The sequence below is a fragment of the Neofelis nebulosa genome, chromosome 7, assembly GCF_028018385.1.
Source record: "Neofelis nebulosa isolate mNeoNeb1 chromosome 7, mNeoNeb1.pri, whole genome shotgun sequence".
Taxonomy (NCBI): domain Eukaryota; kingdom Metazoa; phylum Chordata; class Mammalia; order Carnivora; family Felidae; genus Neofelis; species Neofelis nebulosa.
In genome coordinates this window covers 678,717-747,525 of record NC_080788.1, presented here as the reverse complement: position 1 = coordinate 747,525, position 68,809 = coordinate 678,717, and the positions used below count along the sequence as shown (strand labels likewise).

At 55.4% G+C, this 68,809-nt stretch overlaps 2 protein-coding genes and 1 long non-coding RNA gene across 8 annotated transcripts; 2 read left to right on the top strand and 1 right to left on the bottom strand.

The window, feature by feature from the left end:
• The first annotated feature begins 2,266 nt into the window (after positions 1–2,266).
• On the top strand, positions 2,267–8,836 carry LOC131515883 (uncharacterized). 2 transcript variants are annotated; one of them, XR_009263727.1, is made up of 3 exons: positions 2,267–3,489; positions 6,834–8,058; positions 8,172–8,836. It is a non-coding gene; the product is annotated as an uncharacterized LOC131515883 (long non-coding RNA). The 2 variants fall into 2 exon arrangements; XR_009263726.1 differs by lacking the exon at positions 2,267–3,489 and having other exon boundaries at positions 4,750–8,058.
• A 9,764-nt stretch (positions 8,837–18,600) lies between these two features.
• On the top strand, positions 18,601–33,229 carry DNAJA4 (DnaJ heat shock protein family (Hsp40) member A4). 2 transcript variants are annotated; one of them, XM_058736288.1, is made up of 8 exons: positions 18,601–18,801; positions 19,424–19,562; positions 24,799–24,979; positions 26,543–26,647; positions 27,811–28,038; positions 28,884–29,114; positions 31,281–31,381; positions 31,489–33,229. In XM_058736288.1, the coding sequence occupies exons 1-8, from the start codon at positions 18,722–18,724 to the stop codon at positions 31,702–31,704; spliced, it is 1,281 nt and encodes a 426-aa protein (XP_058592271.1). In that variant the 5' UTR covers positions 18,601–18,721; the 3' UTR covers positions 31,705–33,229. The 2 variants fall into 2 exon arrangements, with proteins under 2 accessions (XP_058592271.1, XP_058592272.1); XM_058736289.1 differs by lacking the exons at positions 18,601–18,801; positions 24,799–24,979 and having other exon boundaries at positions 19,453–19,562.
• Positions 33,230–34,021: 792 nt separating this feature from the next.
• On the bottom strand, positions 34,022–52,517 carry SKIC8 (SKI8 subunit of superkiller complex). 4 transcript variants are annotated; one of them, XM_058736290.1, is made up of 11 exons: positions 52,412–52,509; positions 49,614–49,664; positions 48,869–48,896; positions 47,306–47,411; positions 46,745–46,917; positions 39,829–39,977; positions 39,548–39,641; positions 38,367–38,460; positions 37,036–37,128; positions 36,246–36,324; positions 34,022–34,297 (listed from the first exon to the last, which is right to left on the bottom strand). In XM_058736290.1, exons 2-11 carry the CDS (start codon positions 49,623–49,625, stop codon positions 34,208–34,210), a joined length of 918 nt encoding a protein of 305 aa, XP_058592273.1. In that variant the 5' UTR covers positions 49,626–49,664; positions 52,412–52,509; the 3' UTR covers positions 34,022–34,207. The 4 variants fall into 4 exon arrangements, with proteins under 4 accessions (XP_058592273.1, XP_058592274.1, XP_058592276.1 ...); XM_058736291.1 differs by lacking the exon at positions 52,412–52,509 and adding an exon at positions 52,171–52,324; XM_058736293.1 differs by lacking the exons at positions 46,745–46,917; positions 47,306–47,411 and having other exon boundaries at positions 52,412–52,517.
• Positions 52,518–68,809: the final 16,292 nt, after the last annotated feature.

Genomic DNA, 68,809 nt, shown 5'->3' with positions numbered 1-68,809 from the left:
GGAGCCAGGGGGCAGGGCCTGGGGACCCTGTGGCTTCTGCCTGGGCCGGTTGTGTCTGTGGCCTCTCCAGGGGATGGCCGGGAACGGGGAGCATGGGCGCCCCTGCCAAGGCCTCAAAGTCCTGGTGAGTGGCCCAGACATCCAGGAGCCAGGGGTGAGGCAGCGGTAGGCCAGCACCGGTCACCATGGGGGCTGAACATCCAGGTGTGGAGTTTGCTCTCTGCCCAAACCCTGTGTCCTACTTAATGACAAACCTCTAAGACCAGGCAGTGGGGTGAAACAGAGGAGTGTCTTTAGCAGAGTCAGGCTGGGGTCCTCTCAGGTTCTAGCTGACCCTTTCCTATTCTAGGCCTGCTCCTTGATGTCCGGGTGGCACTAGCTGGGACCAAATGACACGCCCAGGTAAGCTCACACTCAGATGTGAGTGCCAGCAGCCTGGCCTCCTAAAACAGGAGAGGGGAGCAGGGTTACACTGGGGCCCCTCGTGCCCAGAGCATCCATATCCAAGGCTGGTGTGTGTCAGGACCGCCCCATCATTGTACGGATGGGGACACTTTGGGAGGATGAGACCTGCCAGCGTCATAGCCGGCCGAACAGACCCAGGTGTCCAACCCAGGCCGGGGTGTGCAGAGCAGATGTGACCGAACTCAAGGGCTTTATCCCCCAGGGTGTGTCAAAGTGAACACAACCCGAGGGTGTGTTGCAAGCAAAGAACTTTGTATTACTTGTTCCAAGTGAAGAGACAGGGAGATCGCTCTCAAAGCACCGGCTCCCCGTGGGGTCAGCACAGGAAGCTCTCACCAGGGGGCTGGGGGCAGGGGCAGGGAGCTTGAGTAAGCAGGTCGACTGTGGACACACGTCGGTGTGCATGCACTCGGTGTGTACCCTGTAGGTCCGAAAGATGGTAGAAAACTCCACCCACAGCAGGAACACTGCAGGTTGTAATGAGCTAAAGGTAACATCCAGCCGGGGGCTGTTGTGCCGGCCCTTAGCTCGTGCTCACACTGGGGGCCTGGCCCCGGCCTGGAGCTGTTGTTCTGCAAAACCAAACCCACTCCTCCCTTGCCTTTGTCACTTCCCTTCCCCGCTTCGCCTGCTGGTTTTCAGCCCTCTGATTCCAGTGACTTCCAGACGCAGCTTAGCGGGCACCCAGGGCTCCTCGAACGGTGGGTGGGGGCTCAGAGGAGGCCCACGGACCCAGGGGACGGGTCTTCCCTTCTCGAGCTCCAGGCGCCTGTGGAGCTCAGCACAGGGCACAGTCACAGTGGAATGAATGCCGCCCAGGCGTCTAAACCCCCCCCCCCCTTTTTTTTTTTCTTTTTCCAACTGAGAATCTGATTGCCTCAATAGACTGGTCGGACTTCAAGAACTTCACTCTTTACGGAGGCTGTCCTGGGGCGGGACTGAGACAGACCTTGAACCCCCAGCCCTCAACACGGCGGAGTGGAGCCCCGGGGGGAGAGAGCCCTCATCGGAGCCTACTGGGGCCTCTGGAGCCACCTTCAGTCAGCCCTTTCTGAGGACCTGCATTACCGAGGAGCCCCATCACCCCTGGGACCGTCTCAGCATTCGGAATTGAGTCCTCTCGGGTTTTGCCACGGTTTGGAAAGAGCATTCGCTCCACAGGGCCGTGGGGGCCTGAAGAGTTGAGGTGAAGTTGCAGAAAGTGGGGAGAGCCCAGGTAGAGAGGCTGTCTCCCTCACCCCAGGCTTCCCACACTCACCTCCTCTGGGAAGCCTTCCCAGATGCCCCTGTATTCTCCGAACTTTCCTGGCATCTTCCATGGAGACTTCCTCCCGGCCCCCTCTGCTCGTCTGGGGCCTGCTCTTCCTGGTGGCCCTGAGGCCTGGCCACACGCAGTGCAGGGATGAGGAGCACTGGTCTGCTTCTATGGGGTTCCGGCCCCGCTGGGAAGGGAGCCTTGGACGTCAGGAACAGTGGAGAAAGGACCAATGTGTAAATCAAGCTGCTGTTTTCCAGGCTCTATGCTAAAGCATGTTACGCACATTCTCCAATTTAACCCTCGTGTAACCTTCTAAAACTGCCATGATTATCATTATGTTATAGATGAGGACACGAAGACACACAGACATTAAGCTGCTGAGGTCACACGGGCAGCACATGCCAGAGCCCTACTTTGAGCCCCAAAGGGCCACCTGTCAGAGCCATCCTCCACGGGTGCGGCTCAGGGGTGGAGGCAGGCGAGGGGTGGCTTCCTGGAGAAGGGGGGGCATGCGGGCGGGGACAGGAGGGTGGGTGTGGACTGACCCCTAGTTCCCGCCTTTGAGGGTGTGATTGCAGGCTAAGGGTTTGGGGCAGAATTATGACCCCCCAAATGTCCATGTCCTGACCCAACCTGTGACTACGTTAACTCCCACGTCAAAAGGGACTTGGCCAATTTGGTCAAGTTAAGGATCTCAAGATCGTCCCGGATTATCCGGGTGGTCCCATGTGGTCCCAAGGGTCCTTATAGGAGGGAGACAGGAGGGTCCGAGTGAGGGGAGATGTGACAAGGGACAAAAGTCAGAGAGAGAACGGAAGCCGTCACACCACCGACGGAGGAGAGGCCACGCGCCGAGGAACCCAAGTGGCTTCCGGGGAAGCTGGGAAAGGCAAGGAAAGGGGTTCCCTCTGGAGCCTCCAGGCGGAACGCAGCCCGGCCAACGCCTTGACTTTCGCCCCACGGGGCCCGCTCTGGACTGCTGGCCTCCAGCACTGGGAGAGAACACGTGTGTGTTCCAACGGCAGCGGCCGGAGCAGACACGGGGCTCGGGACAGCACCGCCCTTCAGAAAGCCAGATTCAGTCCTACCTTCCGTCTTCCGGGCCCTGTGATGGGTCTCAGGGACACAGTGGCCAGGGGGACACCGCCCCGGGCCCGCTGAGCTAGGGGCCCCTCGAGCCGAGCAGGTTATCAGTAAGTGGCAGCCGACAGAGCCTGCTCCCTGGCTGCACGCAGGGCCTCTGTTTATCGGAAAGGGGCTTATCTGGACGGTGGGGCCGGGCTCTGCAGGGGCGAGGCGGTGCCCACTGCTGCCCACACGCCCCGCGGGGGGTCCTCACCGCGCCGAGTGGGGGTCTCCACGGGCCTTCGGGGAGGCACTAGGGGTCAGCACCGGCGCCGACACACAAGTGCCCGAACACCACCCGGCACGGCCGCGGCTACACTGGCCCCGAACTGGAAACGACCCTCAGACCATCCACAGGGCGGCTCGGGGGCCGCCTTCTCGCTCCGTGGGGCAGTAGAACGGCCCCGAAAACATCTGCTAATTCTCATCAGGCTCACACTGAGCCAAGCCGGAGAGGACCTCTTGCACGACCCCGCTCATGCAGTGTTCACAAGGAGGAAACACCAATCTGCGTGTTGGCCGTCAGGTGGGGCTGCCCGGCCGGGCGTGACTGGGGGCGCTGGGCTTCGGGAGAACTGGTGACAGTCCGCTGAGCGGTGTACTCACGGACAGTGTCTTTTCTGAGTGCGCCTTATATTGCGGTAAGAAGTTCATTTTTATTTTATTTTATTTTTTGTTTAATTTTATTTTTTAAATATGGTCATTTTTTAAAAAACATTTATTTATTTTTGAGAGAGAGAGAGAGAGAGGGAGACAGAGGATCTGAAGCAGGCTCTGTGCTGTGAGCACAGAGCCTGATGTGGGGCTCGAACTCACAAACTGTGAGATCATGACCTGAGTTGACATCAAGGGTTGGCCGCTTAACTGACTGAGCCACCCAGGTGCCCCAGAAGTTCATTTTTATTTTTATTTTTTATTTTTTGAATTTTAATTTTATTATTATTATTTTTTTAATTTACATCCAAATTAGCATATAGTGCCACAAAGATTTCAGGCGTAGATTCCTTAATGCCCCTTCCCCATTTAGCCCATCCCCCCTCCCACACCCTCTCCAGGAACCCTCAGTTTGTTCTCCATATTTAATGAGTCTCTTATGTTTTGTCCCCTTCCCTGTTTTTATATTATTTTTGTTTCCCTTCCCTTACGTTCACCTGTTTTGTGTCTCGTGAAGTCCTCATATGAGTGAAGTCATATGATTTTTGTCTTTCTCTAATTTCACTTAGCATAATACCCTCCAGCTCCATCCGCATAGTTGCAAATGGCAAGATTTCATTCTTTTTGATTGCCGAGTAATACTCCATGGTGTGTGTATATATATATATATATATATATATATATATATACCACATCTTCTTTATCCATTCATCCCTAGATGGACATCTGGGCTCTTTCCATACTTTGGCTATTGTCGATAGTGCTGCTATAAACATGGGGGTGCATGTGTCCCTTTGAAACAGCACGGGATACATATCCATGTATCCCGTGGATAAATGCCTAGTAGTGCGACTGCTGGGTCATAGGGTAGTTCTATTTTTAGTTTTTGGAGGAACTTCCATACTGTTTTCCAGAGTGGCTGCACCAACTTGCATTCCCACCAACAATGCAAAAGGAATCCTCTTTCTCCGCATCCTCGCCAACATCTGTTGTTACCTGAGTTGTTAATGTGAGCCATTCTGACAGGTGTGAGGTGGTATCTCACTGTGGTTTTGATTTGTATTTCCCTGACGATGAGTGATGTGGAGCATTTTCTCATGAGTCAGTTGGCCATCTGGATGTCTTCTTTGGCGAAGTGTCTGTTCATGTATTTTGCCCATTTCTTCACTGGATTATTTGTTTTTTGGGTGTTGACTTTGATAAGTTCTTTATACATTTTGGATACTAGCCCTTTATCTGATATGTCATTTGCAAATATCTTCTCCCATCTGCCGGTTGCCTTTTAGTTTTGCTGATTGTTTCCTTCGCTGTGCAGAAGCTTTTTATTTTGATGAGGTCCCAGTAGCTCCTTTTTGCTTTTATTTCCCTTGCCTCTGGAGACATGTTGAGTAAGAAGCTGCTGCGGCCAAGATCAAAAAGGTTTTTGCCTGCTTTCTCCTGGAGGATTTTGATGGTTTCCAGTCTTACATTTAGGTCTTTCATCCATTTTGAGTTTATTTTTGTGTATGGTGTAAGAAAGTGGTCCAGGTTCATTTTTCTGCCTGTCGCTGTCCAGTTTTCCCAGCACCATTTGCGGAGGAGACTATCTTTATTCCATTGGATATTCTTTCCTGTTTTGTCAAAGATTAGGTGGCCATACATTTGTGGGTCCATTTCTGGGTTCTCTATTCTGTTCCATTGATCTGAGTGTCTGTTCTTGTGCCAGTACCATACTGTCTTGATGATTACAGCTTTGTAATACAGCTTGAAGTCTGGGATTGTGATGCCTCCTGCTTTGGTTTTCTTTTTCAAGATCGCTTTGGCTATTTGGGGTCTTTTCTGTTTCCATACACATTTTAGGATTATTTGTTCTAGCTCTGTGAAGAATGCTGGTGTTATTAAGTTCCTTTTTATTTTTATTTAAATATTTATTTATTTTCGAGAGAGCGAGCAAGCCCAAGGCGGGGAGGGGCAGAGAGAGGGGGAGAGAGAGAATCCCCAGCAGGTTTCGTACTGTCAGCACAGAGCCTGACACGGGGCTCGAACTCACAAACCCCAAGATCGTGACCTAAGCCAAGGTCCAATGCTTAACTAAGACACCCAGGTGCCCCAAGAAGTTTATTTTTAAAATCACTGAGCATACACTTTGTGATAAGCACTGGATGAAACTAATATAATGCTGTATGTTAACCACACTAGAATTTAAAATAAAATAAAGTAAAATGAAACAAAGTAAAATAAAATAAAAAATAACTGAGCATATGCCAGTGATTAGGGTATTTTGTGGGCTCTGCGATACAGAGGTCATTGTCTGGAACTGAGGATGCACAGGCTCTGACACGAACCTGCCTGCACTGAGATGCTACGTGACCCTGGGAAAACTGTGGCCCATTTTTGGGTCTCAACTTCATCCAAAAATTGGAAGGGTGTGCATGTGAGTTCTATGATTTTTGTAGAAACTAAGCAAAATGTTCGAACTACAGCTAATCCGTATCCTCCCAGCCTTGGTTGGGGCTGGACGTGTTTTCCCGTGTCCTGTTGGTGGTCATGTGAAGATTTGGCTCCACTGCTAACCTTGGCCACAGAGACAGGTGTGTGGGCGTCTGGAGAGAACATGGTGGGCATTGGGATCCTTCAGACGGGCTGGAGTTTTGTGTGACCTTGGGTTAGCTACTTAACCTCTGTTTGTTTCCTCACTGGTGAAGTGAGTGTGATGGCATCCACTCCACTGGGCAGGTGCAAAGCTCAGGTAGATGCCATGCTTTCCCTACAGCTGGGGAGGACCCTCAGCCGGGTGGGGAGGACTCTCAGCCGGGTGGGGAGGATCCTAAGGATGACATCTGATCAGTCTGACAGTTTGTTGATCCAAACTAGACAAAGAGAGTAGAAGTGGCCGGGGCCCCTTGTAGGGCAGAGGCCGTGGCATGAGGGTCTCCCCTTGCCAGCCCACGAGCCCTGGAAGGAGCAGAGGAGACGGAAAGGTAGATGCTGGTGTCCTAGGGGCCTGCCTTCGCTCCCTGTGGGACGCTCCCAGGGCCTTTTGGACGTGCCAGTAACCGCAGGGCTGGAGACGCCTCCCTGAATTCTGCTCGGGTGGGGGCCGCACTCTGCGGAGCAAACAGGACTCTGCGGGGGGACGGGGGTCCTGACACACGAGGGACAGCCATGAAGACTGCTGACTGGGCGCTGCAGCACAGAGAATTTTCTACGGGCCTAGGGTTCCCAGTGCTGCAAGTCAGGGGGCTCTGAACTTCTGGCCTTCTGTGTGGAGGCTGGTGCTTCTCCCAGCCTGTGTCAGAGAATCCGAATCTGCTTATTTTTAATGACGTTTTCCTAATTATATTTTATATAGATGCTCATGCAAGAAAAAGAAAAAGAAAAGAAACACGTAGAAAAGCAAAAGTAAGAAAATAAAAATCACCCATAATTTCATCCTCTGGAGACAGGAGTTGTGCACGCCCTTCAGATTTAGGTGCCTCATGACCAGATATATTTTATTAGTTAGACTCTTTGGTGGCCGGTGGCAGAAGCTGACTCCGGCTATCTGTATTAATTAAAGCACACTTTGCTGGATCGGGAAAATTCCCAGACTGCCACAGCTTCACACAGTGCACATTTATTTTCTGCTGAGAGGCCCCACACAGCTGTTCCAGCAGGTGGAGGGTGTGGGGGCCGCCTGGTCTCACTCAGCCACCCAGACGCCCAGGCCGAAGGTGGTTCTGGGTCTCGGGTCCCCCGTCCACACGCAGCCACAGGCAGAGGAAGACAGCTGGTGCAGGAGGGGTCTCCGGGCGTGGCATCCAGACCATCCCTTTGCTCTCCGTTAGCCGAATTCGGACCCATGGCCACCTGCCAGGAGGCTGAGGCTCCAGCTTTGAGGGCCAGCGTCCCTCAAGGTGCCCTGGGAGCCATGGAGCGGGAGGCAGTAAAGGGGCATCCGTCTGTAGTCACGGAGACCGGCCACTGCAGCTGCCAAGAACCCTTCCCAGGCTCTGGGCCCCTCCCGCAGGGTTCAGCATCTCAGACGAGAGCATTGGTGGTCAAGCCCGAATCCTACCACGTCCCTGGCCTTCCAGTAACCCCGGTGCAGGGGGGAAGGCTCTGCCCTCCGCCGGGGTCGCCCCACTCTCTCTCCAGGGAGAGACCACTTTCTGAAGGGCTACTGGGACAGGAGATCAGTGCTGGACACTCAAATAACCGTCTTTCATATTGTGCACTTCCCTGCTCTGTGTTGCTGGGCCTGGACCCTGTCCTTTGGCCGGTCCCACTCCCTGGGCCTCCCCCCACCATCCCAGAGGCCACAGCCGCCCCAGGGTTTCTACAGGATGGAGGGACGTCAAGGCCAATCTGGTCAGCGGAACTGCCCAGAGGCCTCATGGAAAGTAGCCACATGGAGTCCAAGGTGGCTCAGCTTGGGCCACGTGTCACCAAAGTTTCCGTGTTACGCCCCCATGTAAACAAGAAGACGTCCCCAGTCCTCCCGTTGCCACAACGGTGACCAGCCCACAGAAAGCAGCGGGAGGGGAAGGGAAGGAGGGCCACAAAGGCAGAATTCACCTCTCGTTCCCAGTCTGGAGGTGAGTTGTCTTTGGGGGACCTCCCTCTGTGAGTTCCTGGGTCCCTGACATACCCCAGTTGGCATTTGAAAAAATAAGTACGTAACGAGATGCTCGACACAGTTGGTCCTCAGGGAAATGCCGACTGAAGCCTTGAGCCGTGACTCCCTTCACGAGATGTGACTCCAGTGGACAAAACCGGTGACAGCTGGTGTCGGGGAGGCCGCAGAGCCGCTGCAACTCCCGCACGCTCATGGCGGGGCTGCGCGATGGCCGCTGAACAATTATTCCGTGAGTGGCTGGTGTGAGCTCTTCTGTGACCCTGCGGCGCCCTCGCAGGCATTTGCTGATGAGCAGAGAAGCCCTGTGTTCACACGAAGATTGCACGCGGCTTTGTTCTGACAGGCGGGAGCCGGGAACAACGGCACGTCCCTCATCAGGATCAGGGACGAACAAACTGCCGTCTGCTCGCACGACGGAACACCTCTCGTCAACGCAAAGGAACCACTGCCCCCCACAGAGCCACGGACAGACCTCAGAAACACGGTGAGCAAAAGCAGCCGGGCTGAAGGGACGCATTCGCGGGGGTCCACCAGACGTGGGTTCAAGGCAGGCAGACCCTCCCCGTGGGGACGGAGCTCAGGAGGAGCAAACTTGTGGGCGATGGAAATGCTCTCCGTCTTGACGTGGGTGGTGGTCACCTGGGTACATGTGCCAGGGGTCATCGAGCCATCCGCTTGTGCTGTGCCTTTGACCGCATGTGATTTATACTCTAATGAAGTACCGTGAAAATCTGTGATCCCTTTCTGGTGAATGCTGGGCTTTTCTGACTGTGGTCCCACCTCGGCTGCTGGGCGGGTCGGGGATCCACGGGCCCGGAGGTGGGTGGAGGGGGACCTCGGACCCAAGCTCAGGATGGGGTCACCCGGTCTCACTGGTCCTGCCTCCTCCGCGAGCCCTCGGCAGGTGAGCACGGGGCGGTCTCTGCTGCACGGTGACCTGTGGCCTCCCTGGTGGCCTCGCCACGCCCGCCCCCCCACCCCCCCACCCCCGTCCTCACTGGCAAAGAGTAACACAGCGCTGCTGTTTTAACCTGCATTGCTCTGGTCCGTAGTGACGGGGAACTTCTAAAGCGTGATCACTGACCATTTTCATTTCTCTGTTCAGGGCCTGACATCTTCTAGGGCCCGTTCCGCAAACCGCTTGTCCACTACCCAGAAAGGAAAGACAAACGTCTGCCAAGCAAGGGTTTCTGAAGGGATTTTTACTTTTCCCTGCGAGATTGTGCTCCTCTCTTCTGTGCTTCTCCTGGGAGGGGTCCCTTCTGCGGGTGTTTCTTTTGTAACGACGGTGACAACGGAATTAGATGATCGTCAGAGTCGGTAAAATCGGGTCAAATCCCTCAAATCCGACAGCCTCAAATCCAAGCTCCCCCACGGCTTCTCTGCCTTTCCAGAGGCGGGGCATCCCGTGGCTTCCTCTGAGTGTTCTCAGGGTCCCCTTCCGGACCCACCCTGCCCTGCACACACCCGCGAGTGCACACACTCACTCACACCCGTGTCCCTGCCCTGCACACACTCACGAGGGCACGCACTCACCCACACCCGTGTCCCTGCCCTGCACACACCCACGAGGGCACACACTCACCCACACCCGTGTCCCTGTGTTCAGCCGATGCAGGCTGGCAGGTGGAGGTGAGGAGACGGACAGCTGCCAGTCGCCTCGCCTGGCTCTCGTGTGTCCGCTCTCCCCTTCCCTTGGCCTCCACTCTCCTTTGTCCTCTGGGGCCTGCCAGGCCACATAGGTGCCGTCTGCAAAGAACCCTGTCCTTAGAGTCACAAACTCCTCTCTAAACCGCTGATCGATGTGTTTTTCCGACTGTGAGAACAACTCAAAGCTAGCTACCACACATTTTAGACGCTCCTTCGCCAGCACCCTAACGAAGTGCGGTGTCTCTGCTCCTGAACCGACTCCAGACTCGTTCCCTGGCCCTCCCGGGCTGGCCAGCCACACTGTGCTGTTCGGACAGAGCACACAAGGTTCCTGGCTGGACCCAGAGCCAAGCGGGGTGAGCCGGGTCCAGACCGTGGGGCAGCTTCAATGCCAAGGGAGGGTATGGATTTGATTATTCTATTCCGGGGCCCCCCAAAGCTTTCAGAGCAGGGCTGTGATTTGGACAGAACCAGGAATCTTCTGGAAATCTTGTCGTCTGGTTGTTGCACAGGCAGCTGGCAGGAGAGGGACTCTAGGGTCTGGGCGACATTTCTGAGGGACAGCCGTTGGTGATGGGGAGGACTGACAGAGGAGGGGATGACAGCCCGGCTGTCTAGGGGGAGGCCAACTCCTCTCTCCTGGTCCGGAACAGTCTGTCATCTGCTTGGGACCATACTTGACCCAGGCCATTACTGCTGAGATGGGGCCGGCCAAGGCCACGGGAAGGTCCGAGGAAACTTGAAACCAGCATAGCATTAAGCAGACACACAGGCTACCCTCCAGCAGGGCTCCCAGCCGGGCCAGGGTCTCGCTCAGGACCGCTGGAGAAGGGAGGGGCACGGGCTTTTTGTATTTCCGGACGTGGTACTCGCAGCAAACACATTCATGGAGTTTTTTGCATCAAGTGACAACGGTCAGCATTTACTGCATGTTGTGGGCAGTCCAGTCCTGAGGGTTTTCTATCGTATAACTTACATATTCATGTGCATGCACGGGTGTGTGTGCGATCACACATATGCTCTTATGTACTCCCCACAGCCCCGTGAGGTGGGTACTTTCACAGAGAGACTGAGGCAGAGAAGCAAAGTAGCTCGCCCAAGGTCGCACAGCTGGGAAGGGGCAGAACCAGCAGCATACCCGGTGGGACTGAGGGGTCTACTTCCCAGAAAGAACGAAACGAGGACACAGTGGGATAGCCCTCTGGCCCCAGCCCCACTGCTGATCCTGACGAGCTTGTCTAGGTCATCTTTTAAATGCACACCCCTCACGGGACACTCTGGGGAGCCATGGGTTTGCGCACTACCTTGCTCGAGGTGATGGTTTCCCATGTTTGTACGTGGATCAAGTCTTACCAAACGGCACACTTTCATTTTTTTAACGTCTATTTATTTATTTTGAATTTTTAATGTTTATTTGTTTCTGAGAGAGACAGACAGGGAGACACAGAATCCGAAGCAGGCTCCAGACTCTGAGCTGTCAGCACGGAGCCCGACGTGGCGCTCGAACTCACGGACTGCGAGATCATGACCTGAGCTGAAGTCAGACGTTTAACCTACTGAGCCCCCCAGGTGCCCCCAAAAGACACGCTTTAAACACGGGCACTGCGCCGTATGTCAATGATACATCAATAAAGCTGTTTAAAAAAACCGATAGTACTTACAGGAGATTTAAATCTTTGTAATATTTCTACAGTAACTCGCATTTACCTTATGTGACCCCATTACAATGTTTGAGCATGCTGCATAAAATTCACGATTCATTTCTGGATCTTAGCACTGCTTCGAGAACTTGGCTGTTGCCTCACAAGAGCAGAGTGCCTCCAGATTAAAGCTAAGAGCTGCAGTGGCTCAAGACACATTTTATCATCTGGCATTCCTGAAAATAGAAAAGTATGCGAAAGCACGGTTTATCACAAGATAGTGGTTCTTCTGAAATAAAGCAGAAAACAAACGTCTATGTGAACGTGTACCAAGTTTTTTAAAGCGCACTGCGTAAAGCCTGTTTGGCCTGCCCACCCACCCAGAGCTCAACAGGACGCACGCACGCCCGGAAGACGGCTTGGGCCTAGTTCCACGCCACCGCAGCGACGCGGGTTTCGCAATGATGCGTGTCAGTGTTTCGTTTGCACTACACTATAGCCTATGAAGTGTGCGAGGGCATTGCGTATAAAGAGCAACGTACACCCCCTGGGGCGCCTGGTGGCTCGGTCGGTTGAGCGTCTCTGACTCTCGATTTCGGCTCAGGTCATGATCTCACGGTTTGTGAGTTCGAGCCCCGCTTCGGGCTCTGCGCTGACAGCAAGGAGCCTGCTTGGGATTCTCCCTCTCTCCCTCTCTCTCTCTCTCTCTGCCCCTCTCCAGATCATTCTCTCTCTCTTTCTCAAAATAAAGAAACGTTAAAAAAAAACCCAGAATGGGGGTGCCTGGGTGGCTCAGTCGGTTAAGTGTCCGACTTCAGCTCAGGTCACGATCTCACGGTCCGTGAGTTCGAGCCCCGCGTCGGGCTCTGGGCCAATGGCTCAGAGCCTGGAGCCTGCTTCCGATTCTGGGTCTCCCTCTCTCTCTGCCCCTCCCCCCTTCATGCTCTGTCTCTCTCTGTCCCAAAAATAAATCAAACGTTAAAAAAAAAATTTTTTTTTAAAAACCCAGAATGTACATACCTTCATCTAAAAACGCTTTGTTGCTAAGAGAAATGCTAATCAGGGGCGCCCAGGTGGCTCAGTCAGTTGAGCGTCCGACTTCGGCTCAGGTCATGATCTCACGGTCCATGAGTTCGAGCCCCGTGTCGGGCTCTGTGCTGACGGCTCGGAGCCTGGAGCCTGTTGGCTTAAAGTACCACCACTGAGGTTTGCTGCGTGAACCGTTTCTCTGTAGCAGGAGATGCTGACAGAATTTTACCCCCCAAACTTCTCTGGAAACGAGTTAGTCCTCTGAGGCCACTTTCTCAACTCCGTTCCTGTGATATCCTCCTTTCTTCACTGTCATTTCAACAACGGTCCTCAAGGCAACCTCACCGGGACTGGATTCCAGCTCAAGAAACCACGTTCCATGCTCATCCGTAAGAAGCTACGTGCCTGGGGGCGCCTGAGTGGCTCGGTCGGTTAAGCATCCGACTTCCGCTCAGGTCACGATCTCGCGGTCGGTGGGTTCGAGCCCCGCATCGGGCTCCGTGCTGACGGCTCAGAGCCTGGAGCCTGCTTCAGACTCTGTGTCTCCCTCTCTCTCTGCCCCTCCCCTGCTCATGCTCTCTCTCTCTGTCTCTCAATAATAAATAAACGCTAAAAAAATTTAAAAAAAATAAAAAAAAAATAAAAAGCAGCTCCGTGCCTGTCCGAGTTTCATCCTGAGGTGCAGCAAGTCAGGCGCGTCCTCGGGCCCCACTTCTGCCCCTGGTTCCCTGGCTGCTTCCAGCACATCTGCACTGACTTCCTCCCCAAAGTGCTGAACCCCTCAGAGCCCTCTGTGAGGGCTGCGATCAGCTTCTACCAAACTCCTGTTTGTATTATTTTGTCTTCTTCCCGTGCACCAGCAATGGCATCCAGGAGGTGAACCCTTTCCAGAAGTTTTCCACTTGGTGTGCCCGCATCCTCAGAGGAATCACTGTCCCGGGTGGCTACAGCCTTGCGAAGTGCCTTTCTCGAGTAACAGGACTGGAAAGTCAAAGCGAATGCTTTAGCCACGGGCTGCAGGGTGGATGTCGTGTGAGCAGCACGACAACCACGTCGGTCTCATCGCTCGCCCCCGGCAGAGTCCCTGGGCGCCCCACGTCAGCAGTGAGCAGCCACATTCGGAAAGGGCTCCTTTTTTTGTGAGCAGGAGGTCTCAGCGGCGGGATTAAGACGTTCAGTAGACCATGTTGTAAACGGACGTGCGGTCACCCAGCTTTCGTTGTTCCGTTACAGAGCTCAGGCCGGGCGGGCGAAGCATCGTCTCCCGGGCCCCAGGGGAGCCAGTGGGCGCTGGCCTCCATTTCAAGCCACCAGCTGCGTTAGCCCCTAACAAGAGAGTCAGCCTGTCCTTTGAGGCCTTGGAGCCGGGCACTGGCTTCTCGTCTCCAGCTACGACAGCTAGACGGCATCTTCTTCTGACAGAAGGCTGTTTCATCTACGCTGGAAATGTGACAGAGGAGCCACCTTCGGTCACGATCTTGGCTGGATCCCCCGGATCACTGCTTCACCTGTCGTGGGGACGGTGTCCGTTCTTGCACTTCAGGAACCAGCCTCTGCCGGCTTCAGACTGGTCCTCCTGTAGCTCCCGCCCTCTCTCGGCCTTCGCAGAGTCGAAGAGCCTCGGGCCTTGCTCTGGATGAGGCTTCAGTTGAAGGGAACATCGTGGCCGGCTGGACCTTCTGTCCAGACCACTCGAACTCTCTCTGCATCGGCAATAAGGCCTTTTCCCTTTCTTATCATCCATAGCCACCAGTGGAGCCCTTTCATTTCCGTCGAGAACTTTGCCTTTGCTGTCATGACGTGGTTCGCTGGCACGAAAGGACCTTCCTCGCTAAACTTAACCTTTTCTAGATTTAAAGTGAGGGACGTGTGATGCTTGCCCTTTACTTGGACACTTAGAGGCCACTGTAGGGTTACTAACTGGCCCGATTTCAACACTGTTGCGTCTCAGGGAAGAGAGAGGTCTGCGGAGGGGGGAGAGGGCTGGACAGCCGGCGGTGGGCGCAGTCAGAGCACAGCCAACATTTATCGCTAAGTTTGCCGTCTCGCACGGCCCCGTTCCGGTGCCCCTAAGACGAGGACAATACTAACATCGAAGATCACCGGTCACACCTCACCGTGACAAATGGAATAGTAATGGAAATGTCTGCAATACTGGGAGAATTACCAGACTGTGGCACAGACACCGAGGGAGGTGCGGTTGGAGCAGTGGAGACGCGCTCAGCGCGGGGTCACCCCAGACCTTCGATGTGGAAGAAGGCGGTATCTGCAGGGCGCAGCAGGGCGGGTGCAGGGTGTGCCCGCACGTCTCCTTCGTGGCTGTCACCACACCGTGTGGCTAGGGGCTGGTCTCCCTGCTGGCTGATGTGAGCCCCACGCAGGCTAGAGTTGGGCTGTTCCCCGTGGGCCTCCCTCGGTGCCGGACAGACAGGCAGAGATGGTCGGTGGCCGCCTTCTCTGCAGCCGTGCGGCCTCACGGGACGCCGGTCTGATGGGAGGACCTCAGGACATCATCTGCAAAGCACAACAATACGCCAGGGAGACCGTTCCCTTACTTTCTTAGTTTTTTCTCCTGAAACAGACCCCCACACCCCCACCCCGTTACTGGGGGCAGCAGCTGTGGGTGAGGCCGGAGTCCCAGGAGTACGTGGGCTCTTGGAAACTGTAACCCACAGAAACATCAGAAGCTTGGGTTTGGTCCGTTAAAGCGAGGCAGCGGTGGTTATTTCGATACGAATCCCTGGGGCTGGCACGCTGGCAAAATGGCCCACGCCGGGGGTTACCCAGAGGGTTAGACCCGGGTGCTCAGGCGTGGCCGGTCCGTGGGCTCCTCCGGGGCAGCCACTCCCTTCATGCAGCTGGGTGCTGCTGCTGCCCCACGCGGCTCTGGCACACAGAGGTGCACGCCGCCCATCCATTATTTGATGGAAATCAATAAATTCCATCCCATGAGCCCGGCCATCTGCTGGGCACACACTCAGCACTTGATGCGTGACCCCCCCCATCAATCTTTACAAGAACCCCACGAGGTTGGCGTTCTTGCCCCCTGTGCAGAAGGGAAAACTGAGGCTTGGAGAGAGGGCATCTGCCCAAAGTCACACAGCCAGAGAGAGGTAGGGAAGCAGATACTGAAACAGGGGCCTGGAGAAAACCTGCTATTTTGGGGCCAACAAATTAACATCCTGCCGTTGGAGAGACGCCGTGGCCGCCCCTCGGGGCCCTGGCCCTGCAACCCCTGGGCCCCTGCCGCCTGGCCCCTCTGGCCTTCCGTGGTCTTGGCTCCTGTCCACACTCCTGCTTCTCTTCCCGCTCTTGCTCTCCAACAGTTGCTTTTCCTCCCCCCACCTCCTCAAGAGGTTTCTGCACCCTTCCCTCCTTCCGGACCCTTTCTCTGGGCCAGCCCGCCAACCCCCTGGCCTCTCAAATCGGCGCTGTCCAGCTCAGAGCCCTCCCAGCCACTGCTGTGTACTGCTGGTCGTCCCCCCAGAACACAGCTCCCGCTCTAAGACTTTCAATGGCTCCCGGGGCCATCGGAGGAGGAGAAGGCTCTTCCCCACGGGCGGGCTCCAGCACCCCTGTCCCCGCTTCCCACCCAGTTCAGAGCCTCCCTCCACCGGTGGCACCGTGCTCTCTGCCTCTATTCTGCTGCCCCCCTCGGCGTGGCTCCCCTACCTGTCTGCTCATTTCTGGTGTGTGGTGCTCATCCCCCTCCACAAATTCCCTCCTGACCTCCCTCCCCAGGCACAGGTGGCTGTCCCTCTTCAGTAGACCCCGTGAAGAACCCGTTCCCGGTTGACTTTGGAAGAGCGGTTTCGGTGCCCGCTTGGACTCTTCTCCCACCTGGGCCACGAGGGGAGCCCGGCACTGTGAGTCGGGGGCAAGGCCCGTTCTGTGCCTCTCACTGTCGCCTCTCCATCTAAAAGTCTCCTTGGCTGTAAGAGGAGGTGTGGAATTGGATCCGCGTTTCCCAAATTTCAGTCAATCAAACGCCACCTGTAATCTCATAGATGTACAAGAAGTCCTTACTCTTTTTTTTTTTTTAATCTAAACGTAAAGGAAACTTTAAGTTGCTTACTGCGACTGGAAAACCAACGTCACTCACAACAGATGCTGTGATAAAAGTAACCGTGAAAATAAAAGCGTAACCGATAAATAAACGTGTAAATAAAAGTCTCAAATCCTCCCATGACTAACTGCGGGAAACAACCTGCTATCTCATCAGAGGCTTTGTCAAAGGTAAACAAAGACCCTGTTTAAAGGAGTACGGATTTTAACGGCGCGGCAATAGGCAGAACTGACCGGTGCTCCAGAGGGAGGGAGGGGGCGGGGGCGGGGGCGGGGGCAGGCCCTTACAAAGGGCCAGTGTGGACGCACTCAGGCCGGCCGCATCTGCCGGCTGGCCGCTCCTGAAGTGAGGACCCTACTCGCCTCGGAGACTGGGAGACGCAGGCCCTGCCCTCAGGTGTTGGGGGGGGATAAACAGTAACAAGTTTGGGCAGCCTTGAGCTCTCTCACGCAGGCGCTTTGAGGGTCAGTGTCATCTCAGGGATACGGCCTTAGTGTTTACTCAAGTCTTTGTAGGCCAAGGTTGAGGCCCAGCTGCGAAGAGGGCTCAGAGAGCTTGGGTAGAGTCCGTAAAGGAAAGAATCTTTGTCGGCCGATTTCGTGTAGACAAAAGGAAGAAGGAAAACAAAACGCATCAACGTGTTGAAACTACGTACCAGGTGCTTTACAAAATTATGAGGCGGATACTTTTAAAACGATCCCCACCAAAAAATCAAGGAATTTAAGGCTCGGAAAGGTTGACGCCCCTGCCCAAGATCACGCAGCCAGAAGTAACAAAGCTGGGATCTGAACTTAGGCCTCACGATTTCCAGCGGCTCTGGCCTCCCGCATATGGCCATCATGACGTGACCCTGGCTGGTCCGGGGTACGTGTCTGGGAGGCATGTGGCACTGGGCAGTGGCTCTCAGCTCTGCTGGCACACTGGAGTCACCTGGGGAGCCTTAAAAGTTCTGATGGAACTGGTCCGCAGTGCAGCCTGGACGCAGGGATCTTCAGAAGCTCCCACGTGATCCTTGTGAGAGCCGCTGGGAGCGAGACCCACTGTGCTCGAAGCCTTCACGGTCATCATCCCATCTGACCCCTGGAGAGCCCCGCGAGGAAGGCAGGCGAGCAGGTGGCAATGACCGTGGCCTGTGGATGCGCAAACCAGCTCAGAGAGGGGCTAAGCTTCACATCGCAAATAACATCTGCTGGGGGGCCAGGCCCCCTGACCTCCAGCTCCGCATTCTCCGTCCGGAGGTTACTGCTCTAAAGGGGACTAATTGAGAGGAAAAGGCAATGTCTCCCAAACCAGAGACGACAGTTTAATTTCGCTTGCATGTTAAAAGTCATTCCACTCCGCCACCAAACACGTGGAGGAGGGCAGAGGGCCTGCCTCAGCCACAGGACCCCACACAAGACCAGGGGACCCCAGAGAGGAGAGCCCTCCCTGCCCTGACAGAGTGTTCCACAGTGGGAGCCAAGGCGGCTGGAGCAGGCCTGCAGTTCTCGGATAGCCCTCCTTCTGGGCCTGTTTCTGCCCGAGGGTAGCCATCTGGCTACCAGGCGCCTACAGAGAGCTGGGCACAGCCTGGGCAGGTCAGACAGAGACTTGTTACTGTACCCTTCCACACAGGGCCCTGGGCCACCGAGCCCCGTGAGGGGCCGGACACAGGCTCCAGGGCCACCCCCACCCCCAACGTGCACAACACTGGGTCCCTGAGCAGTCCGGCCTTAGTGGATGCAAGACACTGCCCTCTCTTGGGAGACCTGGAAACGTGGTTACTCACACCTGAGGGGTGTCACTGCTCGGCCTTGGAGGATTTCAGGAGTTCCCAGGTGTGCGCAGTGGGGAGGCCACGGTGCACAGCTGGGGCCAGCAAAGCAGCACCACACATATCCGTCAGGCCTCACGCTCGCCCCTGCCTTGCAAATGCCCCACGGAGGGGGGGGGGGGGTGCCGGCAGCCGTAGGGTCTCGGGAACTGCACCCCACCCCCCCACGGCGGCGGACCCCAGTCCGCTCTAACCCCCTCAAAGACGCCGCAGCCCACCTCTGGCCGCTGCGCGCCCCCCTGCCATTACCGCACAGAGGGCGGCCACACCCCTGGGCGCGGCAGGGCGCGGAGCCGGGACGAAGCTGGCTCAGTCCCACCCCTCGGGGCACGGTTCCCGCCGGCGCGACCCCTCGGGCTGTCTGGTCTTCCGCAGGGCAAGGCGGCGGCCCCGGACGCCCAAGCCCCCTTCCCAGCCCCCAGACATGGCCCGGGGCGGCGATCAGAGCTGGCGTCCCAGGGAGTCGGACGGGCAGCCGGACGAGCGGACCGCCCAGAACAGCAGGTGGGCCGGCGGGGTCTCGCGGGGTGGGGTGGGGTGGGGCAGGGCGAGCCCGGGGCGGGGGGCGTCGGGAGTCAGGTGTCCAGTCCAGCTCCGGGTGAGCGGGGGATCCGCAGCCGGAGGCTGGGTGACACAGACGTCGGGGGTCAGGGGCCGAACGAGCCGGGCGCGGGCACTGAGCACCGGGTGAGTCGGACGTCGGGGATCCGGCGTCCAGCTCCAGGCGAGCCGAGGGCTTCGGGGGCGGGGCGAGCCGGGCGCGGTGGCAGAGCCCCAGTGAGTCGGCCGTCGGGGGTCGGAGTCGGGGTCGGGGTCCCGGCCGCGCACCCGCTGCCCCGCCCGCCCGGGCGCCGCCGGAACCTCCGCGAAGGTTCTGGGCCTTTGTGGCGTCACCGTCTCCTCGCGGAACCTTCCGCCGGCGCCGAATAAAACCCGCGGCGGAGGCGCCGGAGGCCGAGTGCGGCGGCCCCGGGCGGCGGGCGGCGGGAGCCCAGGGCGGCGGCGGCGGCAGCGGCGGCGGGAGCCGGAGCGGGAGCGGGAGCGGGAGCCGGAGCGGGACGCGCGGGCGGGCGGCGGGTCGTCCGGGGGGCGCTGACCGGCCTCGCCCGCCCCGCCCCGCCCGCAGAGCCAAGATGGTGAAGGAGACCCAGTACTACGACATCCTGGGGGTGAAGCCCAGCGCGTCCCCGGAGGAGATCAAGAAGGCCTACCGGAAGCTGGCGCTCAAGTACCACCCGGACAAGAACCCGGATGAGGGCGAGAAGGTGCGGCGGGCTGGGGCCGGGCACTGGCGGCGGTCGTCGGCGGGGCCGGGTCAGGGTCCGGGGGCTGGGGTTGTGGGCCGGGGCAGGGGCTGGGGTCGGGGTCCGGGGGCTGGGGTTGGGGGCCGGGGCTGGGGGCCGGGGGCTGGGGGCCGGGTCGGGGGCCGGGGGCTGGGGCTGGGGCTGGGGCTGGGGCCGCGGTCAGGGCCGGGGATAGGCGGCCGGGGTCCGAGCTGCGGCGGGCCTGGGCTTCCGTCGGGGTCGGGTCGGGTCGGGTGCAGGACTAAGGCTGCATCGAGGCTGGGGCCGGGGTCGGGGACAGGCGGTGGGGTCCCGGACTGGGGTTGGGGCCCAGGGGCTGGGGTCGGGGCGGGCATAGGTGGCTGGGGCCCGGGGTATGGCGGGGGTGGGGGCGGGCTCGGCGACAGGCCATGGGGGGAGGGGGGCTGGGGTCCGGGACAGGTTGCTAGGGCCCTGGGCTGGGGTTGGGGACAGGCACCTGGCCACGGGCTGCGGGCTGCTGTGGAGGCTGGAGTCGGGGTTGGGGCTCAGGGGCTGGAGCTGGGGTCCTGCCGCGCATAGGGGGCGGGGGCCCAGGCTGTGGCTGGGCTGGGGTCAGGGTTGGTGGCAGGGAAGCCTGGTGGGCACACCGCTGGAGGGAAGTTCTGCAGAAGGGCAGCCAGCAACCCAGTGAACTGAGGCACACGGCACCAGAAGTTTGTGCGCTCGCCAGGAGCAACTGGGTTGAACTGTTGCGTGCTCATCCCTTGACGCACAAACCCCAGGGGTGAGTTTCTCGCTAGGACCTGAGACAAACCCGGTTGTCAGTCAGCTGAACCGCTGGCCAGATTTGGTCTGTGTGTCTATCTCCTGTCAGGCATTGAATAATCACATCTATTAAGCAGAAACGGAGAGATCTCTGCCCAGATACATCATTTTGTGGGAATATTCCAGGTTTTCTGTGACAGATGACCCACAGTTGATTCCAAGTATCGATAATAGGCTGGAGAATTCTAGAATAGGCACTTGAATTCAACTGTTTGCTGTTCCTGGGAACAGAGCTGGCCTCCTTGGGCTCACTATGCACCTGACCGGGGACTGGAAGGACCACGTGTGGATCCTTGGGACAGTCTGTTGGCCTGTCCACTCCTCCCTCCACTTTCTGCCACTTTCTTATGAAACTTTGTGTCCGATGACGTTGGGGAGGTGGACTTTTGTAGTCGCTGGCAGCACGGCCTGTCACCCTTGAGGCCGCAGACACCCATCCAGCACTTGGACCTGTGGCACCATGGCTAGTGTGAGTGCCCGCCTGTGTTCACTGCCCCGTGCTGGAGGAGGCTCCTTCAGGAAGGTTGGCCGGTGGCAACAGTGATAGAATATTTATATTTAGCCACATGTGCCGAATGTGGCTGTCACAAGCTTAACATGCTTTCCTGCAAGACCGTTTTGTCTTGTCACTCACTCGAATTCTTTCCTCTATATTTAGATGGCTTACTGTAGCTTTGAAAGTCACCGGCTTTCTGCACGGCGTTGGTGTCTCATAGACGTGCTCCCAAGTTTGCCGTGGCCCGTTTCTGAGACTCTCCCTTAATGAGAGCGTAGCCGGGCTTCTCACTCGATGTTTCAGAGGCTGGCTAGAGGCAGCCTGGGGGAAAGCCTCCTGACCCCAGTTTCAGGTCAGGTCTCCTGGCACTTTCCAGGAGTGAGTTCATGACCGTGTGCGCACAGCTGGACCGACTGTGCCATTGCTGTCCCGAAGCTGTTTTAAACTGGACCCGAGCTGTCCCACGTTCCCGTAGGCATTGTCCTGTAGAAACCCGTCCCACAGCTTATTTTCAGGCACCACATGGGTGTCCCATAAATGAGTCTCTTGATGGTGAAGTCTGGTACGTTCCTCTCTGTCTGGAGCAGGGGTTCCGTGATGTCCCCCGTCCCCGCCTTCCATGAGGGGGATATGGGGATACAACCGTTCAGTTTGGTTGTTGGCTGAAGCTCTGGTGGGCTGCCTCTGACCCAAACTCCGAGTCACCGGGCTGGTCTCCTGTACCTGTGCTCGCCATTGCACAGTCACGGGCCCGGTGTCTGGCTGTGGGTGGATGGGGGAGGGGGGGGTGTGCATGCCCTGTAGGGGGCGGTTCCGGAGGGAAGGTTTTGCAGTGGAGGGGGCATCGGGCGCTCCGTGAAAATTGGGTCGGAGATCACAGGGGGCGAGGAGACTGGACACAATTCATAGAAACTCTGTGCCATAGGGTTCCCTAGACTCACTCATTCTTCACCAGATGCTTCCTTCCTGGGCCTCTTGTGTGCTGGGCACACTGTGTAGACCTTGTGTTGTCTGCTCAAGTCTGTGTGCAGTTCTCACCTACTTGATTTGTCACAGGTAGAGTCTTTATTTTCTTCCCAGGTTTGTCGCTGTATTATTAATGTCTCTTGAAAAATAGATGAAGCCGGTCTTTCCGCCCTGCAGGGAGACCGCTAAGATGGCCGTTGGCCTTTGTTTTGGGCCCTGTTGTCCTGTGTTGCTAAGCACCGGGCGGCCGTGTTTGTCGTCAGGTGCCCTGTGGAGTCTAGTCCCCTCGTCCCGCCAGCTTTCCATGGGCCCTTCTGGCGGGACCAGTAAGCCAGTCCCTCTCGGGCAGAGCTGGGGGCGTCTGGACTGCTACCCTGATCAGCTTGAGATGCATCCCGTCTTTTGGCCCGTTGCACCGTAAATTTTAGTTTGGATCGTAGATTTTCAAGTTGAAAAATCATAAAAGACAGCATAACAGTACAGGAAATACCAGAATGTAGAGAAAAACCACCTAGTACACGTCACCCTAACTGCCGTGACGGTGCCTCTTTGCAGGCAGCTCTTTCCGGGGGGATCAGACGTGGTCATCCTGGTACATTTTTTCCTCGCTACATGGTATTTTATCAAAAGTACTTTTCCAAGTTGAGACATCATTCCAGAGCCGTTTTTTCCTCACTGCACCGTAATCTCGTTAAGGTGGGTGGCGAATGATCGCAGACTGAAAGGTGAGCCGGTCGGAGCCCGAGTGTCCAGTGGTGAGGCGAACCTGAACTGGGGTCTAGAGTGCTGCAGCTCGGGGGGGGTGGGGGGGGTGACGGGCTGGTAGAAGTGGGAGCCCCCTCCCACGTGGGACACGGCCTCCCGGACAGGCCGTCGCTTCTGCTTCCTCAGACTAATCATGGGGTCAGTTAAGTCCGGGTGCCTTTCAGGCATCCAGGATATTTGGTGAGTGCTTCCTGTGGAAATTCTCAGGGAGCATACCTAGTCCCTGACACACAGGCCCAGGAACTCGGGTCGGGGGGGACACCTGGTCTCCCTGCTGTCAGAGCTAACGTCCCGGGCACCTAATCCCCACACTCTGCTGTGCAGAGCGGTGGTCGTGACTGGTGCCTGCTGCTTTGCAGAAATGCGGAGAATTAACTTAGCAGAAGGTCTGGCTGCCTGGAGTAGGATCTGATGTCCCTTGAAGACTTAATTTTTAAAATTACCTAGTTACTAGCTGTCATTTGTTGATTAGGTACATGTTAGATCTCTACCCGGCATCTGTAACACAAGAGGAAATGTAGTACTTCTATCAGATTTACAGGCGTGTGTATTTTAAGTTTATTTAGAGAGAGAAGGTGCACACACACTCATGTGCAAGCAGGGCGGGGGCAGAGAGAGCGAGAGTCCCAGGCAGGCTGCGCGCTGTCAGCACAGAGCCCGACTCGGGGTCGAACCCACGAACCGTGAGATCGTGACCTGAGCCGAAATCGAGTCCGACACTCGACCGGCCGAGCCCCCCGGGCGCCCCCGTGTTTGTGGCTTCATAGCACGTTTTCTTTTCTGTGTGTTTTATGGAGGCAGCTGCCTTACGGGATATTCACGTAGAGCCTTGTCTCAGACCGGGGAGTGCCCCTGGAGGGCCGGGACCCCACGTCCTGTGTGCATTTCTGAAGCCCCACCAGAATCAAGCCGTGCATCTAACGAGTACCAAGTGCCTGCCACACGCCACGCGTCCCTCTGGGTCCCAGCAGGGGACGAAGCTGTCCCAGCTGCAGTGGGGGTTCAGTTGGAGGATACGTGCGGTCTGGCCTTGGCGCCCTGTGGCCGGGGCCGACTCACTGGGGCGCCGGCAGCTGGCATGAGCACGAGAGGCGGGACACGGGTGAGGTCGCGGCGGTCGCCTCTGCGGAGCGGGCCTGGGGTGTGGCGAGCACGGATGCCCTGGAGATACTTTATATTGTCCTAATTTTATGTTGAAAGCTTGCACACACGGACGGAAAGATGGAGGTAGGAGTGTGAACACGCGCGTTTCCTTCACCAGCTTCTCGCACTGTAAACATGTCACTGTGTCTGCTCTACCTGTCTCTTTACGGTTACCCGAAGCTGCAGCCAGCGTGAGCTCTCGGCCCAGAAACTTGGCAGGTCTCGCCGAGGAAAACCCACATCCCCGCACGGATCAGCCGTACGCCTCTCCCCCGAGGAACAAATTCACATGTCTCCACTTGTCCCAGTGTCTTCTCTAGCCATCGTTCCCCAGTCCAGGGTCACAGTGCATTTAGTTTTCTAGAATGTCTTTCAGTTGGGGTTTTCTGACATTTTTTTTAATAACTGGTTGCCAGTGACACAGTTTCGGCAGGAAGGCGACACGTGGGGTGTTTCGTCCACTTTGGGGCCTTGGATGTAAACATTGGGAGGCAGATGAGATGTGAGGAGAGAGGTTTTGGTGCTGGCGGGAGGCGAGATGGGGAGCCCGAGGGCAAGGTCAGGAGGACAGATGCATGGGGACAGGTACGTGTGGGGACAGCTGCGCGTGGGGACGGGTGCACGCACGGACGTCTGTAACTGAGTTTCGTGCTAGGGAAGCAGGGAAGCTGCTCCTGAGCTGGGAGGCGGCTGCACCTGGGGGCCGGGGGGTCGGGGGCCGGGGTGCTATCTGGTGGTAGGTGGAGCCCCGGGCGGCTGAGGCTGGAGGAGCTCCCCTCGCTCTCCCGAGAGGCCCTGCCACCAGCCCCTCACTCGGTTGGCCCCGTTTCCTGGAGAAGCCAGGTTCCGGAGGGCGCAGGCTGCTGGCGTCAGGGGACCAGGTGCAGAATGTGTCTGCCGTGAAGTCTGTGATGGTGGGTGTGCCTCACAAAGTCCTCAAACCTCCTCTCATTGTAATCTCTCTCTCTCTCTCTCTCTCTCTCTCTCTCTCTCTCTCTCTCTCTCTCTCTCTGTCTGTCTGTCTCTCGTTTCATCTTAAAGTTTAAGCTCATATCCCAGGCATATGAAGTGCTTTCGGATCCAAAGAAAAGGGACATTTATGACCAGGGTGGTGAACAGGCGATTAAGGAAGGAGGCTCGGGCAGCCCCAGCTTCTCGTCACCCATGGACATATTTGACATGTTCTTTGGTGGCGGGGGACGGATGGCAAGAGAGAGAAGAGGTAAATACTTGTTGAAGACGTTCGGCAAATTTTATAGTTTTCAGATCATACGTGTTAATGGAATCAAGACGGGTTATGCCTTAACAGGGCACACACATCATGTTTGGGGGTCGCTAGCTTTAAATGGTTCACCCCTTAGCGGGTATCCAGGCACCTGGAACGTCTCAGCACACGTACCACTGACCTGACACCCTCCAGACACGACCTGAAAGGGAGCAAGTGCACTGGCGGCCAGGAAGGAGGTTCATCTTGCCCTCTGCTTCTCTGTCCTTGGGGTCAGGCCTCTGAGTGCCCTGAGGGACATAATGGCACCTGCTGTCTCTGCCCCCTGTCTGGCCAGGGGCCCTGCGCTCTGTGTGGCTGGCACTCTGCAGTGTGGCCTTGTTTTCTCAGCCCGCTCCAATTTTCCAGGTGACACGATTCACCCCCTTCTCTCTGGAACGTGTTGTGGGTTAGCGGCTTCATCCCCGGGGGCTGCAGGAGGGACCGGCCTTGGCTGAGTGGCCCCAGGCTGCTGTTTCTGATTCTGGGATTTGCTTTTCCACCTCGTCCCTCCCACCAGGCTGTGTCCTCTGCCGCCTCTGTTAGCCGTGGTCTCGAATTGCCCCTTCCCCCTTCTGGTTCCCTGTCGATAATCTGCTTTGGACCCTGAAACCAGATAGATAGCCAAGCTTGTTAAAATCCTGGGTAAAATCGGAAGAAGCAAGCTCTGCCTTGGAGTTTAAGAGGGATGGTTTGGGTCGGCAAGAGGCCCTGGGGGAATAAGGGGGTTTTGTTTTTACATTATGACAGACCCTGAGCTTCAGAAGCTTGGCTGTCAAGTCTTGAACACAGGGAGCCGAAAATCACGCGGAGGTTAGGAAAGTCTCCCCCCGTGGTCTGGGTGTGTAGCTGCTCCCGTCAGTGACATTATGGACACGATTAAAACCGTGGGTGCCCTCACTGCCCCGAGATGAACCACTTCACGCCCTGAATCAAGTTGTGTCTCAAAGTTGACGGCCAGGAAACGGCAGCTTGTCTTGGGGATTGTGAGGGTCCCACGGGCAGCAGGGGAGCAGGGGTCTTGTCTTGGGGAGCGTGAGGGTCCCACGGTGGGGGAGAGGTTCCGACCCTGTGAGTCACCATAGACTCCCACCCCAAAGATGCAGGGGAGAGTTCCCACTTGGCCACAGATGACAGAAGGGCTCAAAGAGTAGAGAGCATTACCTTCGGGGGAGAGTAGAATTCCAGTTAAAGTGCCTAGACTGCTGGTCCTGCCTCTCCTATGCAGGAGGGGCCCTGTCGTGGGGAACAGCAGCGACCCCAGGCCGGGTCCCCCAGTGATCGCTCCGTCCTCAGGGGGTTGCTGAGAAAACAAAGACGGGAAATCGTTTTGTCCACATCTATCAATCACTGGCCAGAATTGGTTCTGGCTGGCAGAGGCCCGGAGGGTGGGCCGGTGAGATGGGAGCACCGAGAGAATGAGTGATGGGTGTGGCTCTGGGCTCTGGAGGTGCCCGCATCGGGGGTCCCGTGGGCACGTTTAATACCATATTCCCAGGTGTTCTTTCTCCCTCTCCTAAGGCAAGAATGTTGTACATCAGCTGTCTGTAACTCTCGAGGATTTATATAACGGAGTCACAAAGAAGCTGGCCCTCCAGAAAAACGTAATTTGTGAAAAATGTGAAGGTAAAAATTAACGTTTGAATGAATCACATAGGTCTGATCCCTTAGAGGACGAAACAGTTCTGGTTTACAGTTCAGAGGAAAACACTTGATTTTTTCAAACATAAGGGTCAAACAGATTGCAAAGTGGTAGCCTAAGGGCCAAATCTGTGTTACTCTGCCCTGTACACTTTTTATATGGAGTGACTTTTTTTTTTAACATGTTAATTTAAAAAATTTAAAAGTTGGGTGCCTGGGTAGTTCAGTCGGCTAAGCATTCGAAGCTTGACGTCAGCCTGGGTCTTGATCTCGGGGTTGAGTCCAAGCCCTGAGCTGGGCTCCATGCTGAGTGTGGAGGCTAATTAAAAAAAAAAAAAAAAAAAAAAAAAAAAAATTTAAAGTCAAGATGATTCACCTAACTTAGGGGTCAGCAAACTTTTTCTGTAAAGGGCTAGATAGTAAGTGTTTCAGGCTTGTGGGCCGCATGGTCTCTGGGGACCATTCAACTCTCAGTGCGCCAGCAGCCGTTGGCATAAATGAGCAGACGTGCCCGTGTTCCAGTGAAGCTTTGTAAAACCAGGCAGCTGGGCATAGTTCACCGCATCTTGAGTTGTTTTTTTATTTTTTTTATTTTTTAATGTTTATTTTTGAGAGCGAGAGAGCGGGAGCAGGGGAGGGGCAGAGAGAGGAGGAGACAGAGAGTCCGAAGCAGGCTCCAGGCTCCCGGCTGTCAGCACAGAGCCCGATACGGGGCTCGAACTCACGAACCGTGAGACCATGACCTGAACTGAAGTCGGACGCTCAACCCATTGAGCCACCCAGGCGCCCCACGAACACAAGTTTTAAAAACAGGATTTTTCAAGAAAAATAGTATCTGGTGACCTCGGACGCACGTTGTCCTGAGTCGGCCGAGCTGGGGAGCCACCCCTCCAGTTCTCGCAGCCGGGACCACTCGGCCACCTGTGGGCAGGGGCAGAAGAAGACACGGCTGAGGAAGCCCGAGGGATGAATTGGCTTGGTGTGGCCGGGACCGCGAACCTTTGCGACCCCACGTTTATGTCTGGATGCTACCCGCTCGGTTAGAATCACCCAGACTTTCCCGCATTGCTCTCCGTGACTGTAAACAGTCCAGTCCCCCCGTGTCCCCCGTGCCCTGGTGCCCAGCTCTGCTTCCTGCCCCCCCCCAGGTGTTGGCGGGAAGAAGGGCTCTGTGGAGAAGTGTCCCCTGTGCAAGGGCCGTGGGATGCAGGTGCACATCCAGCAGGTCGGGCCGGGCGTGGTGCAGCAGATCCAGACCGTGTGCGTCGAGTGCAAGGGCCAGGGCGAGCGCATCAGCCCCAGGGACCGCTGTGAGATCTGCGGTGGCGCCAAGGTGACCCGTGAGAAGAAGATCATCGAGGTACACGTTGAAAAAGGTGAGGCCGCCCAGCGCCGCTCGCCGGCTGGAGGTGCTTCTCGGTGCCGACCGCGGGCGCGTGCTGGCGTCGGGAAGGGAGGTCTGTGATGCTGCAGATACTCGAGTGGCCCCTGATGTGCCCGGAACCCTCTTGCCCCTGCTCGTCCCCCCACGTCCCCCCGCCGTCCCCTTCACCTGCCTGTTTGCTTGCTGAGGTCTGCTCCCTCGAGACCAAAACAACCCCCTCTCTAGGGCTTTCCAGCGCTCTGAGAGTCACTGGACCTTGATTTTGGTCAGTTGTCCTCCCACCGTCCTCTAGTGATTCCTTTAGAGTCACTGGGAGGATCCTGGCGAACGTGGGCCACAGAGCTCGTGCGCGTGGGGCCGCTTGCTCCTTCTGCACATGTCCCTCTGCTGCCTCGGATCCTCCTCGCCCCCGCCTTCCCCTGCCGTCTGTTGTGCCTGCGCCATCGTTAGAAGGCCTTTTTCATGGTTAGCGGTTCTCCGTGGATTATTCTGTGGATTCCTAATCTGGTGAATATATGCTACATGAGAGATGAGACCAAAGTGCACAACTCAATACCCAGACTGACAGATGTTCTTAAAGGACTTCTGTTTAAGCATCCTGAACCCTGTGTCCATGTGCACGCAGCCCCAGAGCCGCGCCCCACGCGTGCAGCGAGAAGACCGCGTGTGCGCGGTGGTGGAGGGCATTCCCGCTGCGCCATGTGGTGGGGTGGGGGGCGGGTCCAAGTTGGGAGGTTTGTTGAGTAAAACCCCCAGAGGACTCTGTGCCACCTTCACAGCTCTGTAGGAAGCATGTTTTTAAGAGAAGTGCTAATCAGTAAGGATGATGTCTCACAGGTATGAAAGACGGTCAAAAGATACTGTTTCATGGAGAAGGAGATCAGGAGCCTGAGCTGGAGCCTGGCGATGTCATAATTGTGCTTGATCAGAAGGATCATAGTGTCTTTCAGAGGCGAGGCCACGACTTGATCATGAAAATGAAAATTCAGCTTTCTGAAGCCCTCTGTGGCTTCAAGAAGATGATAAAAACGCTGGACGATCGCGTGCTCGTTATTACGTCCAAGGCAGGTAATGTTTCGGAGGTGTGTCCGTCCCTGCTGTGCTGACTGCGTATGACATTGCTGGCTGCTAGCCTGGCTTCACGCTGGGGGTGGGGGACTTCCGTCACGCAAGTTAGCGTGACTTCATTTTCCCTAAGGTCAAAGTTCCCGCCAACGACTTGGGAATTTTGTGAATTTTTAAAATACTCCCCTAGAAGGAAAGAGTCGGGGGGAGGAGCCTCAAACAGGAATCTTGAGGTCCAGCACTGTAACTGGGACCTGCCAACTTAAGCTTTTAAAAATTAGTTTGGTAAGAAAACAGCTGATAACATGCTGTGGCTGGCTCATCACGTGTCCCCATAGCCGCCGCACTGTTGACTACACGTGGGAGACGTTTTAAAGTAGAAATTTCCCGAGAAAAAGACGTTGCCTGTCAGCTTAGCCACGGATGCTCCCACAGACCTGCCCGTCTGCACACACAGGGGGCCCTCCCAGGACCACGGGACCACGAGGGTCCTGCAGGGCCCGGGCCCCCAGCTCGCATATAGACAGCAGGCTCCTCTGGGCCACATCCGTGTGGGCAGCAGGGCGCCTTGCAGGAAGGGCCATGGGAGGACGGCAGGGGAGGGGCTGGGCCGGGGACCATCCGTGTCAGAGCACGTGTGCACAGGTGTGGCCAACACACCCAGGCTCCCTCCACCCCCTCTCGGGCCGTGAGCAGAGCGGCATCTGGGGTTTAGGGCTGCAGGGCCAGGCTGGGGCTGGGCTGGGACCCGCCTGTCCAAGGGCGGTGGCAGCCGACACTGAGACCCTAAGGTGCGGCGTAGAGAGTGGACCCCAGAGCTCCCTGCCGGTCTCCCCTCTGCCGGCTCTCGCTCGCTTCCCTCTGTGGCCTTGTTCTGTTTCTGTCGCTTTCCTCCTCCTGCTCTGCGTCCCCCTTCTGTCATAGAAGCGTATGGAATCAGATAGCCAAGCCTTCACCAGAGTTTTTTCTTTCTGAACTTTGTGTTTGGAAACAATTTCAAACCAACCACAAGTCGTAAGAGTAAAAACAGTACAAGGACCCCCTACGTGATTTGCCCATTGTTAGCATTTGACCGTTTGATCGTTTGTTGTGTGTGTGTCTGCACATAATCAAGCCCCACGGCGTAAGGTGACACTTGCGACTCCTCCCCAGGTCGCGTTCCCCCTGGCTTGGCTTGGCGGGGAGGCTGAGGCTCCCAGGGCCCCCGGCTAGCAGCGGTGAGCAGGTGCGGGTTCATGACCTGCTCACAGGGCCCCCAGCTGATGGCGGTGCTGCTGGGCTGGTGGCTGTGTCACCTCCGGGAAAGCTCGTCCTGGGCCACAGGGTCGGGGGTGGGTGACATGGGACCAGGCCCAGGGAAGACTCCCCCCACCCCCGCCACCTTGCTTAGTTACAAGGAAGGGCCGGGGCTCCGGAGAGCCATCTGCTAGAGACTTCCCTTATTTCTTTTTGCATGTTTCTTCTTTTCTGCGTCCTGTCCTTTTTTCTTTTACCGTCTCTCCTTGTTCGGGCTTATTTCCTGTGGCTTCGCTGCTTTCTCCTCCTCCTGTTGCCGGAGTGCAGACGCTAGGATCCGCGAGGAAGGTGCCCCAGGAGCGGCCCACTTGTCCTCTGTCTGCCTCCTCCCGTGTGTGGCTTCCCGGCCCCCAGTTAGAGGCGGAAGCGAGAGGGGAGGAGTGGAGACAGAAGAACTTGCCACCAGACAAGCCCATGGGAGGCCCCGCGCAGGAGGGCCCAGAGGGGTCCGCGACACGCTGCGCGCTGCCTCCTCGGGCTGACAGCGTTTGGCGTCTCCTCCGCCCCCGTTACTCCTTGTTTGTGCATTTGTGTTACTGAGCCGAGGAGCTCGCTTCTGTGGGGACCCGGCTCCTTCCTTCCTTCCTTCGCATCAGGCGGGAGATGCCGCGCAAGGCTCAGGGGGCCTCAACGCCCGCGGTGCCTTCTGGAAAAGTAGCCGTGAGACCCCAGAGGCAGGTGGGCGGGTCGGGCTGCAGACACAGGTGCCCCCTCAGACTTGGGTGTTCTGGCTCCCGCTTCACTTTTAAACTGACCCCTTATGACGGGGTGGGGGGGGGGGTGCCGCGAGGCTGTAGTGCCGCCAGGGTGCTAGCCCCCACCACCAGGCCACCCCCGTCTTCCTGCTTCCTAATGGAGCCTTTTGTGCGGCAGGGGAGGTGATAAAGCACGGGGACCTGAAGTGTGTGCACGACGAGGGGATGCCGATCTACAAAGCGCCCCTGGAGAAGGGGACTCTGATCATCCAGTTCTTGGTAAGTTCCCGCCTGTCCTCCGGGCCTGTCCTGGAGGTGTTGGGGGGGGGGGGGGGGGGGGAGCCGGGTGGGAACCAGCGCCGCTCCCTCCGGCCTCCCCTCTACAGGTCACCTTCCCCGAGAAACACTGGCTGCCTCCCGACAAGCTCCCCCAGCTGGAGGCCCTCCTGCCCCCTCGACACAAGGTGAGGGTCACGGACGACATGGACCAGGTGGAGCTGAAGGAGTTCGACCCCAGCGAGCAGGGCTGGCGCCAGCACAGGGAGGCCTACGAGGACGACGACGACGGGCCGCGGGCCGGGGTGCAGTGCCAGACGGCGTGAGCGGCGCCCTGAGTGTAAAGTTGGCACAATGAAAACGGCATCACCTCCCGGCCCCGTGTGTGGCGTGTCCGTGTGTGTGTCCAGCATCCTCAGCTGCCGAGTGTCGTCTTGGTTCTGTTGTTCTTTCGGTTGTAACTTAAGTTATAGCTTAATTTATATTTAAATGTTCTGAGTGTGAATTACCTCTGGTCTGCATACGGGATCTGTTCATTTCCATTTTCAGGAGACTTTTGAGATGCCGGTTGGCCGCACTGACACTTTGTGCTTCTGGGGGCCTTGCCCCGGTGCCGGCGCCCGGCCCCCCTCGCAGGGCAGGCACCAGGGGCCTCGTCTGGGGCTGCCCCTGTGACATCTCCAGATCTAGATTCTTGAGGGCCCTCAAGAACAAAGGCACGTCCGTGGGCTGGACTGGGCTCTCGGGCCGGGCTCACGCCGCGTGGGCTGTGGGGCCAGCGTGGTGGCTACTGTCCCGTGGCTGGAATGGGGTGCGAGTATGGCCGTCTCTCCTGGAAGCTTCCTGGCCTTGTGGGGTCCGTGTTCCAAATGAAACACCACCATAGCTGTTTGCTTGTGACCCCACACCTTGTTCTCTGTGGTTTTAATGATTTTTTGTTGACCGTCTTTGCTATGCTCCCACCAAAGTGCTTTCTGTAAAGAGAAGGAAGCCCTCCCGAGGGCCCCACATCCTCCGGCAGCAGCGGTGGGGGAAGCCTGGTGGGCCGGCCTGGGCGCCACGGCCCGGTCGCCTCTTCCCAGACCCGGCTCCCTGCTCTTGTCGGCTGCGTGGCGGAGGGCTTCCTGCTCCCGTGATGCTGCTTTGGCGAGAAGCGCGTGGACGGGCTCTGCCGTGCCTGCGGCATGGGCCACCGCTGTAAATGCTGGCCTGCTCCGAGGGACAACAGCTATTGCTTCACTCCCAGCAGGCCGACCGCAGCTCATGTTTAGGGTTGCCTCAGGCTCTAGCTGTTCCTGGCCCGGTCCTTCCATGGCGGTCAGGAGAAACTGCTCCCTATGCTGCTGGGCGGGCTAAAGCCGAGGCCGCTTGTATGGTCCACCCTCCTTGGTTCGGCAGAAGCGGAGTTCGCCGCAGACCCGGGGCCGCCCCCAGCAGGGTCGAAGGGCACAGGAGGCCTGCGGCAGTCAGGGCGAGCGGCTGGGGGGACCAGGCATTGCTGGCTGGGGGGCGGGGGGGGGGGGGGGCGGCGGGGGTGTTGGGCATAACTTGCTCAAAATAAGGAGAGAGCGAGCCCCCCTCACCCCAGGCCTGCTTTGACCACTGGTCAGGACAGACCTAAAGCCTCCTTTTCCAACTCAGCCTGTGCGGAAATCCATTCACAAATGGACCACGGTTCCAGGGTGTTGTCTCTGTGCTGTGACTCCCCCTGCCATCGAGAACTGCTGTTGATGGGGCACAACTACGTCCAGCCCCTTCCTCGGCGCGTCAGTGGGATCTGGAAGGTGTTGCTTAAAACGTACTCCACCTGTACAGTTGTCACTTTACAATTAAAACTGAGCTGGTATGAGAGACGCTTCTGGTTTTTTAAATGATCTCGAGCTCAAACGAGGGGTGTTAAGAGCCTCACATGGAGATCTGACGGGTCGGCCTCCACTGTCCTGGAGCTTGTAATTGGAGTGAGAAGGGCAAGCATCAGCTATGGGCGACGGCTGTGGAAAGGAGGGGGCAGCCATAAAAGCGCCCCCCGTGGGTGTGGGGGGCGGGGGCGCTACAGGCAGAGGAAACATCAAGGGCTCTGTGGTTACAGGAGGGTGACCAACGTCGAGAGGCAGGAGAGGAGGTGATGGGGGTTTGGGAAAAAGCCACGACCGGACTTACAGGCACACGAGGTTCTTAATAAACAGTAGCAAGCTTCAGAGTGCTAGCCATTTCCATGCCAACCAAGTTCAAGTGGCTGCTGAGAGAACCGAAGTACTGGTCCTCCGGGGAAACCGAGGCAGGGCTGGAGCCCACAGACGCTGTCAAGGCAGCCTCTCTAAAGTTAACACAGTGCACAGTGCAGCAGCGGACGTTTTCAAAACACCAAGTAGATGCCCAGGAAGGTAGGACTCAACATTCTCACCCGGCCAAATATCCTAACTCTTCAGGACCCCGTTCTGAAACCGATCAGTTTTATCAAACTGCTTCTGTGTGACTCGGCACCCTGGAGGAGGGAGCCTGTGCCTCTAAACTGCAAGTTCATTAAGTGCCTGGGTCCCTTCATCTCTGGGGCAGTTACCTGCTTTCGCACGATGCCGACTTCCCCCCGCTCTCCTGCCAGCCGCAGGGTGCACAAAAGAAGTATGTTCAAGAACACCGGTGTCTGGGTCACGAACACTGTTAAAGTATGAACAGCATTTCCAATAAAACATGAAAAGATTTATATTGTATCTACAAAATTTAAGTTTCTGCTACAATAAATGCTCTATTTTGTTAAGCTAGGAAGGTAAGGAATGTCACGATCAATGTATACATTCTCTTTGCAGCATTAGTCTGGGAGACTGGTGTTCACACTGGGCAATCATAGATGTGAATTTCCTGGTCGTCACCGACAGACACAATTTTTGAGCCATTTCCATTGTATTTTACTCCCCAGACCTGTAAATCCAATAAAAAGAAAAAACAAAGTTGTCATGTCTTTATTCTTTATGAACAAACATCCTCCTCTATTCTCATCGTACCAAATCTAGAAAAACACCAAAAGGACGGTGTTCCGTGTTTTCTGAACCAGCAAGAATGGGGCGTTTTCTTTAACAGGATTATCTGGCATTGCTCCTGTCATCATTCCCTCACCTCCCATACTCCGTCATATCTCATTTCTAAACACAAATCTGTGTACCTACAAACCTTTCAAGATTCAGAACCCGAGGAAGGACCTAATGTCGTGAAGATGGAACCCACAGGGGACGGGCATGGGCTTGCGTTTGAAAGATAAAGGCCCCAGGACCATCCCCAGGGCATGAGCTCAGGGGCACCTCACCTAACGCTGTGCCCCCCGCCCCCCAGCCAACGATTCTCCCCTGTGACTAGAGGCCTCAAGCTGGAAAACTAGACGTCAGGGGGCACTGATTTTACTCGCTGCGTGTTCAAGTGCACAGTCACACCGCCTTCCTGACAAAACACGTGGCCGGAGTTCCCTCAGGTCAGCCTGTCCCTCTGACCCCAAGTGGGGCCGGGGGGGGGGGGGGGGGGTCCAGCCGCGATCTCAGCGTTGCCACCGGGTGGGCTGATGGCCTCACTGCCACCCAAACACCACCTCCGAGACCACCACACTCAGCCTCTCGCACGGGGAAACGCGGCCAGCCAGGGGGGTTTACTCCCACGGCAGAATGTTTATTTTTTTCAACGTTTTTTTTTTGTTTTTTTTTTTTTTTTTATTTTTTATTTTTGGGACAGAGAGAGACATAGCATGAACGGGGGAGGGGCAGAGAGAGAGGGAGACACAGAATCAGAAACAGGCTCCAGGCTCTGAGCCATCAGCCCAGAGCCTGACGCGGGGCTCGAACCCACGGACCGCGAGATCGTGACCTGGCTGAAGTCGGACGCTTAACCGACTGCGCCACCCAGGCGCCCCCCACGGCAGAATGTTTAAATCCAGAAGTGAAGTATCAAGACTGAATTCCCTCAACTCTGTTAGCACTGATTTAAGATGAAACGGAAAAAAGCATGAACAATGATGTTAACTTTAAGCTGCATTCCAAAGGGGACACGGGGCGCCTGGCTGGCTCAGCTGGTGGAGCCTGTAACTCTTGATATTGGGGTTGTGAGTTCAAGCCTCAATGTTGGGCCTATATACAGATTATTTAAACAAATATAAAATTTAAAAAAAGCAGCATCATAAAAACAACTACGTATTGAAAGTCAATTTTTTTACTGCCTTGGGCATTTTATTTTTTACACTAACCAGTTTCCCAAGACTTGCTAGTCTAAATGGCTGGGGCCGGCAGCAATGGCCTCATGGGGAGCTGGGTAGAATGCAGAGCCCCAGGCCCCACGCCAGACCTACTGAGTGGGCCTCTGCCTTCCACCGGAGCCTCCACTCACCTCCACACTGGCAGAGACAAGGCCCCCAGGAAAACAGAGCCCCCTTTTCCTCATTTAAACACTGATGCAAAAGTTATATCGATAAAGCCAAACAACCCATAAGAAATCGTGGCTTTGAGTATGTTTAAAAAAAAAAAAAAAAAAAAAGAAGGAAAGAACAAGAAAAAGATCACATCACTTCATCACTTCTGTGGGCAGCTCCAAAAACGACAAGTGCCGACTTGTGGGGAAGGCCCTTCCCGAGCTGCACGGCAGGCTGCACCTGGAACAGCGCTCCCGGCGGGCCCCCGAACGGCTGTGTGGCTACTGCCACATTCTCACGCCTCTCGGCTCGCTAGGCTGCCAGCACATCGGCAGCACCCGCAGCCCAGACAGCACACAGGATGCTGGCTGGCTAGACACTGAGCAGGGAGCCCCAAGGCCCCGGCAGCTGGTCGGGGAAAGGGGAGGGCAGGTGCAGTGCTCAGGCAACGCCAGCAGACACGAAGGAACTGGGCCATACCTGATCCTGGTGATCAAAGAAGGTGTGAACGCAAGTCCTCGTTCCAACATCCCAAACTTTCACACTTTTGTCAGATGAACTGTTTTAAAAAAGGGAACATTAATATCAGAACAGTTTTCATCCCGGTTTTAAAGTCGGAAGCAATGTGACCGGAAATCCCACCCTCCTGTCACCTACACTCTACCTACCTGTACTCAGTGGCCAGCCTGGGCCCCAGGGGTGGGGGGTGGGGGGTGGGGGTTCCGGTGACGGCATCTCCGTGGCTTCCCCCACGCACGGAGCAGCCATTTCCCTGAAGTTCTCGTCTGCCCCGCCCTCGTGCAAGTGCCCTCAGCAGGAGTCTCAGACACCTGTGTCTGTTTCCAGATTGAGGGGGCCTGTCACAGCCTCCAAATGGAGGCTCGCTCCTGCAGGAAGAGGCTTCCGTAGCCTCTGAGCACTGTTATTAAACTGTCTGTCTCAAATCTTTCACCTGTCCTGGCCGTCCCGGGCTGGAATAACAGTGGGCTCTCAAAGCACAACATTCTGCAAACAGACCTACGTATTTTAAGTTACTATCGGAATACAGGCATCCACTCCTAAAGTAACTACGTGCAGAAGCCTAGACTGAAAACAGTCCACCTTCGATCCCGCCAAGGACAACTGCCTTCACAGCTTCAAACAAAACCCAAAACCAGTGAGGAAACCCGTCTACAAAAAAGGGTCAGACCATCTTCAAATTTTAAGGTGATTCCTAAAAGACCATCTACATCTTCCCAGCATTTAAGGAAGTGCCAAGAATCGAAAGTACCTGGAAACAAAGTGAGTGTCGTCAGGACAAAAGGCGACATTCAGCACCCACGACGCGTGGCCACTCAGTGTTCCAGCCAAGTTGGCGTGTTGTCTGAAATGGGGAAGTTTCAATCAAAATGGAGAGGGAACAAGTCTGTATGGCGGCATTAGCACAAACTGTGTGAATTTCCCCCGACAGCAAAGAGTACTATTGAAGCTGAGAGCTTAAAAGCTCAAAATAAAGGAACCACATTCTAGCAGCTCAGCAAGATGACTCCGGAGACAGGACCTGAGGGCCGCCAGGGGCAGGCAGGCCACCTCGGACAGCAGCAGGCTCTGACCCCGACCGCACCGTTTCCACCATATCCAAGGGAGGTGTCCACATCCACTCCACAACAGACGTGGCCTGCATACGCCATTCTCTTGTAAAGTTTATTTTTGACAGAAAAGCAGAGGAGGAGCAGAGAGAAAGAGAGAGACAGAACCCCAAGCAGATGCCACACTGAAAGCGCCAGCCCCGAGTCCTAACCAGCCAGCACACTGGACAGAGGCGCCCCCCGAGTCTAACCAGCCAGCACACTGGACAGAGGCACGCCCCGCGTCCTAACACCCCCAGTCAGCTCGTCAGAAGCCACAGCCCCAAGATCAGCCTTGCTGACCATTTTTTGTCTTCCAAAAGCTGCTAGAAGTACTCCTACTGCCCAGCAGCTCCCGAAAAACCCTCACAGGCCCAGGTGTGGGCTCGCACACAGACGGTCAGGGTTGTGGAACAGACAGATGGCAGCAATCTTAGCACCCATTCATCGCTGGGGCACGGAGAAGTGTGACGTGTGCCTCCAGGGGATCAGGACACCACATTCGGAAGCCGTGAACCAGAGGCACACAGGTCTCAGTACTGAGTCAAAGAGTCAAGCACACAAACACCTCTCAGGGGAGACTTGTGGGGGGAACAGGATGGGGAAAAGCCCAGGAGAAAGGGGCCTTGCACAAGCTGACGGTGACAGATGGCCACGACCTGAAGAGAGCGATCACTCTCTCTTATGCCTCCTCACCCGCACATTACTCACCTGCCAGAAGAAATTTAAAGTCAGAGAGCCCCACAAGAGGCAGGACAGCTGAGAAAAGGCAAGAAAGACCTCACCCTGGCAGGCAGATGGTGCACATCTCCCTCCCGGACATTCCCAGTTCGAGGACCGGGCTGTGATGGGGGAGGAAGGCCTGAGGCTCTGCACACAAGCCCCCGAGGGACCCGGGAGAAGGGCTGCATACTCGACAGGACTCCTCCAAGCAGTGGGAGACAAGACGGACACTGGTACTGGGCGAGAAGCCCGAGTCTCCGTGGCAACTTACACATCATAGATCTTGATGTAGCCGTCATCTGAGGCAGTGACGAGCAGCTGAGAATCCGGGGAGAAGGTCAAGGAGCGGATGGGCATAGCATGGCCTGAAATTCACAAAGGCCCCGTTAGTCTCCCCCCACGGGCTCCCCACTGACAGCGTCCCTTTTAACGACCACAAGTATTTGAGCCGCACTGCCCAGGTGCTTTTCGTCAGAGAGGGAGGGGAATGACTGGATGCACCCCTCCTCCTAATGTTCTGGAAACATCCATGCAATCCAGGCCCCATCCTCCTGGAGCCACCTCTCCTCAGTTCCCTTCCTCACCAGCTGGACCTCAGCACACATGGCTTGGGAAAAACTCCTCTACTACAAATATGGACAAATAAGGAAACACACATTGCTTCTGATCTGTATGAACAAACAGGACGCGGTTTCCCTACCAAATCCTGTGTTGTAAACAATAAACTGAGGAGGTAACGTATGCATGTGCCTGCCAGGATGGGGTCCTTCTTGCCTTTTCTCAGCCATCCTGCCTCTTTTGGGGCTCTGTGACTTCAAATTTCTTCTGGCAGGTAAGTAGTGTGTGGGTGAGGAGGCATAGGAGAGAATTCAGAATTCAAACTAGTACAAAAGAGCACAGGGCAGAGGCGCGTTCAGCGTCCAACTCCTGGTTTCAGCTCAGGTCACGATTTCACAGTTGGTGGGTTTGAGCCCCGTGTCGGGCTCTGTGCCGACAGCATGGAACCTGTTTTGGATTCTCTCTCTCTCAAAATAAATAAACATGTAAAACAGCACAGGCTAGAAGCCTCTGTCCCATCCACCATGCTTGACAGGGCTCGCACCCACACCCTGAGGCCAGCAGAGCAGAGGGCAGGCAGGGCGCTTTCACCCACCGTCAGATTCTTGACAAAACTGGTTTTTAATCACGACTTTCTTAACTGTCTTAAACAAGACAGAAACGAAATTCTCATACAGCTGAGATATACTAACACAAAAATTGAGTAAGCCTGTTCACCAAAACAAGCACTCAACAGGGGTACAACTCCGACCACACACTAAGACTTGGAGGCGTCTCAGACTTCCAACTGAGATAGTATAAAGCTCATTTGTCATTTTGTAGCATTTTAATAAAAGAACAATTCTTCCTCTGTGGTCGGATAACCCAGTTTGCACAAAAGAAAATGAGCCATACCTTCCAGCGTGTGCAGGAGTTTTCCAGTTGCAATATCAAAAATATTGATGATTCCGTCTATGGCTCCACTGGCCAGGTACTTCCCATCAGGACTCTGTGGAGAACACGCGGAGAGCACCTGAGACTCCCGTGTTGTTAGGCCATGCCCAGCAAACGTCAGCAAATCCCCTGCTCGCGACACCCCACGCCCGCCAGACAGCTGCCTGCCCCCAGCACGGCCACAGGCCGGAGGCACAGACTGCAAACAGTGGGAGACAGAGAAGAGAGCAAGGTTTCCTTACATATGCAATACTAAGAATGAATTTTCCTCTGGTGTCCAAAGAATATTCCTTTTTCCCACTTTCCACACCAAAAATGTTCACTTTTCCCACATGAGTTCCTGTGGCCAGATACTGGGAATCAGGGGAAAAGGCCAAAGTCCAGGCATCCACTGAACAGAAAGAAAGAAAAAAAAAAAACACAATGAGAAAAGATGTGACCTTAATTTTAAAAACTTTTTTTTTTTTTTTTAATGTTTTTATTTTTGAGAGAGAGAGAGAGAGAGACAGAGCATGAGCAGGGGAGGGGCAGAGAGAGGGGGACACACAGAATCTGAAACGGGCTCCAGGCTCTGAGCTGTCAGCACAGAGCCCGACGTGGGGCTCGAACTCACGGATCGTGAGATCATGACCTGAGCTGAAGTCGGACGCTCAAGCGACTGAGCCACCCAGGCGCCCCAATTTTAAAAACTTTTAAAGTTTTACCAAAAGATACATTTTTAAAAGATTAGAAATCGTGTCCTGATTCAAAAACCTATGTGTAAAGGTGTTAATTCTTTACCAAGTTAGTACAGATCTACTTAAATTTTAATAAAAACAGGACGGACAAGTGTTAACAAGGATATCGAGAAACCCAAATCCTGATACACTGGTGTGACCACTCTGAAAAACATTTCAAGTTTTTGTTTTTAATTTTAATCACTGGGGGCTCATCCTAAGCGCACCTCTTCATCCCATCACCTATTTAACCCACCCTCCACCTCCCTCCCCTCTGGTGACCAGCAGTGTGTTCTCTATAGTTAAGAGTCTGTTTCTTGGCTTGTCTGTTCCCCGCCCCCCCATCTGCTCATTTGTTTCTTAAATTCCACATACAAGTGAGATCACATGGTATTTATCCTCCTCTGACTCATATCACTCCTCTGATACTCTTCCTAGATCCATCCATGTCATTGCAAATGGCAAGATCTCATTCTTATGACTAATATTCCACTGTATATGTATCACATCATCTGTATCTATCCATCAGTCAGTGGACACTGGGGCTGCTTCCAGATCTTGGCTCTTGTACATAATACTGCTGTAAACATACGGGTACATCTATGCCTTTGAATCAGTGCTTTGTATCCTTCAGGTAAACACTTAGTAGTGCAATTGCTGGATCACAGGATAGTTCTATTTTTAACTTTCTGAGGAACCGCCACACTCTCCTCCACAGTGGCTGCACCAGCATCCCCACCAATGCAAGAGGTTCCCCTTTCTCCGTATCCTCGCCAACACTCGTTACTTCTTATGTTGATTTTAGCCGTTCTGACAGGTGTGCGGTAGTATCTATCGTGGTTCCGATTTGCGTTTGCCCGATGACAAGTGACACTGAGGATCTTTCATGTGTCTGTTGGCATCCGGATGTCTTCTTTGGAAAAGTGTCTGTTCATGTCTTCTGCTCATTTTTATTTTTAAATTTTTTAAAAATCTTTATTTATTTCTGAGAGACAGAGAGAGACACAGTGTGAGCGAGGGAGGGGCAGAGACAGAGAGAAAGACGCAGAATCTGAAGACAGGCTCCAGGCTCGGAGCTGTCAGTACAGAGCCCGACACGGGGCTCGAACTCACAAGCCGTGAGATCATGACCTGAGCTGAAGTTGGATGCTCAACCGACTGAGCCACCCAGGCGCCCCCATGTCTTCTGCTCATTTTTAAACTGCATTATTTTTGGGGAGTGTTGGCTTGTATAAGTTCTTTATATATTTTGGATACTAACCCTTTATCTGATATGTCATTTGCAAATTTGTTCTCCCATTCCGGTGGCTGCCTTTTGGTTTGTTGTTTCCTTCACTGTGCAGAAGCTTTATCTTGAGAAAGTCCCAGTAGTCTATTTTTGCTTTTGTTCCCCTTGCCTCAGGAGACGTATCTAGAAGGAAGCTGCTGCAGCCAATGGCAAAGAGGTTACTGCCTGTATTCTCCTCTAGGATTACTATGGTTTCAGGCCTCACATTTAGGTCTTTAGTCCAGTTTCAATTTATTCTTGTGTATGGCGTAAGAGAGTGGCCCAATTTTCCCAACACCGTTTGTGGAAGAGATTGTTTCCCATTGGACATTCTCTCCTGCTTTGTTGAAGATTGGTTGACCATACAGTTGTGTCCATTTCTGGGTTTTCTATTGTGTTCTACTGACCTATGTGCCTATTTTTGTGCCAGAACCATACTGTCTTGGTGATTACAGCTTTGTAGTATAGCTTGAAATCTGGAATCGTGATGCCTCCAGCTTTGCTTTGCTTTTTCAAGATTACTTTGGCTATTTGGGGTCTTCTGTGGTACCACACACATTTTAGGATTGTTTGTTCTAGCTCTGTGAAGAATGCTGGCGGTATTTTGATAGAGAGTGCATTAAATGTGTAGACTGCTTTGGGTAGCATAGACATCTTAACAATGTTTGTTCTCTCAGTCAATGAGCATGGAATGAAACCCATTTCTTTGCTTCCTCTTCAATTTCTTTCATCAGTGTTTTATAGTTTTCACAGTACAGGCCTTTCACCTTTTTGGGTGGGTTTACTCACAGGTATCTTATTGTTTTTAGCGCAGTTGTAAATGGGATTGTTCTCTTAACAGTCTGACAATTATTTTTATTTTTTAAAAATGTTTATTTTTGAGAGCGAGAGAGCACAAGCAGGGAAGGGGCAGAGAGAGACGGAGACACAGAATCTGAAGCAGGCTCCAGGCTCTGAGCTGTCAGCACAGAGCCCGACGCGGGGCTCGAACTCACGAACCGTGAGATTACGACCTGAGCTGAAGTCGGCTGCTTAACCGACTGAGCCACTAAGGTGCCCCCAGTTTGACAATTTCTTAAATGCAAACAAGTACCACAACATCTGGCAGTTGCACTCCTGGATATCCACCAGAGAGAAATGAAAACACGTGTCCACACAGACTTGGGCAGTGGTGTTCACAGCACCGCCCATAACGGTAAAAACCTGGAGAGAATCCAAATGTCCATCAAGTGCTGGGTGGGAGAACAAAATATTCTGCAACGTGGTAAGGGAACACTGTCCAGAAACAAAAAGGAGCTGCCGGCACACGCTACAACACGAATGAGCCCTGAAAACCTTACGCCGCAGAAAGACGGTGTAGAAGACAACACCCCCCCCCCCCCACCTACATGGAAGTTCTCCAAAGACAAAACTGCAGACACAGTGGGTCTGAGGCTGCCTGAGGCTGAGGCACACGCGGACTGCACGTGGACCTGAGGGGACGTTCTGAGGCGCGCGAGTGTTTTAAAACTGAACTGCAGATGGGGCACCTGGGTGGCTCAGTCGGTTGAGCGTCCGACTTCGGCTCAGGTCATGATCTCACAGTCTGTGGGTTCGAGCCCCGCATCAGGCTCTGTGCTGACCGCTTGCTCAGAGCCTGGAGCCTGCTTCAGATTCTGTGTGTCCTCTCTCTGCCCCTCCCCTGCTCACGCTTTGTCTCACTCTGTTTCTCAAAAATAAATATAAAAAAAAAAAAAAAAAAAAATTAAAACTGAACTGCAGAGCTGGCTGCACGGCCCCAGAGATTTACAAAAACTCGTGAACCGCACACTCACCGTGGGTTAACCTGATGCTGCAATCACAGCAGTGAAAGCTTGCCTCAAGAAAGCTGCGAATAAAGGAACACGTACTGCCATAAACACTCTTCTGTTGTGCCATGATAGGACAAAGCGTTTGCCAAAATTAACAAGGAATATGGACTGGAAAGATACACTGCGTTTTTTAAAGATCGCCTGTTTTTTCAGTCACACCGTACAACGGAGTTAATTTCAAGAGCTCTGTTCAAATGTGACGCGTCACGGTGCTCCTCCCGCCGGACCCAAGGGTCTGCAGACTCACGCGCAGTCGGGGTGAACAACTTGCTTCACATCTCTCTCTGGGGACACACCACTGGTGGCATTTCAGCATTTCCTTTCTAGGCTCTCTGGGAACCTCTTTGGAGGCAATCCCACAGAGCTCCAGGGGCCTCGGGGTCCGGGCCTGGAGGCTAGGGAGTCATCTAGTTGCCCGGCTTCTGTCTGTCCCCTGGCCCACGTGCACTCTTGTATAGGAACGTGCCCTAAGTCTGGCCACCCTCCCCTGACAGGACACAGCTTGTTAAAAGCACAGACAGACTCCCTCCCAAGTCGCTCTCCTCACGCCTGGGCTGGGCTCGAGAGGGCAGGCCCTTCCCAGCCCATGGGACGGAGGACAGGCTGCCGAGCTGGACTCCTGGCAGACAGGGGTCCCAGCACAGATGGGTCAACAGTGTCTTCCAAGGGGTTTTAAAACAAAAATCCCTTGCAAATTTTAACACACTCAAAGGAGTGATCAATAATTTAGCTCTATCGCTTTTCTTACGAAATGTTTTAAAAAGGAAATTAACTTCAGGGCACCTGGGTGGCTCAGTCAGTTAAGAGTCCGACTTCGGCTCAGGTCACGGTCTCACGGTCTGTGGCTTCGGCCCCGTGTCAGGCTGTGTGCTGACAGCTCAGAGCCTGGAACCTGCTTCAGATTCTGTGTCTCCCTCTCTCTCTGCCCCACCCACCCACTCACGCTCTCTCTCTTTCTCACTCAAAAATAAACATTAAAAAATTTTTTTAAAAAAAATGCTCAATCAAGATCTGAAAAAGCTTTTGTAATCAACAGCTACTTTTTAATCTGTAAATGACTAGCATTTACTCTATAATAAGATTATGCTTTCTTGTTCCTATTATAATTAGCTGTTTACTGGAATAACAGTTTTTAGAGAATCTGATTTTTATTCCTTGCAGTTTAATAGAATAACATTTCTGAATTATTTTTACAATTCCCTATTAACTGGTTTACAATATGGAATTTTTAGTACGAAATATCCTTATGCTCACAACTGAAGGAATTCTTATTCCTTATTCCTGCACCCTAAGATTTATATCTGCATAACAGACATTTACTCTCGTAAGCCCCACCTCCCCAATGGCAGGGCAGCCCCCTGCCGTCCGGGCTGTCCTGCCGTGGCGGGGGGGCGAGGCCCTGGCTGCTCCCACTCGTCTTCCCAAGCGCCAGTGTGCTGGGGGCAGCGTCTGTGTCTTCAGCCTCACTTCCTTCCTCAGGATCAGTGATTTTCTTTCTTTCTTTTTCCGTGGTGGTCAGTCCACATCCCCCAGGCATATTTCCCAGACAGGTACAGCTTCGGGGCCATGTCCCCGTATTCACTGTCCGGACGACTCAGCTGCTCCTCTGTCACCCAAGGAACTGCCATTTGGTGGCCGGGTCCGGTTCTGTGCAGATTCCTGAACCAAGAGAAATCCAGCCCCTTGACGAGTCTCTGCACCCTGTTTCTTTCCTAACAGTAACCTTCCAACGGGCACGTGCCTCACACACGGATGAGGCGCCCGGCTGTCGACGGCACTGCTGGTCAGGGAAGGCCGGCTGCGTGCAGACCCACCCTCTTCCCTGGAACCAATCCAGCACTCGTTTCTTCAACTGCAGCGTGCCCGTGACCACGACAGCCATGCAGTGACCTCGACAGCCATGCAGTGACCTCAGCGTCCTAGGTCTGGCGAAGGCCTGGGTGCCCAAGGTGAAAAGGCAGCAAGAGATCTGCCTCTTTCTCCTCTCCCTGCTCTGTAACAGTCTTTGTAGATTTGGGGGCCAGTCTGGGACCCCAAGTCCTCCGTGAGTGACGTCGGCAGATAAGGACAGGGGCAAGACAACCACCTGGGGCGATCACAGTGTCCCCCATACATAGCCTTTTCCAAATGCATATCCAGCCCACACACCCTGATAACTGTGTTTCAGTGGAAACAAACTAGGGTCTGGGCACGCATATCCTTTAAAAAGCTCCAGGGGTGAGCCTCACAGACCGGGGAGCCTTGCTTCTGAGGGAAAATACACGCAGTTTCCGGACAAGCTAGCCTCCTTACAAACCCTGGGACTACTATTCTTTCCAATATAAAGCCGGTCGTGGTTACTGGGCACAGCCAGTAGGGGGCAAACCTCCCCGGGGCTCCAACCAAGGGAGGTGTGCCAGGGAAACAGCTAAGCGGCTTCTCCGGGATCGAGGCAGCTGGCTCTCTGTGCTCTCTAGCGGCCATCACCCATTCTGGCGAACAGCCCCTGGTCACGAATGCCATACAGACATTTGTAAGTTGAGGGGACAAGGGATCCTGAGGTGTCGCACTGCTTGTGCCACATGACCCGGCCCGCCGAAATCATTAATCAAGGCTGATGGACAAGACTATGCTGTCCTACGATGCTTTAGATAAAATGAATGTTATTCCAGAAGTTTCCTGTCCCTCAAATACAGATCATAGGAGAGACTGCCGTGATACAGACCTGAGAGGACACACTACTGTGGACAAGAGACTCCTATCAGGCAGGGCACATGTCAAATTAGAGCACGGCAAACAGAACCCCTGGACCGTCCGGATACAGGTCCACACCCCCAAATCTAAAGCTTCTAAACAACTGTTTTTGAAACAGGGTTAATACCAAAATTTATTTGGCAGTGAAATCTCACCTGCGCAGACACACACACTCATGTTTCGTTGCTAAGATATTAATGCTCCCTCCAACTCCACAAAAGGTATCACATAACCCGTAGCCCACGCACCCGCATTATCCTCTCCAAGCCAAAAAATTCTGAACCTGGGTGGCTCAGTCGGTTAATTCTTGATTTCGGCTCAGGTCATGATCTCACGGTCTGTAAGTTCAAGCCCTGCGTCAGGGTCTATGCTGACAGCTCAGACCCTGCTTGTGACCCTCTCTCTCTCTCTCTCTCTCTCTCTCTCTCTCTCTCTCTCTGCTCCTCCCACACCCCCCTCTCAAAATAAATAAATAAACTTAAGAAAAAAACGACAAGTTAAAAAATCCTGAACTGTAAAACATACCTATCCCTAGAGGTTTTGAGAAGCAAGTGTGAATGTCTATTATCTTCCCTAAAAGCACAACTCTTACCAGGTCCTGCATCTATGGACTTTATCTGTTTGCCGTTTTCCAAGTCCCAGAGACGAATGTGAGCATCAAGAGAACTGGATGCAGCAATGGGCAGCGTGTGGCTGATGTCCACGGACACCACACCCAGTTGATGGCCCTCCAGACTCCACTGTAGGTCCAGCCTCTCATCACACCTTCAGCGGGGGACAGAGAAATGGGTTTCTTCACACACAACACGCTGTACCTGCCATCGGAAATTCTGGCCCCCGTGACTGTGCACTACCAGCGGTCTGTGAAACGCAGAATCAGAGGCGACCTGAAGAGCCACGGGACACCAAATGCGGCCAAGTTTTAACTGTGGGACTTTTTTTTTTTTTTTTTTTTTTTTTTTAACTATAGGGCCTTAACGTTGAAGAAGAGGAAAACAAGTGAGGAAAAAATCAGCTGCCTTTTTATACCACCAACTGCTACCGTTTTGTAGCTCAGAAAACAGTTAATACTCTCCTGACTGCAACTTGGGGGAGTCCAGAAGCAAAACCCTAAACCTCACTTTCCAAGGCTGTCAGGGGAAAGAGCGCTCACCATTTCCAGACCTTCACCAGGTCATCCAGGGATCCCGTGACCACTGTCTCAGAGTTTTCTTTCTTGTTTGTCCCCCAGGCGACTGACCAAATGGCATCATCATGGGCTAGAATGGAAAGCAGTTCGTTTCAAAGGCTTCATGCAACTTCTAAACTGTTCTGAACTGAAGCGGAAATACCGCTCCAACGATTCTGAGGTCCATCCACCTGCCCCTACAGGCAAAGTGCCCTCCCACCAGCTCCCATCAGAACCGCAAAGGCACACATGAGCAGCCGAGGTTCTGAAGAAGCCGCTTACCCCTAATCACAGGTTCACCTGGCGGGAGGGAGCACTGGAATGATCTGGCGCAGCCCGCGTGCATCAGCCCGGAGCGGCTATCGCTTGGTTAAAACTAGTGAAACCGGTGGGAAACTTTCACCCCCAACCAAAGACCTACACTTGATTAAGCCTTATCTCTTGGAGATCTTTAGAAACCAACAGGCAGTTCAACTGCAAACAGTACAGGTCTGGAAATAAACACCTCCATACTTGAGTTGCCTCTTGCCATCAAATGTCTATTATGCTTCACGAGTCAGTTACCACATTAATCTTTTTATAAGTATTACCTCAATCACAATGGCCCTATCAAGTAGCTGCTCATTTTACAGACAAGGAATCGGAGGCTGAGAGAAGCCAAGTAAGTCACCCAAAGTCAAAAGCCAAGGAGTGAAACTGGGACTCCGACCCAAACTACTAACAACTCAAGTGCAGCTTGGATCTGAAGTCCGCCAGCTGCATATCCAGGGGGCCTGCCTGTCAAGTCTGCAGACCGAGCCTTTATTCGTCCCGGGAGCAGTGGTCAAGGAACACCTTCCCAAGACGTGAATGTAAGGGCCCCGAACAGCTGTGACTCACGTACAGCCCCGTGGCTCCAACGACTTGCCCACCCGAAGCCAGCCTGCTGCCCGGACGGCAGGAGCTGCACGCCAGGTAGCCGACTGGCATGCCTCATTAGCTGGTTATTCATCCGAGTTAACGGGGAAGAATGCTTTGGGCTTAAACTTCAGACTCCCTACACGTCCCTACTTAGAGCCGAAGAGCTTTTATTAGGCATTCCCACAAACTCCTCCAGGCGCCACCTGACCCATCCAGGTGTGCTTAACAGGTGCCCAAAGCCCAATATCCCTGGCAAGCTGCACTCCCGGACTGGACTCTGGCCTCCACCCCACCCCAGCCTCCCCCACTTTCATTAGGGTCAAAGCCTCTGCGCAAGTCCCCGCGCTCGTCTGAAATGGAAGAACCAGGGTAAAGACTCCCAAGGCAAGTTCTGAGGCTCAAATGTTTCCTCTTTCACACCGTGGGAGCTGGGAGGCTCAGAGCTGCACCTTCCTCAGGTGGGAAAGTTTCCCTCAGTCTGTCCTGTGACCCCTGCTTTGTCTGTTCTTTTCAGTTAGTTGTCTGGGGGCTTTTGCTGCAGTTCTTCTGCAGAGAGCACGTCTGGGGACTGCGCGTCTGGTCAGCCCAGAGACTCGGGGACGACACAGTTCTCACAGGTGAGTGTGCCTGAACAGGCAGGCCCCTTACCTTGCTCCTGTTTGAAGAGAATACTGTACTGAAAAAGAACAGACGCCACGTTAGACCAATGGTCAGCCTTCAGATGTATCCCGTTCTCTCCCCTAAAACGCCCCGGTGCCCAAGTCACCAGCCATCCCCCCCGGTAGATGTGGTTCCCCGTGTGAGCTACGTCCCCTGCCCCCACCCTGACCATCCTGCGGGCTCCCCGATTCCTGCTCATGTAAGACTTGCACAGTCGACTACACCAGAAAAAATCAGCTCTTGCAGAAGCTGGGGTCTCTCCTCCCCCCACCCCTAGGACACTGATAAATTCCGTGCATTCCCTGCCCTGGTCACCAGGAGGCTCTGGGTCCAGTTTCCAGCCTAACTTCTGCAGTTGTATAAAACCACACAGCCCGCTTAACCTGTTACTGCTGTCCCTTTCCAATACTTTTTCTTTCTGGTTTTTAAGTACCAATTCTTTTAATTTTCATTTTTTTTATTAAGTAAACTCTACGCCCAGCGTGCAGCTTGAACTCACAACCGTGAGATCAAGAGTCACACGCTCTACGCGCTGAGCCAGCCGGGCACCCGCTGAGTACAAATTCTTTCAACGTGTCCGTAAACTAAGGTACAGGCTTAGTGCATTTTGGGTCACGCACTTCAGGAGCAGAGCAGGAATCAGAGGCTAGTTTCCTGACCACACACCCAGACAACATTCTGGGCCCCAACCTGCCAGAGACCAGCTGATTCTACTCCCCACCATAGGCCTTACCTGGTTGGTCATCTCCTCGACCAAGGATGAAGGGCTAACGGCCAGACAGTTCTGCGGAAACATCAGGGCTTCAGTAAGGGGGTGTCATCAGGACAGAGGGGGATACACGAGGTTGCCCTTATCGAGAAAAAAAGGCAACCCTCTGCCATAGCGCTGCCCTGACCTTTTCTATGGATTGGCCCCAGGGGCCCCTTCACCAGCCCTGCCGGGTGGTGTGAGCTCCCCTGGAGCCCAGGGACCCCAGTAACACCCACCCCATGCCAGGTGTTCCTCTCCCCAAGTCTGACTATAGACAGGGACCAGCCTCCCTCCCTTGTTGCTCTTCAGGGAGACAAAACCACAGGCTCTTTTATTTTTAAATATTATTTATTCAAAACTGAACAAGCAAATATGTGGGAACAAAGCTGTTACAGCCTCTGAAGGGGTCACGAGCACATGAATGAGGTCAGCAGCTGCAGACACGCGTCTCCCAAAAGGCAGCAGAGTCTTCAAGGACTTGGCTCAGCTAACACAAACTTACTTTAAGAACAAATTGAATTTCTCAGGCTATAGTTGTCCTTGTTATTACGTGTGTGTGCCACAGACCCCTCCGGCAGCCCTGCAAAACCTATAAACCCCTTCTCGGGACTTTTTAAATACACGGGACTAGAAAGGAAACCGAGCACTGTCAATTCTTGGTATTCAAGGCTGTCATGTTGTATGAAGTCACCAGGAACACCCAATTAGCGAAGACTGACGCCACTGCTCCCAGGAGAAATGGGCAAGGGCCCTGCAAGCCGCCTGTAACATTTTTGTCAACCGACCAACACATAACTCGTGCTATGTGTGATTCTGGTTAAAGGCCGCTTACGTGATACGTATTGCTAATTCCTCAGTTTTGAACTCACTGCCGACGGCAGCATCACTCAAGCCCAACTGAAACGTATCCAACACACGCGTTTTCTCCGTAAGGCACCTCGCGGCCTTCTTGCGCTGAGAACACGAACATGCCACTTTAGCACAGTGCTCAGGGGCCATTTTAAACAGTGATGTCACCGGCAAAAAGCATAAAAATGCAAAAGCCATGACACTAAACAGCCTGGAAACGAGAACCCTTGTTAACACAGGAGGGCTGAGACAAGAAGGCAGTGTCGCCTCAGTCAGCTGTAGCTGAGAATGTGTCAGGCGACCCAAACTTTTTGCCACCGTGCACTTGTCTGTGACAGACCACGAAAGCACTGCAAGTACTGACTTTGGGGCCACAAATAATTTCAGTGTGTAGGCAAATTTGCAGGTACAGAATCTGGAATAACAAGCATGGATCAACCGAAATAAAATGTTATCAAAATACAAATATTAAATTGTTGACAGCATACCATACGTGACTATTAACACAGAGCATGACTTAGCATCAAGTCTAATAACTACTACAATTCTGAAGTCGTGACGAACTTACATCCAGGGGATATGTGATGAACATATCGTAAGATATGGAAACATCTGTGATTTCTATTGGTGACAAAGTCACCCTGTTAATACTGTGGTTTGCTGCCTACATTCATAACTGGAGGAAAGGCTAAATTTCAGTTAGAGATTAGAGAACATAAAAATGTGGCTTTTCTTATCCACTTTCAGGCCCCCCTCAATTCTACCCAGGGACAGCAGAAACCACACAACTAAGGCATTCAGGTTACTCGCTTTAAATGTGCAAATCCCAAAAGGCCACCGTGAAGGTTTTCCAAGGATAAGAGGAAAAACAAACAACTTCTAAATAACCCTTGTCTATGAAGATCTCAATCAGGTTGGTAGTGCTTCACTCATCTGTGGCCCAAGAACGGGCTCCTGCCCAGGGTAGGAATGACGATACGGAGCTCAAGCCAGGACTGCTGCCCCATGAAGCCCAGGCCTGCCCTCCTCCCTTCCCACCCGGATCTCATGCTTGGCAACAGGGGAACAAGAAGGATTAGGAACACCTGCAGGACACCAACTTCCAAGGAGCCCCCCTCCTGCCCCAGGACAAAGGAGAACTTCTGTGGAGGAGTGACATTTGAGGGCTGGCCATGAGTCAGGCCCTGCTTCAGGTTCCACCCGGGGACTGGCCCGCTGAACCCTCGCACCCCAGTGAGTAGGTATTCGTGGTCCCACCTGCGCCTTCCTGGTAACCTTGCAGAGCTTAAGGAAGCCTCGGAAGATTGTTCTGAGGGCAAACGGGGGACACAAGCTACATCGCCTCCTCCTTCATGCTCTCCTAACAGGTCATTTGAGAGCGGAGAGGCCCCCAGAACCTCTTTTGCCACCTCCTCTGTTTAGGGAACTTCCCCCCCCATTTCCCAGGCGGAATTCCTTGCTGTTTCCAAAGCACACTGCACGTGCAGTTTGTACAGTCTGCCTGCCAATTTGTGCAGCTTGTACAGGCGGGTTCGTAACCCACGAAGCTAGGTGGCACGCGAAGGGACGAGAACCCAGGGACCCAGCCTGTGCTCGCACCTATCCGCTCCCCAAGAGGACAGCGTGGCCCAAGGCCTGGAAAACTTCCGTTTACGGTCACAGAGACTTCTCCCGAGAAACCAGCCCTAACCTCGAGGCTGCACAGAACAGTCTCAGGATGCAAGACGAGGCCACCTACGGCCCTCCTCTCGGGCCCCGCACGCCGAGAGGCAGCCAGGACGCAAACAGTCACAGAAGCCACCTTCGGGCCCCGCGGCCTGGAATACCCCGGAGCAAACCAGATCGGAGGCTGCCTCCGCCCCCCCCCCCTCGCTCCTCCGGCCCGCGGCCCCCGCCACTGCCATCCCCAACCGGCGAGCACGTCAACTCACCACCGCCCCACCGGCTGCGCTGCCCGCCGCACTTGTGACGCGAGCTCGGAGCGACGGCGTCGCGCACCGATGAGCTTAGGGGGGCGTGGCAGCATGTCGCCCCGCCCCCTCCCCAGGGCGCAGGCGCGCGACGCGGCACCGCCTACCGACGCGGCTTCACGCTCCCGGCCCCGCCCCTGAAGGTTTCTGCCACCTGCGGGTGGGGGCGGCGGGCTTCCGTTTCTCAGGGTTGGACTCCCGCGGGAGCCCCCCTACCCAGGTGGAGGCTGGAGTCCCTCCCCCCCATTCCGATGGAGAAGAGGCGGGGGTCGCCGGTCCCACAGAAGTGCCCCCTCCGGACGGAGGAAGGTGCGAAAGCGACGTGTGTCTGGGGGCGGCCCCTGAAAGCCCAGCCCTGAGACAGATGCGGTCTCTCCTGATTAAAACTGGGGTTGTAACCAAAAAAGATTCTAGTAGGTGATGATAGTGAAGTGCGGTCACAGTGAATGCATGCCCCTGAAGTCTCCCTGGAAGTTAGAGCTTCACAGGATCTAGTTTATCAGGACTGCAATTCTATGATTGATTTCAGAAAACTGTTAGACTGCACAATTGTTTATTCTTACAATGGCATGAAGTTCATCTTTGGGGACTTTTGGAGGAGGCTGTGTTGCCCTGAAATTGCTTAATAGACACACAAGTCTCCCAGGGCCCATTGTCTGATCCTCAGTAATTCCTTCAGTGACACCTCCGCCATGGAAACCATCCAGCCCCAGTGGATCCCCTGCATGTCACTGGTTTGGAAAGCTTGGGTCAAAGCCAGCAGGCTTCCAGACATCCTGGATTATTAAAATTCTTATTCGGTGCCTCTTAAAAACCAAGCTATTCCTGTAACCATTCTGGATATGTTTGATCACAGGACATTTGCCCCTAAGGCTAAGAGAGAATGTACAAATTACATCTTCAGGCCAACGGAGTGTGTCTTTGAATTGGAGGCAATTCCCATGACCTCGACCAAATGCTGAGTGGACCCTGTTCAGACACATCCCACGAAGCCAAATACACAGAAACTGGCCCTGCAATGGCTGGGACCCAGGCTCTGAAAGTGCAGAGAGGACTTAACATCAGTCCCCCAAAGCACTGGTGGTTAGCAGTGAAATGAATAATCCTCTGGCCTTCTGGACAACCAGTTGCCTTAGTTTTGGCCAATCTGCGTGTTTGTTTTTGTCGGCAAAATTTGTGGGTTTCTCTGGTTTTTGAAAATAGACTGATTATTATGTGACCACTCCCAAACCAGGATAATGGGATCACCTTTGTTTTGACTTTTAGCTTTTAAATATAAAGTAGTATCTTTGAAGACTTCCACTTTAAGAATGGTAAAATTGTGGCTATCAAAAGTGCCTCTAACTATATAAGTAAGTGAACTTTAATCTGTATGATTTGGGCTTAGGTGGATATTTCTTCTTTTTCTGTGCATTGACTATAAATCCCCCACTTCAAGATTATCCTAAAAGTACACTGATCACTTTTGTGCGTCTTAATTTTATCTGTTGTCGGATTCCTAAGGCTTTTACTCATCTATTTGCTTGCTTCCAAATCTGCCAGTCTTCAGTTCCAATTGAAGTAAATTGGGTATCAACTCAAATTTTGTCAGGCATTATAGTTGTTCTAAATAAAAATTCAATTAATCATCTTCTAAAAATGAAATAGAATAGATTAAAAAGAAATAATATAGAAGATATAAGAGTGCATCATGCATAGTAAAGTTACGTCATGTAAAAAAAGAACCAAAACGTGTTTCATATATTCAGATAATGGAAAGGAAATATGCAAAGGAAATGCAAACGAAAGTGTTTCTTGCTATGAGTTGTGCTAAGAAGTTTGAAAACGATTGCAGTAAAGGCTTTCTAAAGACCTTCCAGCTCTATAATTCTATAATTGTGTTGGAATTCCAAATCATTCATTTAAAAAAGATATATTGTGTACCAGCTTTCACCCCTGTGACCCCAGAGCACCTCCATGGGTCATTGGCATGGCCTTAGCATTGGGATGGTCAGACAGGGATAACTGGCCTTTATGGCACCAGGGATACCTTTGGCATCTCATGAAGTCCAAGAATCCTGTCTTACTACGATGTATTTAAGTGCATAAGGGACGCCTGAGTGGCTCGGTCGGTTGAGCATCCGACTTCGGCTCAGGTCATGATCTCATGGTTCGTGGGTTCGAGCCCCATGTCAGGCTCTGTGCTGACAGCTCAGAGCCTGGAGCCTGCTTCAGATTTTGTGTCTCCCTCTCTGTCTCTGTCCCTCCCCTACCTGCGCTCTGTCTCTCTCTCAAAAATAAACATTAATAAAAAAAATTTTTTAAGTGAAATGCATTGGTTTACAAAAGAAACCAATTATATAAAAAAAAAGTTATCAAAAATTTGTAGGGGCGCCTGGGTGGCTCAGTCGGTTGAGCGTCCAACTTCGGCTCAGGTCACGATCTCGCAGTCCATGGGTTGGGGCCCCGCATCGGGTTCTGTGCTGACAGCTCGGAGCCTGGAGCCTGCTTCGGATTCTGTGTCTCCCTCTCTCTCTCTGCCCCTCCCCTACTCGCACTGTCTCTCTCTATCTCCCTCGAAAATAAATAAAAATTTAAAAAATTTAAAAAAATTGTGAAATAGTAATGTAGGTGCTGCTTTATTAATGCAGCAGGTCTGAGAACTTCTGTAATTTCAAAGTAGCAATGAACGTAAGTAATATTTCAAATTATCTACAACAGCTACAACGTGATAGGAAAACATCTGTGATTTATATTGGTGACAAAGTCACTGGTACTGCTAATACTGCTGGGGTTTATTGCTTTTACATTCATAATTAAAGGAAGTATTAAATTCTAGTTAGAGGTTAAGGAAAATAAAGATGTAATTATTTTCCACCAATTTTCACAGATCCCCTGATGCCCGTTGCAGAGCAAATCTGGAGAGAATTGCCAGTGTGACTGCATACCATTTAAATACCTATTACAAGTTGTGGTCTTGCAGTCTGGAGGGGATGAAGGGATTTCAGCATAAAATCAAGCGAAAACTCCAAGCTACTTGGGAAATAACTCAGGTGTATGGCCTACCTGGAAAAGCTCTGCAGATCATACGGCGGCCAAGGTTGGGAGGCCAGTCCTGTAGGGCTGTGGCTGGAATACAGCCGTCCCCAGAGAGTGGCTGCCTGCCTCCCTACCCAGCCCTGGACCCAGAGAGAGGCTGAGGCAGGAAGAATGATACAAGGCCACAGTGTCCCAGGACTTATGCTCTATACCTCTCCTCTCCACTCAGAGCCACACGTCTGAGCATTTCGGAAGGGGAAGGAAGAGACTTACAGATCTATCCCACGTCTATCTCCCTCTGCACAACACCATCACAGGATCATCCAGCTTTTGCTTGCGTACCTCCAAAGACAGGAAGCCCACCACCTCATTAGGAGGAAGAGCTGTCTCTGTTCCAGTTCCAAAAAGCCTTAGTTGACTTCCTAGAAAACAAGTGCATCAGTGGGTGTAGAGTGCGGCACAGGTGAAGGTCCTACTTTCTGCTTCGAACAGGCAGAGGGAGAGGGGCTCCATGGGCTGTGTGTCTGCCCTTCCTGGGGCTCTCAGGGACTCCAGATGGGCTCTCTGTGGTCCTCCCCAGAGCCCTATCTGGCAAAGTCTGATGTCAGGAACCCCACCTCCCTTTCTAATGTTCGTCCCAGGCTCCCCCTGGCCCACAGCTGATCTCCTGCCCTCCCCTCCCCGGGCTGCAGGATCTCTCTGGGGCTCCTCCTTCCTCACTCTGCCCGAGGACTCCCACTCTTGGATGGGCCTGTGCTTCCTTCTGTCCTCCTTGCCCCCACGGACAGGCACCAGGCCCTTCTGGTTTTCAGGGTGGGTGCATAGGGGTTAAAAAACCTGGGCTCCAGTGCCAGGGCTCCTGGGTTCGGTCCTGGCTGCTGCACTCTGCAGCCTAACCTCTCTGGGCCTCATTTCCTCATCCCTAAAATGGGGATAATGTCACATAGTACCTTCCTTGTAGGGCCGATGTGGGGAAATAAATGTCTGTTCTTTTTTTTCTTACTAAACACACAGCCTACCTTTGGGGAAGGCCCTGAAAGCCCAGGGTTCCCCTCTTTCACTGGCTCCCTGAACACCTACAGGTATTTGCATCGGAAGCTAATAACCAGGGAGACTCCGGGGCATTACCTGGAAATGACCTACTCTGGGCATTTCCTCACAAGGAAACTTCTAGAAAGTTATGGAGACTCTCTCTCCTTTAAAGTACTTAGCCCCATGTACCTATCATTAAAAATTCTTTACCATGCGCCCTGATATGTGTATATCATTTATGAATGATGTGTAGGTACTATTCTGTTAATATACTCATGTGTGTTATAAAACAAATACAAAAATAGGATTTTAAAAGGATGAGATAAAAGTAAAAGGTATCTGAAGGTCTAGTATTTTCTTCCCGACCACGGTGGACGGTCTTGCTGACCATTGGGGTATACGAATCCTACTTTGGAGACCCCAGCACCTCCAAAATTTTGTTTTGGTTTTAAACATTCGGAGAGCTATAGTGGCAGTGATATGGACTGAGTGAGCCCAGTGCTGAGAAGCAATACTGTGCAGAGTACTTGTGATGATTAACCCTAAGCCTGAAACCACAGGGATTAATCCCTACAGGGATGGGCAGAGGAGGAGATGGACCTCGGCCCAGGGTCATGCGGCCAGCACAGTGAAGCTGAAACCCAGGCCACTGGGGATGGCTCCTTCCTGGTTCACTCCCAACCCCACAGTGTTTGGAGAGGTGAAAGAGGGGAACAGGAGGTCACAGGAAGGGGGGGCATGACCGGGGAGGAGCAGGACTATTATGGCGCCAATGGCAGGAGTCTGGGTTCATATCCAAACTCACAGGGGCCCCGGTCGCTCCTTCTCCAGCTGGTCCCTGGAGGCTGAGCCAGGAGACCCTCTGGGACTGGCTTCCTACCTGCAGCCAAGTTCTTGGGCAGGCCCCAGTCTGGGGGATGCGGGCCCAGGTGGCTGAGCCAGCAGCCCGAGGCTTTCCTGCTGCTGCTGCTGACCAGAGGGTGGCAGTCGCTGTCCACCCACGGCCACTTGGCGTCCCTGCCCTCCTCCGTTCCTCCAGACCCCGGAGGCAGCAGTTGCTCCTCTGAGTCATTATGGGACCCCAAGCAGGGGCCTCTCAGGGCTAACATTCCTCAGAACACAAACATGGCCTCACATTTGTACACCCCCTAACAAACGGGGTGGGGGTGGGGGTCAAAATACCATGACTTCTGGTTCCCAGCATCACCTGGAAACTTGTTCAGACAGAAAACTTCTCGGGCTCCACCCCAGACCTGGGGTGTTTCAACCAGCCCTGCAGGGTGACTGTGATGCAGGCCAGCCGGCGAGAGCCACTGCTCTCCACCGAGTGAGAGGACAGAGAAGGAAAGCCAGGCGCCAGCACCCTGGAGTGGTGCGGCAGTTCCCACAAAGCCCGGGGTGCGGAGCGTGCGGACCCCACATCTGTTGGGCCCCCGGAGACCCAGCTGTGGGACTGCCAACTGTGAGCCCTGCAAGTGTGGGCAGGGAGATACCCCAAGAGTTGGGTCGGGGTGGGGGGCGGCTGAGGCCCTCCCATCCCCTCCGCACACCTGGCCAAAGGTCGGTGGCCTGCGGCACGGCCTGGGCGTCTGGCTTTCCTGCACTTAACTATTCACGGTGTTTCCCCGGTGGTTCCTTGACTTGATTCCTCCGCTGCTGGCCACGGTTTGGCTGTCACCTCCTGCCTCAGCGTCCGCCACTCGTTCCGTGTGGAGCCGGGCTGGGGCTCACAAAGGGTCCCGTGGAATCCCTGCCCCCAAGGAGCCAGGGCTCCAGACCCTCCTCAGCAGGGCTCAGCCTTCTAGTCAGAAGTCTAGAAATTTTGTCCCCATTTTGTGGAAGAGAGACGTTGGCCCCGAGAAAGCGCAGGGTGAATCCAGAGCACCCAATAAAGCCGTGGCCGAGTGGGGACCAGAACCCAGGCCCCTGAGGACACATGCAGCCTGCCTCCCTGACCCGAGGACAAGGACTAGGACAGAGCCCTGCCTCCAGCAGCCTCCAAGAGCAGAGGGAGGAGGAGCAGAGCACTTGCTTCGTGCTGGTAAGTGTTTAATAACAGGGTCTGGGGTGGAGAGGGGGGAGAGTCAAAGCCGGTTTACAGCAGATGTGGATTCCTGTGGTGGGTGGTTTCCAGTTCCTGCTCTGGTGTCACTGAGCACACGTCCACATGTTGGAGTGAGGACACGAGGACTGGCTGCGTGCCGGTCCAGAGCCCCCAGCTCTGAAGCACTCCAGGGCTGTCGCCCTTCCCCGCCCCCCCGCCCCAGTGTTTGGGGTGAATGCGCCCTGTGGTGTCCCCCTTGGAGGCTCTGCCGGGAGGGGTGTCCTCTAGGGACAGCTGGGAGGGTGTCACGGACTGTGAAGGAGCTGGGGGATACAGGCTCTTCATCAGGTTGGGGGAGTCAGGGGGCTGACAGCGGGCTGGACTGTGGGGAAAACCCGGGGCTCCAAGAGGAGCACTCACTGCCTTGTGCTTTCCAGGGGATGCCGCACACCCTTCCCTGCGGGTCTGGGAGGTCCTTGCAGCCCAAGCAGGTGCTAGCTCCAAGCCAGAGGCGCCGGGAGTCCTGTACCGGATGCACTCATGAAGGACCATGGGGACAGCCTGGCTGCCTGAAACCCAGCCCTCCCACACCCCGAAATCAGTGGGGTCGCCGAGGCCCAGGCCACGTGCTGGACGAGAGCCTGAACTGCATGCTGGTGACTGAGCTAGGGTCTGCTTTCCTCCTCACTTGCCCCTGAACCAGGAGAGACAGAGACAGAGACAGAGACAGAGACAGAGACAAGAGAGGGAAGAGAGCAGAAGAGTTAAAGCACATGGCGAACTTCCTGCGTGGTTACAGGTGACAGGTGACAGGTGACAGGTCGGTCTGTTGGCAGCTTCCCCACTGAGTGAAGCCCCGCCCCAGGGTCCCATTCAGCCAGGGCTTCAACCAGCTTGGCCCAGTGACAGCCCCCCCACCCCAAATGTCTGCCTCTGTCTTCCCTCCTGGGGAGCCACTGCACACTCACCCCCAAGGGTGGCAGATTAGGGCCTGTTGGGGGGGGGGGGCTGGACAAGGGAGGATGGGAGCCATGGGAAGTGGCTTTTGTCCCTGAGGGACAGTCCTGAGACACCCATCATCAGGCTCTACAGAAGGTCCCACAGTGCTAGGCCCTGCTCAGCCCTGGGGACCGGGTGCTGGAAGGTCTGGGGCCAGGGTGCCTGCCGGGAGTTGGGGGGTCTATGGGGAGGCAGTGCTCGGTGAGCGGGGGTGCCCGTGAACACTCATCGTGTGGGTGTTAGGGGCTGGTTGCTACTGGGGGTGTCCTGTGCCAGCAGAACTGCGTTCTTCTCCAGACACAGGTGTAGGTGGAAAGAAACTCACCCAGGCCCTCCAACTGGAGAATCAGGGAGGGCAGGTCAAGGGGGAGCTATGTACCCTGAGCACTCAGTCATGAGGTGGGACCTGCCCAACGAAGACCTCCAGAGGACAAGGGTGAGGAGGCTGTGTCCACGGAGCAGCTCAAGGGTGACAGCATCTTTGAGCGAGGGTGTGGGGGGGAGTCGGGGCTGGGGTCGGGGAGGTGCTGAGCGGTGCTGGCCCGAGGGCTGGATGTGGGCTCTGACTTGGGGATGGGTCACAGGTGTCTGGACATATGGGGGGGGGTCTGTCTCACAGTCAGGACTGTTCTGCAGGACAGGGGCTGCTTCAGTGGGGTGAGCCCCCTCCCAGGGGACGCACAAGCCAAGGCCGAGCAGCGGGATGCAGGGGCAGAGTGCACCCCCTACCACAGTGCTGCCTCCCAGGCCCTCCCCCACCCTCCCTCCCCCACCCTTCCCTTCCAGTCCCGATGCCCCCGTTGCCGAGCCCCCAGCAAACAGATCCTGGGGACTTTGCTGGCAGAATCCTAAGACCCAGGCAAAGTCACCCCCTTCCCAGCGTGCATTCAGGGCCCGGCATCTGGGTGCGGCCCTGCATCTCTGGCCTGCAGGCAGTCCCTACAACCAGGCACATCTCCCTTCAGCACTGTCTGCTAATCCCTGTGCAGCACGGGGCCCTCTGGGGCCCAGAAGGTTCCTTCGCACCTTTCCTGCAGGTCCTGGAGTAGAGAGACAAAGCCGTTCCACAGGGAAGGAGGAAGGGGGTGCAGCGCTAGGGTTAGACGTGTCCAGTGATGAGCCAGTGCGGCTCCTGGGCTGTAGGGACCGTGCCCAACAAGGGACCGGAGCTCCATAACCTAGGCCCAGGGCCTGTTGCCAGAAGGGACAGAGTGGGGGCAGGGCCAGTGCTCTGAAATGTCCATGACAGCCAGGCTGACAGTGGGGTGGAGGGTGAGGATTGCAGGAGGGGCAATCGAGGGGAGCCGATTGCTAGGAGGGGCTACAGGCAGAGACGTAGCAGCCACATGCAGGGGCGTTCAGTGAGGCCTGCTGGCAGGTGGCCTGGGCAGCTGAGGACAGGAAGCCACACTGTTCCTTTGCACAGTGCCTCTCTCAGGGGCCTGGGGCTGGCGGCCGCTGGGTCTGCCCATTCTGGAGCCCACCCTGACCTGCCCTCCTGCCCCTCCTGGTTCCCCAGCCCCCTCCACCCTCGTGCCTGAGCCAGAGCAGGGCCCAGAGGCAGCGCAGGGTAGGGACACACACTCAGTGTAGGGCTGGGTCCTAACCCGGGCTTGGCCACTTCTCAGAGACTTCCGTGGTCTCATGGGTCCCAGGTTGTTACGAAGGTTAATAAGGTGGCTGTGTCACACCCGGCACCGTCGTGGCCCCCGAGAGTCCCTATAAACAGGAGCTGCTGGCGGCTGACTCTTCAGTTCTTGTCTCAATCTTCCATGTTGCTGAAAGGCAAACCGAGGTCTACAGAGAGGGCGTGGCTGACGGAGGACCCCGCAGGGGCGGCAGAGGCGGGCGTGAGCTGGGCCCCGATGCCCCTTGTGCAGCCCTCTGCCCCCTCCAGTGCAGGTCGCGGGGCCAGCTCTGGCCGGCCCCCCCCCCCCCCCCACTCCGTATTTGCTGCCCCAAGAGGGGATTCCAGGCCCTGGCTGGCTGGTGGGGGGTGGGAGGGTGGGGGAGGGGGATGGTGGGGGAGGGGGATGGTGGGGGAGGGAGGGCTGCCACCTTGCTGTGTGCGTGTCACAGCTGTCCCTGGGACCCCGTGTCCTTGGCCACACGTCCGCAGACTCTCTGCTCTGACCCAGAGGGCACTGAGCCCTGGCCTGGCGAGAGATCATTCTGCCTTCACGTGGCTCCCTGGGCCTCTGGGGACCGCGTTGCCACTCGGCAGCGGACGCCTCAGTAGACCCCTTGTCAGTTAATTTGGCAGCTCGGTGTCCGGGGCAAGTGGTCTTTGAGAGGCATAATATGTCCACGTCAGAAATGAGTTATGGGATTCTCCATGGGGCTGCGGCCATGCCTCCCTCTCCAGTCCCTCCCCGAGAGGTTTGCTTTGTCATTAGCCCCTGTGTTTGCGTGTGTCATTGCCCCCCCCCCCCCCAGTCAGCGGGTGCCCACAGGGGACTCATTGGAGGCCCATTATCGGTGTGGGTTGGGAGGGATGATGCGGGGGTGATGGGGGTCGGCCCATCTGCACACACATGAGGCCCTTTGTCTCGGGCATGGTGGGGAAGATGAATGAGGCCTGTCTAGGCCTCTGCCACCTGGGGGACATCAGGGGCCGGGGACAGACCTCGGGCTGGGTGTCGAGTAGAAAGTGGCCTGCGCTCACTTCTGTGGACAGAACCAGATCAAACAGGTTTGAGCAGAGATAGCTGAAGGGGGCGGAAATGAAGAGGAAGCCAGCAAAGCCGGACGAGTCAGGAGGGGCTTCTGCCCACCTGTGCCGGGATTCCCCCCGAAGCTGATGGAACCTGTGGAGCCGGGGGTCCCCTCTGTCTTGTGCTCAGTCCAGGCCGACGTAGATGCCTCACGGTGGGATGGGGAAACCGAGGCCTGAGAAGGCCAGGGGCAGGCCCGAGATCTTTTCAGGAATCAGCAGCAGGGCCAGGACATGCAGACACCTCCCCCACCGGGTGACGGCTCGAAGAGAAGGTTCTGGGAGCAAGAATGGGGCTCCTGCCCATCGCTGAGGTGTTAGGGGCTGAGCCTGAAGGTGGGCTGGCCTGTGGATGCAGGGAGCTGTCTTGTTTCACAGATTTGGGCAGAGCTGGCCGCACGACAGTGAGGGGACGTGGAGGCCCAAAACCGGGGAGCTGCTACAACATGGGTGGAGACCTACTCGGTGGTCACCAACCTTCCATGCCTCCCCATGGTCGCAGGGCACAGTCCCGACCCCTTGGCTTGGCTCCTGAGGCCCACCGTGACCGTCCTCTGCCCCCCTCCCATACCCACCTTGCGAGGGCAGCTGGTCCAGCCGCTGGAGACCATTCCTCTGGACTCACGCACACTGTTCCCAGCGCTGACCCCTGGTGACCTCACTCCCCGGATTCTGAGAGCCCCCCTTCCATGTCTCTCCTCCCACTGGATCACACACCCACGCCTCACCGGCTCCCCGGTCCCCACGCCAGTGGAGGTGCCCAGTGAACAAAGGGAGGGAGGAGTCGAACCACCAAGGGCCCAACGCTTTGGGGACGCACTTCTGGCGTGCTTGCAGAGGACCTTCACGGGGTGCTTCCCTCTGTCCTAGCGATCTCCGTCCTGGGACAGTTTCTTAAGGAAACAACCCAAATCGCAGAAGGAAAAACCCTCTGAGACACAGATGTGCCACCCAGCACCACTCATGCCGTTAGCAGTGGGCGAGCGCTAAGTGTCCAATGGAAGGTCTCACTGTAAGTAAACAGATATGCGTCCTGCTGGCGTTCACGCGGGGGACCCCAAGCCGGCGGGGATAGTGGCGGGGACGTGTTGGCTCTAGAGTGGTCGGTGTTACGGCTGCACTGGGCCTGAAGCGCCAGGTTGCTTGTGCTGTGGTTGCACAGCTGCACGGGCGAGGCCGACCTGCTGGCTCCTCCCCCCGTCAGGTTCCGTGGTCTCAGGAGGCCGCCTTACGCTCACCTTTTGCACCTGGCGGGACAGCCCCTCCTCTCTGCCCTTGCTTTTCGAAGCCGTCTCGCTCATCCTGGTATTTCATTCTTCCATATAAGTTGTAGAGCCAACCTGCCAAAGATCCTGTTAGTATTTGGGTTGGGCTCCAGTTGAATTTACAGCGTATTGTTGCGAGAGAACCAATCTATGGTATTGAGTCATCGTAGTGTTAGTTCTGAAAATCAACAACAAAGTGACGAGGACACCATATGGCATAACTGCTTATGCTATAACGAAGGGGAAAATAGAATATTTTAGTGTTTAAAATATGTAGACATATTTGTTAAAAGGGGGACACTGACAAACCTTGGCATATCCCCCAAAGGGAGAGCAGGCTGAGGAAGGATGCTGGCAGCGGGCGCACCTGGTGGGTCCGATCCAGCCTAGAACCCTGTGGCTCTGAGTTTCCAGCACTGAGCTGAGAAGCCCCTCTGTGCCTGTGTGACGCGGAGCCCGTGGGACTTGCCCCCGAGGGCTGCCTTGGGGGATGGGGCCAGGCCGAGTGGACTCAGAGAGTGGCCACAGCTCCCTGAGAGAAGAGCCCCGTCCAGGGAGGGGGACGACAGACCACAGGGGACATGAAGTCGCTCGTGGACTCCTGACCCCCTCCAACCCCTTCACAAATCGCACACAAGACCTCGTGGCCTGCGATGTGAACCTCCAGGTCAGGCTGGCCCCTTGCGTGGCTGTTTCCAGGTTAACAGTGCTGGTGACCATCCTGGTCTCACAGACTGCAAACACCTGATCGGGGGAGGGGCTGGTCGCCAAGTTGCACAGAGGGGACCCTGGGGCAGCTCGAGGGGGGGGTGGTGACCTGTTCAAAGCCACGTGGCAGGAGAGCCACGCAGCCCGCGTCCAACCAGGCCTCCCCCAGGCTTCATCCCCGACCCCACGGCGTTCTGCAGTTTTGAAGTGCTTGGAACAATAAAGACGTTTCCCAGGCGGACATGGTTCTCCCACCACAACCCCCACCCCACACACAAGGTAAAGCCTCCAGGACCGCTGTGTCAGCCCTCAGGGGCGATGGATGTGTCAGGGCAGAGACAAGATGGATGGGTCGTCCTTAATGAGCCGGTCAGAGTCCCCATCATGGGCTGGGGGGCGGGTGGCTCTAATGACCGCTGGGCCCGGCCTCCCTGAAGATGGACAGTCCAACCACACCATCCTTCATCTGTGCCCCCAAAATGACTGTGGCAGGGACACCCACCCCATCTCCTAAGGTCCACTCTCCCCGTCTCTGAGGCATGCATGCTGGGGGAGAACAGAAATATCAGAGCCTCATTAGGAACAAGCCAAAGGCAGAATCAATCACCTCAAGAGGGGAAGGAGGCAGGCAAGGGCCCCTCTTTGGGTGGAGGCAGGAACCCCACCCTGAGTGCCTCCCTCACCTTGCAAAACCAGGCAGAACTTCCTGGGACTATGATTTTGCTTCTTTCCACCACGGAAAGGCAGGACGCACAGACTGACCCAAAGCCTCAGACAAAGGCCCCCTGACCATCATTACCACCTGCCCATCCCAGGAAGGGGACAGATGAGGCCTCTGCTAGGCTGTTCAGACCCCAAGGCCTCCCACGGGGCCCGGGCTCCCGAGAAGCTGCGTGGATTGGGACCAGGCTGCAGACGCACAGCATCCAGGCCTCCACCTCCCCTTCTCCCTCCTCTACCCACCCCCCGCCCCCACCCCGGTGAGGAACAGGGCAGACAAAGGCCTGGGGAGGGAGGGAAGTACGCAGCCCCCAGAACAGCTGCTATAGAGGCGAGCGAGCGTGTGCAACCAGCCTGAGAACCGCATGCAGGATCTCGTCTCCTCGCTGGCCGTCACTGAGGTCCCCTCTGTAGCAGGCCCGGCTGGGCTCCGGGCCCAGAGACTGCTCGCAGACTGCGGGCAAGATGGACGTATAAATAAATAGGGCGAGCGCTCTGGTCTGCCAGGGGCTGTGGGGAGGGCCAGAGGCAAGTGTCGGGAAGCTTCCGGGGTTGGGGGCCTGTGAGCCGGGTCTGAACCATGAGGGGTTTGCCAGGCAGACAGAAGGGAGATCAGCACAAAGCGTGGAAGGGGCACGTGGTTTCAGGGGGCGGCCGTGGGGGACCTGAGGCCAGGCGGGATGCAGGGTCACGAAGGCCCTTGGGGCCAGGGCCAGGGCAGACTCTGAGGCTGGGGCACTGAGGAGCGGTTTCAGGGTGCGGAGGCTGCTTGCTGAGAATGAGGATGAGGCCACCGGGGCAGCAGCTGAGGGGACACGGGTGCCAGTCCCGTGAGGGCAGGGAAGGCCCATCCTCTCCCCGGAGCCCGTGTCTGTGTGTCGGGTGGTGCCCCACAAGGTCAGCCTGGGCCCTGGCGAGGGTGCAGGGGCAGCTTCTGACGGTGCTCCAGGTAGACCCCCGGACTGAGGATGTGCTGGAGAGCTGTCCCCGCTCCCCACCACGTGGCCAGCAGCCATGGCTGCAGCATCCCGGCAGCCAGTGGGGGGGGCGGGGCGGGGGGGGGGGAGGGGGACTACGGAGAAGTGCCCTCCCTTCGTTCCCACTCTAATAATCCCTTCAAGCAAACCAGGGAACGGAGCTGAACGAGTCAAGTGGTTCGTTTCCAAACCCTGCGGCAGAAAAAGGCCGTAGCTCAGGGTCGGCAGGTGCACCGTACCTGCCAGCCTCCACTGCTGCTGGGCAAGTCCCTTTCCCTCGGGGTGTTGGTTCCCCACCTGCGCAGGGACAGAGTTCCCAGCTCTGACCGCGTCCCACCTCCCCCTGCGCATACAACCACATTCACCCTGTGAGCAATTACCGAGCAATTACAAGACGGACGCTAAAACTGACCAATGACCCGGCCAAGGTCAGCGAGCCCACGTCAGAGCCTGGAAAAGGACCCCGGTCTCCTGTTCCCACATCTGCCCCTGTCAGAGTGATGGTATCTGCCTCGTTCACCCTGGTGGGAAGGTGCCCAGCAGTTGTCCGGTTTTCGTGTGCGTATTTGTTTCCAAGTGGGGGGTGGGGCGGAGTCATGCCTTCCCTTGGGGTCCTTCCCTGCTCCCTGGAACAGCCAGCCCGGTCAGGCCTCTGCCCCTGGGGGGGCCAATCCTCAGAGGCCCCTCAACTAACTGCGGGTCCAAACAACGTGGCCTGTGATTTCTGGCCTGGGCTCCGGGGAAGGGGAGGTGGGCTGTGCCCAGGGCCCCCTGGGATGATGCCCCATCCTGCGTGGGCACCGGGGCATGGGCGGCGCTGGGAGGGGTCGAGCTGCCTGGCGGCTGGCTCTGCCCGGGAGATGCTGGCAGGCCGAGGGGGGCTGGGAATGCTCAGCTGAGGTAACAATACAGCCCATGAATCATATTTACAAACACTCCAGTGAGCAGGGGAGGGACGTTAATTAAATATTCACATCCTGCAGGGCCTCAGGGAGCCCTGAGGATGAGGACATGATTGTGCCCGGCAGGAAGTATGGTGCTGCCGGAATGCAGGCTGTCCTGGGGCTCCTTCAGCAGCCTGGCGGGTCTTATTACAGTGATTAATTTCGAGTTATCAGCAGTAATGCAATCACCATCACAGGCCAGGAAAGCCCTCTTCATCACTCACAGCCCAGGCTGGGGCGGCCTCGGAGGAAGAGGGGCCTTGTCGCTGGGGAGGAGGGGAGAAGAAAGCCAGCGCCCCAGCGCCTGCCTTCCCCAGAGGGGCCATCGGGCCTGCAGACCTAGGCTGGCAGAGGCCGGAGGCCGCGGCCCCTCAGGTGGGGCTCGCGGAGCGCACCCAGCTGTCTCATTGATTGGACAGAAGCCCCCGGACATGTGGGGAGGCTGAGGCAGCTGCAGGAGCCCGGGGGGCTTCTGAGGACCCACACGCCCCACATCCGTCAGTCTCGATTAAGGAGGGCCGCGGGAATGGGGGAGGCTCTCCAGCCACGGCAGCATTGTCCCGGAGACCCGGGGGAGGAGGAGGTGGGCGTCGCTCTCGTCTGAAAAACCATTAATCCCGAGCCGGTGATTGAGCCCCCGTGAGGAGCAGGCATTGTACTGTGCTTTGCACGTGCCGCACGAGGGGCAGCAAGAGGTGATTGATCAGGGACGAATGGGTGTCTCTTTCTTTACGGACCTTCAAAGGCACCATTTGGCATCCTGAGCGGGCGATCGATGAGAGGCAGCTGACCGCCCCATGGCCACCTCCAGGCAGCAGGTGGATGGGCCCACGTGGCGGACGGTCGGAGGGCCTCTCTGTCGCCTGCTCTACCCTGTTAGCAAGGCCGGGGCCCTCGCCGGTGCGGGGCTGCTGGCCATCAATTTACCCTCTCCTTTTGCACTGAACGGGAGGCTGGGACCGTTGCCGTGTTTCCTGATAAATTATAGCCGCCGGCCCCCGGCCCTGCAGCCCAGAGGATCCCAGCACTCGTATAAATCAGACTGGTGAAAGCTGAGGCTGTCATTTTCAAGAGCAGGGCATTCATTCATTCAGCAAACCTTCACGGAGTGCCTGCTAGGTGCCCGGGCCTGTGCTGACTGTAAGACCGGCGTGGTCTCAGCCTGCAAGCGGGCTGGACAGACACACCAGCGCGCATGACAGGTGCCAAGGGGGCCTGCTGGAAGGAGCCTGGACTCTGGACCCAGCTCCGTCACCTCCTGTGTGATATGGGCCAGAGGCTCAGCCCCTCTGAGTCTTGGTTCCTTTACCTGAAAAGGAGCCACGAGGACACCTAGCTCCCAGGACGGTGGTAGGAATTATGTGTCCATGTAGCACAGGGCCAAGCCCGGTGCCTGGCACCTGGGGGCCCAGTAGATGGTGAGTTCCCTCTTTCTCCTCTGTCCCCGCTGCCTGTGGTGAGCCCACCCTGGACCGTGGGAGGCAGAGGAGGGATGCTGGACTCCACCTGGGGTGGACAGGGAAGGAAGTGCCAGCGGGAGACGAGGGGTACGACTTCAAGAATAGGGGCTGAGGGGGGCGCTTGGGTGGCTCAGCCAGTTGAACGTCTGACTCTGGCTCAGGTCAGGATCTCGCTGTTTGTGGGTTCAGGCCCACATCGTGGGTTCTGTGCTGACAGCTCAGAGCCTGGAGCCTGCTTCAGATTCTGTGTCTCCCTGTCTCTCTGCCCCTTGGCTGCTCGCACTCTGTCTCTCAAAAATAAATAAAAACATTTAAAAATTTTTAAAAAGAATACGGTCTGGGGAAAAGCGGGGGTTGTAAGGGCTTGGGGTGTAGGGGAGAAACAGGGGTACCTGGAAGGCAAGGAGACAGAGGAAGGGCTCATGGAGGGTGCAGGGTGTTGAGAGAAGAGCTGGGAACTGTACCAGCCACGAGGAGCT

Bases quoted from the DNA above. Each gene is read 5' to 3' on its own strand.
- SKIC8 (XM_058736290.1), bottom strand. The intron at 38,461-39,547 runs GTATGGCTCATT...TGTGAATTTCAG, and splicing joins ACTCCTGCACACGCTGGAAG to GCCATGCTATGCCCATCCGC. The intron at 36,325-37,035 runs GTACTTTCGATT...TTTTTAAAACAG, and splicing joins GACACTCACTTTGTTTCCAG to TTCATCTGACAAAAGTGTGA.
- DNAJA4 (XM_058736288.1), top strand. From the start codon at position 18,722: ATGGCCCGGGGCGGCGATCAGAGCTGGCGTCCCAGGGAGTCGGACGGG. The intron at 19,563-24,798 runs GTGCGGCGGGCT...TTCATCTTAAAG, and splicing joins ACCCGGATGAGGGCGAGAAG to TTTAAGCTCATATCCCAGGC. The intron at 24,980-26,542 runs GTAAATACTTGT...CCCTCTCCTAAG, and splicing joins GATGGCAAGAGAGAGAAGAG to GCAAGAATGTTGTACATCAG.